Source organism: Trifolium pratense, linkage group LG2 (assembly GCF_020283565.1).
Source record: "Trifolium pratense cultivar HEN17-A07 linkage group LG2, ARS_RC_1.1, whole genome shotgun sequence".
NCBI classification, from domain to species: Eukaryota; Viridiplantae; Streptophyta; class Magnoliopsida; order Fabales; family Fabaceae; genus Trifolium; species Trifolium pratense.
In genome coordinates this window covers 12,402,586-12,460,563 of record NC_060060.1, presented here as the reverse complement: position 1 = coordinate 12,460,563, position 57,978 = coordinate 12,402,586, and the positions used below count along the sequence as shown (strand labels likewise).

The following is a 57,978-nucleotide window of genomic DNA, read 5'->3' as shown; positions in this document are numbered from 1 at the left end:
CCCGATTTTTCTCCAAAGTGTAAGTCAATTCATTCATATTAGTAAGCTCCCCTTAAAGTAATGACTATGATGACACTAGTGGGTAAAGGTAGGAAAATGTTAGATCGGCCCACAAAAATCTATAGTCTAATATATTCAGTCTCAAGTCAGGTTAGTCTATTTAATTAAAAAAAAATAAAAAAAATCAGGCCACATGCCATTAGACATACTAGGCCGGCATACTTAAGTAAACATGAATAATATTTTTATTATTATTATTATTATTATTATTATTATTATTATTATTTTATACTAAATTTTATATTTTGAATTAAATTATAAATCTATTAATTTTTTCAGTGATTTATGAAATATTATGTAACATTAACATGCTAACGGACAATATTAGACTTTTAAAAAGTTACACACATGCCCATAAAATATGTCTATGACTTTTAAAAATTTAAAAATAAATTATTTTTTTAAATTAACTTGTAAAATAAGTTTTTTTTTGTTATATGTAGTTTATAAAATAAATTTGCTATAAAAAATAGTTTAAAATTTTCTTATGAACTTTTTAAAAAATTTATAAACTATTTTTTTTAAAACAATAATTATTAAACCTTTTATTTAAAAAAATAATAGATTTATTTAAAACAAGTATTTTTATTTTATAACTGTTTTCAAATTTTAAAACATATTTTAAAGTTTAAAAACATTTTATTTATTTTAAAAATATATATTTTTTCATTTTAAAATGCCACATAACCAATTTTTGTCAAGAAAGTCGGTGTGGACTAGCAAATGCATAAGAGAGCAAATTTGAAGGGGCAAAATCGAACAATTGAAACTTGAAGTACTAAAATCAAATAATTGTGAAATTTAGATGTTAAAATTGCACAATTTAAAGTTGGGGATCAAAATCACACAATTATAAAACTGAGGGATTAAAATTGTATTTAAACCTCTGATAAAAAAAAAATTGTATTTAAACCTATAAAATTATTAGTGAGTCTCATTAAGTAAGGTTTTTTAAGTTCTAAATTGGAGAAATTGAATATTTATTAAGTACAATTATTTAAAAAAAATTATAAATATTCTGTCAAAAAAAATTATAAATAAATAATATGCACACATAAAATTCACTTTTAAGTACCCAAAATTTACAATTATGCATTGTAGATGCTCATGCTCTCACCTCTCCTCCATAAGAACCAATTATTTTTTCCTCTCCTATGGGGTAAGCACCCATTTAAGATGGTCTAACAACATTATTTAGTGTTTACTGGAAATAGAATAGTATGATTTAAATACCGTGAATACCCCTCTGATCATGATGAAACAGATACAAGCTGTTTGGATTTTGGACAATGGACATGGCATGCCTTAGAAGCAAAGTGAGTAAAAGCGATTCTAGGCAATGACACCAGATCAGCTTTTGTCTCTCAGTAACCAAACTGACATTATTCCCCAACCACACCCCTTCCTAATTTATTCTTTAGTTTTTAACCGCTGTAAATTACTAGTAAATGTTCATTGCTTTCACAATGAATTACTATTATATATCGACAACTAAGTTATATATAATTTCGAACAAACGATCCTTACTATTTGCATTTTTCGAGACAAAGCTCTTGAAATTTTCAGTTGTTGATAGGGTAATTTATCAATTCTTGGAGTCATGTAATGTTAATGACTCTTGACGGTATGAACAAGATCAGATTCGATGATGGTACACTCACTATGATGAAGTCTCCATAAAGATCGGAAGATTCCTTATTTTTTAGAAAGAGTATTGTCAACAATCATTAGAATTTATCATAATATTAAGCATTGTTCTATAGTAGACCACTTGTTACAGTGGTCCATTGTAACATTCATTTAACAAGGAATTGGTTTGGAGATTGTTAACAATATGAATTCACATGAGAAGAAGAGAAACAACAAAAGTATGCTACAATTACGATAGGATGCAAGTATTGAATAAACAATATTAATCCCTAGTTAAACATGTTTGGATCTAATCTTAAAAATTAGCTCAAAGGATAAGGGTGTCCAATGACATTTATCAATCCAATAGTCAAAAACTTAAACAATGTGAGACCCTAATATAAATTTAATAATCTCCTTCACACTTAACATGAGTCTCAGGTGTTGTGAATCTAAGAAGAAGATTCAAGAATAGATTATTTGAACATGATTGAATTCGATTTTCCAAGACTTAATGTCCTAGAAACACAAATCAAGAACCAAGAAAAACATTGAAAACTCCTATTAAAGTGGATATTAGACAAGAAAGATGAATAACAAGATGAATGAATGTCACTTTCATGATGAAAATAAAATCAAATGGTCCGAGTAATCGCCATAAGAGATTTGGAAACTCACTTGGTAAGATTCACAATGGTTCGACCAAAAATCCTTGGAAGGAATTCTTTGCGTCACGCACAAGTATGAAACTTGTGAGGGTTAATACATCTTTTGACCCCTATAAAATTAAGCGATTCGATTTTAGTCCCTATTAAAAAGTTTAAATATTATCCCTATCATCTTAGATTCTTCACTTTAGGTTTCTTATTTAGCCTACGTCAGCACAATCAGTCTACGTGATAAGCTAGTTACAATAGTGCACAAAATCTTATTTATATAATTATATGTGTGTAAGCTAAATGCTAAACACACCTCCTATATTACTAAACAAACTGATATTCCCAAATTATACAATGGGCTTTTAAAAATAACCAAATTGACCCATTAACCAAAAGATATAAAAGGTGAGTTTCAACAATGTTATTACACTTTTATTAGGTCTCCTAATTCGATTTGGATCCTCAGCTGCAGATTTCTCTGCAGCTATGTCTGCTACATCATTGCTGACTGTTTGATTAATCCAACAGTTCTGATAGAAGATGCAAATAAATGTTCCCCTATTTCAAATAAATGTTCCCCTGTTTCTCCATGTTTCAGTCACAATTACACATGAGATACGATCTTGAGGGCTTGTCGGTGGTAAAGAGAAAGGACGAGGTTTCACTGACAACCACCCGGTGGCCAACGTACAAACGTCGCCATAGTCGTGTAGTGGGAAGACTGACTGGGAGGTGTTGCCAAGAGGCCGATTCAAGGAGGAGAAGCATCTTTGCAGTGCTGGCAAAGTGGCCTTCTTTCATCAGTAATTCAAAGTGGCCCATTCAACACATGATTATAAATTGAATTACCGATGGGATGACCTCGCAACTCCATTGTATTGTAGTTGCGATGTCTTTTGATTTTTAATTTGTTTCTAATTCTTCCATTTATCTTCAAAGATTTTGAATTTGATTGTGTTGTTTGGGAATATGCCAAATTAGATCTCGTTAAGCAATCGTTTGTCCTTGATGAGGAAAAATTGGCCTCAGTTTGTTAATTATAAATTTATAATATTAACTATTGAGATTATTTAATTTTAAAGTTGATTTTGTTCTTGAGGAAGTTGCGTTGACAATTGACGAAGTTGTTTAGGATCTAATGACTTCTGATTCTAATAAAAAGTCTTTGAGACAAGAACTAAGAAGAAAATATATTTCCAAACATGATTGAAATAAAAAGATTATTTTATCTGCAACTCTGCAAGTTAAGATGAAAAAGTAGCATTCGGTGAAGAGAACAGAAATAAAGTTATACAGTGAATGGAGAAACAGGGGAACATTTATTTGTATCTTCTATCAGAACTGTTGGATTAATCCAACAACGAGCAATGATGCAGCAGACATAGCTGCAGAGAAATCTGCAGCTGAGGATCCAAATCGCTCCTAATTAGGAATAAGTTTTTTCTATATTACCCCTTGAAGAATTGAGATTGACTTATCCAACGATCAATAAAAATTAGCCACATAAGCAAATTTATAAACGGATTAAAAATTAGTTTGTGGATATGTACCACTTGCAAATTTACTTATGTGACTAATTCTTATTAATTGTAAGATAAATTAATCACAATTTTTCAAGTGTAGTCTATGTCTCGCCTTAGGAATAAGCAACGTTCGAAATAAATTGTCTTCATTGGGCACTCCAACAAATTTCAAACCCAACAAAGTACTATCAATTAACCTTCTATTCTCTATTTGGCATCTCTTAGCGATATTTCTAGTAATCACATCCCCTTGTTGTCCTTGAGTTTCTTAGAGAACCTCATCACAAGTCCAATTCCCCGCAACTCCAAAGTAATTTTGACATTCATCGTCATGTTTAGCGTGGATCTTAGGTCCAATTTTCACATTACAATTTTTAAGCGGCTCTTATATCACATTAAATGAAAATAAATTTCATCTTAAAAGCTAACTCAAATTATAAGGATAATCAAACAAATTTACACACTTAATTTAGTCCAAGAATATAGCTAAGCAATGTGTGACTTCAATACAACTTTCGATATCATCATCGCATAAGTCTTGGGTCTAATTTTCACGACTCCAATACAACGTCAATAGAAACGGAGGTATTGAAATTATATTAGAGTCTCATGTTATAAAAGGTAGCTAAATATTGTCTAACTTTTAGAAGTGAGATCTAATCCCATCTAACAATTCTTTCAACCATAAGTTCAAAACTGCTCATTCATCGGCATATCATATTCCCTGATCATCCAGTAATTTCTAATTAACATGATTCATCTATATTCATGCCTTAACTACTATTAACATACAAGGAGCTAGCAATTGCTACTTCTGTTTGTTTATGCTTTCTCAATTAATAATATCCAATATATGTTCATTTCATATACTAGCTTAGCCACATATCAAATTAAATATGACTAGATCATAAAGATAGATTGATAGTTATATTTATGGATTATGGTGGTTCTCAATCCTTTTACACTATCTTTCAATGTGGAATCTCAACACTATTAGCCAGTCATGATTAATATTGAAAAAAGTTAAAATCACTCATCCAAATAAGTAATTAACTAAGAGTAGGTTTCAATTTCAATAGTGGAATGTGGCTCCTTTAACATATATAGTATAAGTGTGCATCCAATTGTGCACAACTAGTGTAGTATATATGATATCAATATATGGTTGGTCCCCACCATGCGGCTTTTAGAGACTAGCTAGTTGGCTTTAGTTAATTTCCTTTGTTTTGGATATTTAACAGAAAAACGTAGGATAAGGTTGAGTGCAATAAGGGATTTTTGACTGCACCGCGGGCACATCGGAGCCGTTCAATAACAGATCGGACGGTCATATTTAAAACTCAATTTTATATTTAAAAACTAATTAATATCTGAATTTAAAATATTAACCGTCTGATCAAAATCGGACAGTTTTTATGTACTGACTGCGTGCATTTTGACTGCAGTGAATCTGTTTCCGAAAAACATAGCACTCGTACTTACAATTATATATAACATTATACTTCTGCAGTGAACCTTATCTTCTGGCTGTATAATGTATTTGATCTTTATTATAAATCAGATAAATCAATTATTTAATAAATTAAAAAAAGAATTTTTATTTTTAATTGTGATTATAGGGAGTATACATCATGCATATATGTGTATATCTGAAAGAAGATAAGGTATAGAGCAAGCAAATGGTCCTTACATATATACTCATGTTGAGGAGTCGGAGGAAGTTCCGAAGAAACATATAGTCAAATGACTTGAGACTGTAAGAGAGAGATACCACATCTCAACTCAAAATTTTAAGATATTAGATTAATAGATCAGCTCTCTTATAAATTTAACATTCTCCTCATTCATATTCAATATGGAACTTAATCCCTTACGCGGAAAATAGAAGCAAGCAAAACAAATTAAATTGGTCCAAAAACGTTGGTGTGGTGTTTGTATGTGTGTAACACGCACTCATAAACCAATTTCAAAGTGCTGGCCACCTAACCTTATCTCTACTGTGACATTTCTAGCTAGCTTTTATGTCTATTTCTAGTTTTTACCAAAACCTCATTAAAATTTTCTGAAAGATCTTTGAAAAGCAGCTTATATGATCAATATTTACAGAGAGTTATGAGTTTGTGTAGTCACTGCAATTGGCGCTTGAATGATAATACTATAATGCACTCCTATGCTTTATGTGATATTGAATGAACTCTGCAAATATTTTCTTACTTGCTTGTGCAGTTTGAGTTTCATGTAAACTAATTCTAATCCAAATCCTAAGCAAGACTAAAATTATTAGTGGCTGTGGTCCAAATAGTATACTGATATTTATGTGCACAAGTGTAACAAAGCTATTGGTTATAAAATGTAAAAAATCAAACATTTTGCACCAGCCGGGAATCGAACCCGGGTCTGTACCGTGGCAGGGTACTATTCTACCACTAGACCACTGGTGCTGTTGTATTCAAAAATCAGTTACGAACAAATTCACTTAAACATAAACGTTTAGGTGACTTACATAAACGTTTTTAGGTGACTTACATAAACGTTTTTGTAACATGTGTATAGTTAATAATGTAAAACATATAATATTTTTATTTAATTGACTTCAAAATTATATTTATAATATTTTATTTTTAATTTAGTTGTATATATGCTAATAAGAAAATTAGTAACAAGTTTCACCTTTGAGAAATTGAAGTTGTAAGAACTAATATATATTAAAAAGACAAAATTTCTCTATTTGCCTTATCTTCATTTCAAGTAATAATTTTGTATTTTTACATATTTGGATATAAATTTCAAGCTTTAAATTTATCTATGTTGCCTAGGTATGGTACCAGTATCCGGTACGAGTACGATATTTTTAGAAAATTTAAGGTACGAGTATGTTAATATAAAATATTAGAAAATTTATTTTTACGCGAATTATTATCATCATGCTTTGAAGATTTAATTTTTTTTGGTCTATCGTCTCAACTATTTTCATAAAAAATGAGAGATAATTAAAATATAATAAAAAATTATAATATTTTAAGATATTTTTCAATAGCCAATATGTTTTGTCTGTATTCATCATCATACATCACCCAAATAAAAATGAGTACGGAATCGGTGCGTACCATACGAGTACCATGGAGTATCCGGTACTGATATGTAACGGTACAAGTACTTCACAATTTTAGGAGTACTCATGCTACATAGAAATTTATGATTTTATTTTTTTGTGTGCTCTCAATCGTAGATATATGTTATGTCATAAAAAAGTATCATATATTTGAAGTTCGAAAATCCATATACAAACATGAATGAACGACAATAAAATGATAAAAACAACAAGAAAAAAAAAATAAAACATCAAATTGTTACTTAAAATTAAATTAGGGACTATAAGCATAATTTTTCCTATTAAAAAACAAAGGAGTTATATTGACAATCAAGTTCTTAAAACACGAGAGAAATCCAAATCTAAATATATTAATAGAGATGACAATATTGCTTATTAAAAAAAAAAAACACACACGGAGATGACAATATTGATTATTGGTCATGAGTCATGACTCACAAGCTTACAAGGATGCCCCATTCAAGGGTGGCTTTGATAACTTTGATTGGTCCAAATCTAAATTTATATTTTTCTGGGATCATTTCTCTCCGACCCCCGCATTTCTTTTCTACCTCCTGAATTTCCGTTTTTGTCCTTGGAGGTACTGCGGTTTATACGAACCAAATTTTTTTGTCATGCTAAAAAAATTCGGTTAATATAAACCGAAATATTGTGTTCCAAATTTTTTTCCAGATTTCCTGCATAAATTCTGCATGAGACCCTCAACTTCCACAATTTATTTGAAATACTAAACGATGTCTGATTTGAGTAAATGACCACTCGTTAGAAAGCTTAGGGTGTCAAGAATACAAATATAATTTTTGTTTTGAGGGTTAACTATCCAATTGGTTCAGTTTGACCAAATAATGGGTACTGGTACAGAAACAGAACATAAACTTTTCTCAAACTTGTTGGTAAATTTTTCTTATACTATACTTAATGAAATTTAACAATTCCGGTGTCAATCCTGTAGTTAATTTTGTCTTCTTTACACTAGATTAAAAATCAGTAGCATATGACTTATGTAACACCCTTTAATTTTCCCTTAATTTTATTTGCGAAGAATTCAATTTAGTTTATTTCATTAAAGGTGTCACACCTACTTTTGAATCGAATACTTAATTAAATAAGGATTAAGCAGCAGAAATAAAATTAAAACCAATAAACATAAGTTCTAAAATTTGAAGTAAAAAATTATTGAGAGCAATAGAATCATTCCAAAAACCAATTGACACTGTTCAAGTCATTTTGAAGAAATACTAATTGAATATATACGTGAATCCCCCAAGACATCCTATCAGAGCGACTCAATTACTGAAACAGCAAGGGACAAGCTCCCCGAACTCGGCAACTATGACTCATCGCCTACCTGAAAATCTACGGTTGCACACCGTAGGGCCAAGCCAGAAAAAGGAAGCAACAAGGGGTCAATAATACAATCACAAAGAATATCACAAACGAGCACAATTATTAAAATAAAACAATAAGTCAGCAATATCAACATCCATTCCAATTTTTCATCATGTAGGATCAACACCAATTACAATTTCCAGTTTTATATCATGGAGGATCACCACAAATTTCCAGTTTTATATCATGGAGGATCACCACAAATTTCCAGTTTTATATCATAGAGGATCACCACAAATTCCAGTTTTACATCATGGAGGATCACCACCAATAGTTCGGCAACGTCAATTGCAACGATACAAATTCAACAAAAATAGAGACATCATGATTTCAACATCAGTACGTCAACATGGTTTAACATCATTAACAACAGCTACAGCCCACATCATAAGTCAACGGCTTAAAATCATCGGTTTAACTAATAACTATTATTTATAGAATTTCAACGGTTTAACCCTCTCCCACTACTGTCAAAATTAATTAGAGTGATTTATTAACTCTACTGGGTAGCGACTGACCTATACTCGAAACAGCCTGACACGAAACCTAATGAATTTAAATTTATCACCGAATTTGCTAGGAAAATTATGCTGAGTTAATAAAAGAAGGGTTACGCAATTATTAAATTTTTGAAAAACCAGACCTAAACAAACCCCCGGAAGTTATTTATTAATCTCTGGAAAGCAAGGAAAAGGTTTAATTGTCGATCTCGATACAAAATCAGGAACATTGTACTTTTCCTTAAGTTAACAAACTTGCTGTAAAAATCCTGTGATAGAGCAGTTAGGTTCACAGAGCTACTGAGACATGTAGGTAAGTGCTAAAATTATGAAATTCGACATACATAAACTACTATGCGTGTGTTTGGTTCTGCGGCGGAGAGAATTGATTTTGGCAGAATTGATTCTGTAAAATTGATTCTGGCCAAAATTGATTTTAAGCCGAAGTGGTTTATGTTTGGATATATTCATGAAAAAGTGAGTTGAACAAAAAATTTGAGTGTAAAAATCAATTCTAGAATCAGAAGCTACGATTTCTAGCTTCAGGTAGAATCAATTCTGGAGGCAGAATCAATTCTACTTTTGAGAAACCAATCAAGTCAGAATCAATTCTACACGTTCAGAATCAATTCTGAATGCTCCAGAATTGAAACCAAATATACACTATATGTCCTCTTTCAAACGCAACTGGCCCCACTCGAAAAGGAGTTCCCTAGCTTAAGATATCAATTTTCGAAGCTGACTGACTCATAGGAGATTATAAAACAGAACTGTCATTTTCATAGTATCACAAAACCATGCACAAGTTATATTAAGCCCCCAAACCTTCCAGTAATATACTACTACTTCTTAGCTTTCAGACCCAATTGGGTTCACTCAAAAATATGTTTCCTAACTCAAGTTATACCCAATTTAATCCAACTACATCATAATCTCCTTATGCGGAAAATTACCCTAACTTCTCTCTTTCTTTCATAATATTGTATATCACACGAATTCAATCAACATAGCAGAGCACAAGAATTCACACTTTAACAAAGTATGAACAACAACAACAACAACAACACGTGTGAAGAAAAGGAAGAAACAATCAACCCATACTATAAAAAATTTAGAAACTTAGATGAAAGATTAAACCCCTTACTTGGAATAGCAATTAATCTTTGGTTGTGAGTTTTGTTTTCCTCTTCTTTCTCTTCTCCCTCTCGTGCGTCAATCTCTCTTTCTCCCTTGCTCCTCTATTCTGTTTTTCTCTTCTCTTTTTTTTATAAAAAAAAGTGGATAGATTTCAACTTTGTTTCTAACTTAGTCTAGTGGTTTCCTCCACGAGAAGGAAAAATTCTGCTTTTAACTATTCATGGGTTTTCTTTCTACTAGGCCCAATTTCATTATTTCTACTATTCTTTCTTACTCACACCCCCTCTCCACCTATTATATAATTTCTACAACCCCGTCTACTCTTTCTTCACTTTTATTTTCAACTTATCATTTTACTCATTTATTCATCAATTATTTAATTACTCATCACACACATTTAAATAATTAACAATAATCAACACAACAACTCCTACGAAAATTATTAATTAATTCTAAATTCGGGGCGTTACAACTTATATTCAGAGATCTATGCTAAATTTACCACAGGTATCTTTACAACATTTTGCAGAAACTTTTCTCAAACTTGTAAGTAGATCTTCTCATACTATACTTAATGAAATTTAACAATTCCGGTGTCAATCTTGTAGTAAGTTGTCTTCTTTACACTAAATTAAATATCATTAGCATACGACTTATATTCAGAGAGATATGTTAAATTTATCACAGATATCTCTACAACATTTTGCAGAAACGTTTCTCAAACTTGTAGGTAGATTTTCTCATACTATACTTAATGAAATTTAACAATTCCGATGTCAATCCTGTAGTAAAGTTTGTCGTCTTTATACTAGATTAAAAATCATTAGCATACGACTTATATTCAGAGAGATAAGCTAAATTTACCACAGGTATCTCTACAAACATTTTGCAGAAACTTTTCTCAAACTTGTAGGTAGATTTTCTCATACTATACTTAATGAAATTTAACAATTCCGATGTCAATCTTGTAGTAAATGTTGTCTTCTTTACACTAGATTAAAAATCATTAGCATACAACTTATATTCAGAAAGATATGCTAAATTTACCACGGGTAGCTCTACACGAATTTTCACATAAATGTTTCTTCTTTTTGGGGGGTAAATTTTTTTTCACATAAATTTCGGTTTAAAAATTCCATGTTTAAAAATTTCGGTTCGTAGAAACCGAAATAAGTTGGCCAAATTTTTTTAAACCGCAAGGGGCATAATGAAATTTTTGGGGTATAAAAGAAAGGTGAGGGTCGGGAGAGAAATGATATTTTTATGGATTAAAATTACCCAACTCGCTTAATCAATCTATGTGTCACAAAAAAAAAAAAAAACTTCTTTGTTTTTGTTGAAAATAAACCTGTTAATTAAAGACACGAGTTGGGGACAATTTCTCATTCCACCCACTTACTTACTCACCCACCTCCTGTTTTCCCATTTTTGCCCTTGGTCAAAAAATTCGGAACGCGTTTTCCAAATTTTTTTAGTTCAAATTTGGAAAAAATGCGGAAAACACATTCCGAAGTTGTTTTTAAAGGCAAAAAAAATTCGGAAAACGCGTTCCGAATTTTTTGACCAAGGGCAAAAATGGAAAAACAGGGGGTGGGTGAGAAAGTGAGTAGGTGGGATGAGAAATTTTCCGAGTTGGGTATCACGTCTAGTCCTAGTGGATTGAATGACAAGTCTAAGGCCCATAACTTTTATTTCTCTCATCAATGCACACCACTGTACTGTATTTGTTTTTTTCTCTCGGGTACACTCGTCATCAATGTGAAATATACTACACGTTTATCAATCGTTAGTTGATCCAGTAATGATTGACGCTGAACTTAATAGGAAGGATTACGATTCGATCCTGAGGGGATTGAAACCACTTGTTTTTTTCTCTTAGGTACACTCGGCATCAATGTGAAATCTACTACATCAACATCTTTCTCCTGGAGCATTTAGTCCGTGGATATGATATAAAAACTCTTTCATCCAAATAAAAAAAAATCACCTCTTTTTATTTCTCACCTTGTTCCGGTATGGGATATGAAGTTGAAACTCCTTATTGGTTGAATCGTTTTAATAAGTAAGTGCTCTAATAATGACTGTACATAAAAATACTTTGCTGTCAAAGTAAAGTAGAACTTTGAGTGAAAGAGTTGAAGTGATTATACCTAATAGTTGGCCCCCTTTTTTGGTAGTTTTGAGTTTAAGAAAGACTCATTGTTATTGATGGGAATGATGAAATCCAATAAGTCACCAATCCTATGATATGATGAAATTGTTGCGAGCTCTTGTTTATGAAGAGTGGTGACTCATTTTGATCGCTTACAAATTTTTAAAAAAACAATTTTGTTTCTAACAAAAATAAACCTCAAATTAGTTTCTAACATTTTTATATTAAAAACAAATTAGTCATCGATTTATTATAACAGAGGATAAATTTGTCCCCAATATAAAAATAATAGGGACTAATTTAAGGGATTGAATTGTCCTATTAAAAATTTGTGAAGAGTGAAGACGAATATTGTAACATCCCAACTTTAATTAATAGTAGAATATTAATTAGAGATAAATATTAGAGACTAATTGGAATAAGTGAGTAGAAATTATCACACAAATAGAACACCATGATTTGTGGTCTACATGTTATTAAACAAATGCTAAGAAAGAATCAAAGCGGGACCCACACTTTGATTATGAACCACATGACCAAAGCCATATCTCTTCAATTTCATTTTTCATTTGCTGAACTGAAAGAGCACTCAGGAAACAAAGACTCCCTCACCCTCTCTCACGCCTCCCACCCTCATCTCTACCTTTCCATTTATTCAACAATCAAACATGGAAGATTCTTGCATGCAATCCACTCATTAGTTTCTTGGGTCAATTAGAGCAAGGAACAAAGTATTGATTAAAACCTCAAAGATTCGGAGGTTTGAGTAAAAGGGGTCAAATTGGAAGTTGAGAACTTAGTGGCAAAAATAAGAAGTTCATGGAGATAGAGAAGTTGGGGAAAAGCTTGAAGCTTGGAGTTTCAACACTTAATTCATGATTCTACGGCCGCTGGAAGTGGAGGATGGCAGCAAAAGCTGCATTTTGCTTACTGCAACAGCTCACCTAGCGAGCAGGAAGGTCTCTCAATGACCGTAGCAGGGCAACAGTTCTTCTGCATCTTTGTCAAACCATTCTTGAATATTGGTAAGAAAACTTAGAGCTCTTTTCCTTTCATTCAGATTTCAGAATCAGCATATTCTTCGATGTTAGAAAATGTCATTAATTCCATTCTTGGTATTTACATGTGGTTTTTGTGGTGAATGAGGCTTGGTTAAATAATTGGAGCTGAGCATGGAATTAAAAGTGGAATTCAGAACCATTATAAAGGAAAATAGAATTTATTAAGAAGCATTGGATGCTTGAATGATGACTGAGGATGTACGAATCAGTAAGGACAATTGTTGAAACAAGGAAACAAAGAAGACTGGAAATATTTATGGAAATTCGTATGCTGGATGTACCCTCACTAAAATGGTCGTACTTCTCTCTGTGTTAGTCCAAATTTAACCATTCTTGATGTTCTGGATAGCTAACGTAATCCCGGTCGTTTAGGTACCAGCCTAGTGAGATGTAATGGAGAAATGAGGTCTCGACGAATCTTTAAAGTGAAAGGTCCAACACAGAATTTATGCAGAAAGTGTTTGGGATTGGGCTGCACTCAAACGGTAAATTATTTCTCTCTGTAACTCCGTTTGGATTTATTCTGATTGCTATGGAAAGCTGACTCAAATACGGTCGTTATGGTCCCGGTTTCATAATTTATGGACCAGAATTGTGGCCAGTAGGTATTTTTGAAGTTGGAACTCTGATGCTGGTATTATGCAGAAAAATCTGCACACAAGTTTGGAGTAGTTTCGTTGCAAATTCTGCTTTTCGACGAGTTTCGGAAATGTCGGTGGTATGGTTCAAGCGTCGATTTCAGGTGGGTTCCCTTAGAAGCTCAACCTTTATGATTAGTTAGTATCTTAGTTGCCCAAAATATATGCATGACAATATTAGTTTAGAAAGAAAGTTAAGTTACTTCCCGTAAATTATGATTTGCATGATAACATTAGGATTTAGGGTGAATTAGTGTATGAGAGGAGCTTAATCCCAAAGTTCTTCTCCATTTTAATTATTTAATCCATTATGGTGTGCATAGCTATTAGAAAGAGGGATTGTAGGCGAATTTATGCATAGTTTACACAAAACAGAATGCTGAATTGGTATCCTCTCTAAGTGAGAATAGCAGATCAGCATCCTGCAGAATCTTTTAAAATGCATATGCTTTCACTCTTTTTAGATCCCTGGCTCTTTTAGATATTTTATGTGGATACTATAAGTACATTAAATAATTAGAATGTTAATTACACGTTAGGTACATGATAATCAGGACAAGTTAGTATTAACCCGGGAGGGAATTCATGGGCAGGATAACAATCAGGATTATTAAGTTAAGTTTAAGAAAGTCAATCAATTATGGTGGTTACTTATGTACCACGTTATGGGATTCGTTAGAATCCAATCATGTTATGATTGTGAGCTTCAGCCGTGTCGATGTACATTATTATCGCAGACGGACATGTCAGGCCTCTGAGACCGGCTCACCTCAGAGTGTCTTTGTTATGAATAAAACGAACAAGATATATAATTTGTGTTACACCTTTATGTATTATGTTATGAAATTATGTTATGTAAATCATGTTTAGAGATTGACTATCAGGATCAGAGAACTATTAGTTCGTCAGTTGCCCCGGTGTAGACACCAATAGTAATTGGGTAGTAGGAATCCACTGAGACGAAGTGACTGTCTCATTCCCCACTTATTTGATTTCAGATAAACAGGTTGATCAAGATATCATGTTCTACAAGCATGGAGTTCAGATACTTGGATTATGCTAGTTGAGCTGACGTCATGTTATCTTATATTTGTATAAGATTTAGTTTCTTTATGTTTTCAGTTGTTAGCTCAATTTAGTATTAATCTCTTGGATTTTGTAATCCTATTTATGTATTCGGACAATATGTAATGAAAATTTAATGTTTCCCGATTCAGTTATGTACACTCTTATCGATATTCTAGATAAATTGACATGGGGTGTTATAATTGGTATCAGAGCAGGTCGATTCACTATCGGACCTTGCCGCGGATCATTAAAATTCAATCCATAGTAGTACGGACCCTTTGGAGTCTGGACTGTTTACGCTGAAATCATCGCGTGTTGAGCCTGATCAACTCAATATCGTGTATGGTAGGCAGGGTATTACGGTTGAGAACCGAAGTGGACCAAGGAGGTCAAGTAGTAAGAAAGAAGTAGAAGCGCATACTCAGATGAAAGTATTAACGGAGACCGTTAGAAGTGGATATCGGAACTGCAGCAGTCGACGCCACAAGAATAAGTTGAGTAACGCCAACAAGTGGCGCACAAAATTGAGAATAGTACGTGGCGTAATACCAGTAGTAATAGGCATATCAAGACATGCACGAACCGAACGCACTCAACTGACGGTATCGGGTTTAAAGATATGGAGAATTCTGGGATTGGAAACCTGGTATCAAAGTAAGTTTTGACCGGAGTGGAACCAAGACCGAGTATTGAAGTACAAAATATTGGAAAATTGTTGTAAGTCTGATGGGCGCATAAATACATATGATGGAATTATAAGAACATTACATGCCCCAATAAGATAAGTTCAGCCTTTCAGTTCGTAACTAGTATCCTAGTCAGACCCGTATCAGCCAAGTTTTGTTTGAGTAATGACTGAAATTAATTCTAATACTATCAGTTACCTAAGCTGGCATATTAAGTGTCATTATCATTGATTCAAGAACAAGTAATGCAGTTTTGTACTAGCATCAAGAAGTCGCCGAACAATTTTTCGTATTCAAACCTCTCAACTAATAACCCAACATACTCGGTTAAACCTTTTGTGAGAAATTATCAGCTGAGTCATAATGAGAATCAAGTCTGTTCCAGTTCCAGAGATTAGTCAGTTAAGAGAAATCATGAAGTATGAACGTACTGCAATAGAATTATGATCTTCAGTTAGCTACCCTTTCACCTGAACTTTAATTCAGCTAAATTTATCGAACTGATGCGATGCATGATACATAAGCAATAAACCTTATTAAGTTATGAACATTAAGTTTCCCGAGCCTATCTAATCATGATAAGAGAGAGATAAATTATTTTGGTGTTTGGAACCTATCATTTACATTTAGTACAATAATTCAATTAATTTGCGAACCTTTCTAATTCCTTAATATCAGTGAATTGGATTCACGGATAGAGTGTTATCATTATGTAAATCTGACGAAATGTCTTAAGCTTTCCAGCTTTGTTGTTAGTAATCAGTTCGGATTCAGGTAAGTTTTTTTAAGTAATAGAGTAATTGGCGGGAGCAATAAGGGAAGTAAATACTAGAGAGGACTGAATGTAGCTGAGGTCGGTGAAGTGATAAGAAGTGAAGTGTTGCAGACATGTTAGATGGCGGTAAAGTATTATGTATATGATGGTGTGCCTAACGTCACTAAGCGATGCAAGTGCTACTTGTGATGTCTACGGTACGAGAAGTATTAATAGAAGAAATAACATCGGATAAGATGAGATGATGTGAAACAGTGTCTGAGAAGTTACAACTAAGAATGTAATGATGTGTATAGAGAATGACAGTAAGTAGTCGAATCAGAGTGCGCAGCCGGGAAGTGGTTGAGAATGTAGTCGGCAGATTGACTTGTAGGTCAACAACTCTTTGAGAGAGGAAATCCCTATTCGAAGGAATTGAAAGTGGGGAACCGTAAAATGATTAAAGATCGTATAACGAGTAAATTACGCAAATATTCATGTTTGGACCTGAGATTGTTAGTATAAAATACCCTTGAGAGCAAAGATTGTGAAGGTAAAACGGTTCACTTGGGAAGTTTGACGCGGTGAACTAGTTAGATTAAGTATGCTTCGGCATTGAATTGAAAAGTGCAAAAGAAGGAAAGTTACGCTGTGAGCGTTAAAGTTGAGGAAAAGTAACAGAGGGAGCTAATATAAGATGAGTGTGTACCTAAAAGTTGCATTATGGGCTAAGATTATGAGTTCAACGTCATGGAATAAATGAGTAGAATTTCCGAAAGTATCATAAGTGAACGCCAACGCAGTGAAGAATGACGATTACTAACCTTGAACGATAAATTATGATCAATTAAGAAACGAAATCCAGAATCTGGAAATGGATTATAGGCAATGTACTTGGTGATGAATGAAGAAGTTTTTGAATTTCGCGGACGAAATTCTTTTAAGGGGGATAGATTGTAACATCCCAACTTTAATTAATAGTAGAATATTAATTAGAGATAAATATTAGAGACTAATTGGAATAAGTGAGTAGAAATTATCACACAAATAGAACACCATGATTTGTGGTCTACATGTTATTAAACAAATGCTAAGAAAGAATCAAAGCGGGACCCACACTTTGATTATGAACCACATGACCAAAGCCATATCTCTTCAATTTCATTTTTCATTTGCTGAACTGAAAGAGCACTCAGGAAACAAAGACTCCCTCACCCTCTCTCACGCCTCCCACCCTCATCTCTACCTTTCCATTTATTCAACAATCAAACATGGAAGATTCTTGCATGCAATCCACTCATTAGTTTCTTGGGTCAATTAGAGCAAGGAACAAAGTATTGATTAAAACCTCAAAGATTCGGAGGTTTGAGTAAAAGGGGTCAAATTGGAAGTTGAGAACTTAGTGGCAAAAATAAGAAGTTCATGGAGATAGAGAAGTTGGGGAAAAGCTTGAAGCTTGGAGTTTCAACACTTAATTCATGATTCTACGGCCGCTGGAAGTGGAGGATGGCAGCAAAAGCTGCATTTTGCTTACTGCAACAGCTCACCTAGCGAGCAGGAAGGTCTCTCAATGACCGTAGCAGGGCAACAGTTCTTCTGCATCTTTGTCAAACCATTCTTGAATATTGGTAAGAAAACTTAGAGCTCTTTTCCTTTCATTCAGATTTCAGAATCAGCATATTCTTCGATGTTAGAAAATGTCATTAATTCCATTCTTGGTATTTACATGTGGTTTTTGTGGTGAATGAGGCTTGGTTAAATAATTGGAGCTGAGCATGGAATTAAAAGTGGAATTCAGAACCATTATAAAGGAAAATAGAATTTATTAAGAAGCATTGGATGCTTGAATGATGACTGAGGATGTACGAATCAGTAAGGACAATTGTTGAAACAAGGAAACAAAGAAGACTGGAAATATTTATGGAAATTCGTATGCTGGATGTACCCTCACTAAAATGGTCGTACTTCTCTCTGTGTTAGTCCAAATTTAACCATTCTTGATGTTCTGGATAGCTAACGTAATCCCGGTCGTTTAGGTACCAGCCTAGTGAGATGTAATGGAGAAATGAGGTCTCGACGAATCTTTAAAGTGAAAGGTCCAACACAGAATTTATGCAGAAAGTGTTTGGGATTGGGCTGCACTCAAACGGTAAATTATTTCTCTCTGTAACTCCGTTTGGATTTATTCTGATTGCTATGGAAAGCTGACTCAAATACGGTCGTTATGGTCCCGGTTTCATAATTTATGGACCAGAATTGTGGCCAGTAGGTATTTTTGAAGTTGGAACTCTGATGCTGGTATTATGCAGAAAAATCTGCACACAAGTTTGGAGTAGTTTCGTTGCAAATTCTGCTTTTCGACGAGTTTCGGAAATGTCGGTGGTATGGTTCAAGCGTCGATTTCAGGTGGGTTCCCTTAGAAGCTCAACCTTTATGATTAGTTAGTATCTTAGTTGCCCAAAATATATGCATGACAATATTAGTTTAGAAAGAAAGTTAAGTTACTTCCCGTAAATTATGATTTGCATGATAACATTAGGATTTAGGGTGAATTAGTGTATGAGAGGAGCTTAATCCCAAAGTTCTTCTCCATTTTAATTATTTAATCCATTATGGTGTGCATAGCTATTAGAAAGAGGGATTGTAGGCGAATTTATGCATAGTTTACACAAAACAGAATGCTGAATTGGTATCCTCTCTAAGTGAGAATAGCAGATCAGCATCCTGCAGAATCTTTTAAAATGCATATGCTTTCACTCTTTTTAGATCCCTGGCTCTTTTAGATATTTTATGTGGATACTATAAGTACATTAAATAATTAGAATGTTAATTACACGTTAGGTACATGATAATCAGGACAAGTTAGTATTAACCCGGGAGGGAATTCATGGGCAGGATAACAATCAGGATTATTAAGTTAAGTTTAAGAAAGTCAATCAATTATGGTGGTTACTTATGTACCACGTTATGGGATTCGTTAGAATCCAATCATGTTATGATTGTGAGCTTCAGCCGTGTCGATGTACATTATTATCGCAGACGGACATGTCAGGCCTCTGAGACCGGCTCACCTCAGAGTGTCTTTGTTATGAATAAAACGAACAAGATATATAATTTGTGTTACACCTTTATGTATTATGTTATGAAATTATGTTATGTAAATCATGTTTAGAGATTGACTATCAGGATCAGAGAACTATTAGTTCGTCAGTTGCCCCGGTGTAGACACCAATAGTAATTGGGTAGTAGGAATCCACTGAGACGAAGTGACTGTCTCATTCCCCACTTATTTGATTTCAGATAAACAGGTTGATCAAGATATCATGTTCTACAAGCATGGAGTTCAGATACTTGGATTATGCTAGTTGAGCTGACGTCATGTTATCTTATATTTGTATAAGATTTAGTTTCTTTATGTTTTCAGTTGTTAGCTCAATTTAGTATTAATCTCTTGGATTTTGTAATCCTATTTATGTATTCGGACAATATGTAATGAAAATTTAATGTTTCCCGATTCAGTTATGTACACTCTTATCGATATTCTAGATAAATTGACATGGGGTGTTATAAATATTCACTCGCTTATGAAATAATATTGAATTATTGAAACTCCTCGTATAGTTGGTTGATTAGAAATACTTTAAAATAATTAGATGATATATTATGTGAATGTGAGTAAACTGAGTAACCAAATGTGTATGATCATATAAATATTTTTCTTCTATTAATTCCCAACAACTCCTGTGTGTAAATGGATCTATACTATTGCGCGATCTTTGGAAGAGATTTACTTAAGGCTTAATTAGTAAAATGGTCCCTTAAAGACATTTTTGATTTCACATTGGTCCCTTAAAGAAAAAAAGGTCTGAATAGGTCCCTTAAAGAAAAAAGGTCCGAATAGGTCCCTAAAGACATATTCGTTAATCAGTTTGGTCCTATTTAGACATTTTTTTAGGGACCAAATTGATTAACGGAGATGTCTTTAAGGAACCTATTCGGACTTTTTTTTCTTTAAGGGACCTATTCGGACATTTTTTTTCTTTAAGGGACCAATCTGAAACCAAAAATATCTTTAAGGGATCATTTTACTAATTAAACCTTTATTTAACTAACTTATTTGAAATACCTTGAATTTGTAACTATATTTTCTTCTAATAATCTAAAGAAAAATGTTAACTAGTGTTTTTAGACGTGTTGGACATAAATTTGGTATTTATCAATTAAATATAATTGGTGGGTCCAACATTTATTTTGAAGGTTATATTGTCAAAACAAAACTTTCAAATATTGTGTCGAGGTGAGACTACATCGAAACACAAGAGCGCTTCGAGGGCGTCGAAAGGCGCACGTTGGGTTTGGCTTTGCCAGGAATCTGTCGAGAGAATGAAATAAAATCGAAAAGGTTAGTTGGGCCAAGCCCAAAGGAGCAACAACGACCCAATAAGCATTGGCGCGCATTGAAGGAGTGAAAGTTGAAAGTGGAGAACGTGGGCCAACGTGGCAGATCGAAGAGCGTCTAGATGATCAAGAAGCAGTTACCACTTCGTTGTAGTATTTATAGCAGTTTTTCATTCAGAACAAAGGTCACAAAATTTTATACAAACACTCTCTCTAAAATTCTAAGTACTCAGCGATCGAACGAAAAGAATTCAGAGGAGAAATGTATGTTTTGTGAACCATCTTTATTTGTAATTGCTTTTCATTCAATGCAATTTACTTTCCAGCAATTTTCTTTAGTTTAATTCGAATACTTGCTTGAGAAACTGCTACTTCGAGGCGATTCGAACTAGTTTTCTCTTGTATTAATTGAAAACGTTTCAATCTCTAAGTGTTTGTTTCCTTGTTAAAACGAACATTCAAACATTTCTCTTAAATAAATAAAACACAAAATTGTCCTGAGATTTACTAGTTGGTCTCGCGAGTTTAAATACTTAAACTAGCGGTTGTTTACCAAATTTCCACGTAAACAAATTGGCACGCCCAGTGGGACTGGTTTTGTGTTTATTTAAACTATTTCTATGTTGTGGAATGAGAAACTTGTTACTTGCATATAACTGATGATAAGTTAGGTTATGGTTAAAACTACTCAAAGATCTAACTCTAATAAAAATCAAAATTCCAGTGCGATGAGTAGCGAAGCAAGTTCGAGTGGTGGAGTCGATCCACCTCCACAGAGTTTGGATACATCTGGGTTGATAAATGTTCCAATATTCTCCAGCCCAGCCATCTCGAATGTGCATGATGTTATTCCAACTTTGCCAATACCAACTATGGCAATTTCGTCCGTGACTGCTGGTCCTGGACGTTCGAAACCACCATCAGGTCATAATTTTATGTATGGCCTCCCCCTACACTTGGCTTAGGGATGCCAGTTTTCGAATCTGATAGGTACACTTCATCAAGGGTGACTCCCACACCCTTGACGACTGCGTCTGTGTTGTCTTTGAGACAACAAATGGATGAGAGCAATCATGAAATGGTTAAACACTTAACACAACAAATTGGTACTGTGTTCAATCCATTAATTCAGAATACCAACGAAAGTTATCAAATGTTGGCATTTCAAATGAGTCGAATTGCTGATTTTTTTGGTACTCCCCCACCACCTCCTAGAGTAAATCCTGTTACTCCACAAGTGATACTACCTGCAATGTCTTTGACTCCAGTACAGCAAAGGCCAACTTATGTGGCCAGTGAAACAGAAATCATGACAAAGATCAAGGCAGAAATTGAAAGGTTGCTCAAGTGCAAGTTCATTCGAACAACCAGGTATGTAGAATGGTTAGCTAATATTGTCCCTGTCATTAAGAAAAATGGGTCACTTAGGGTTTGTATAGACTTTAGGGATTTGAATAATGCTACACCAAAAGATGAATATTCCATGCCTGTAGCCGAAATGTTAGTTGACTCAGCAGCAGGACATGAGTATTTAAGTATGTTAGATGGCTATTCAGGTTATAATCAAATTTTTATTGATGAGGACGATGTGCCAAAAACCGCATTTCGTTGCCCTGGTGCTTTAGGCTCCTATGAGTGGGTAGTGATGCCTTTTGGTTTGAAAAATGCTGGAGCAACATACCAAAGAGCCATGAACTTGATTTTTCATGATTTTATTGAAATATTTAAGCAAGTTTATATTGATGACATTGTTGTGAAATCCTCTTCACAGGATGAACACATTGAGCATCTTAGAAAATCATTCGAAAGAATGAGAAAATGTGGATTAAAAATGAATCCACTGAAATGTGCTTTTTGTGTACATGCAGGAGATTTCCTTGGCTTCGTTGTGCATAAAAAGGGCATAGAAATTAACCAAAACAAGACAAAGGCTATCATGGAGACAAAACCTCCAGGAACGAAGAAACAGCTTCAATCCTTGCTAGGAAAGATCAATTTCTTGAGAAGGTTTATATCAAACCTAAGTGGCAAAGCTCAACCTTTTTCTCCACTGCTGAGGCTCAAGAAAGGCGATGTGTTTGAATGGGGAACGGAACAACAAAAGGCATTTGATGATATTAAGGCATATTTGTCGAAGCCTCCAACTTTAATGCCTCCTATTCGAAACAAAGCAATGAAGTTGTATGTCGCAGCATCAGATTCGACTATTGGAAGCATGCTCGCGCAAGAGGATGAAAATGGCGTAGAAACACTACAACAAAAAAGGGCCTTTAATAGCGCTTATTTTGGCTTTTAATAGCGCTTTAAAACGCTATCACTGATACCGCTATTATAGGTACGGGTGCCTATAATAGCATTTTAAAACGCTATCAAATATTAACCTTTAATAGCGGTTTTTGAAAAAAGCGCTTTCATATGTAAACTTGCGCGACCTACAAGGACTATGGAAACAGGTTTCTATAGCGCTTTATTCTGAAAACGCTATTATAAGTTAGTTATTTAATAGCGCCCGCGTGTAAAGCGCTATTATAATCCTTCAAGCAAACAACTTATAATAGCGGTCGTGCTCAAAAGCGCTATTATAAGTCTTTTTCAACAAAAAAAAAAATAATAATCCCTTTTTTGTCCATATCGTTTTAAATTATGCTATATTTTTTTCTTTCTAAACAGAGAGAGCTCAAAGGCATATTTTTCATAATTATGCTATACTTGGATAAGGTAAAAAAAACTAAACAAATTTTATTAATCATAAAATAAATCAACACATAAGAAATAAGTTATGTGCACTACAATATAACCAAGTATATGCAATTCTACATAATGAATGAAGTCCCCTAAAATGTCTACACATGAGTGCAACTTGGACCATTTCTTCCCATTTAACTAAGTCGCTCTCCCATTAGATCTTTATCTACTATTTGATTTAATCTTCTCTCTAGGTGTAGAGCATCTTAACCTGAAAGTTATTCAATTCACAGTATTCAATTCAAGTGTTAAATTATTTTTAATACCAGCGAAGTACTCAAGTGAAAGAGAGAAAGAGATACCTGCTGGCTGCAATTTGATTCTTGACTCCCTAAGGGTTACAATTGAAGAAAAATCATTGGCTCATTATTATCTGCCAAAGCTCAAAATGTAAAACAATGTTAACATACCTCTAAGAAATTGTCATTGAACTACCCATAAAGAATTACATCAAATGTCATTTGACATTCACCACATCAAGATAATTCTTTGAAAGCTATAAGACAAGCTTGTAACTCTTTTCAATAACATCTAATTTGAAAACTATCATGAGTACCTATTTATGTGCAAACACAAGTATTTATTAACAGCTTGATTAATTTGTATGTTGCCATGTACTGCTCTAGATATAATCCAAGGGACCTGCAATTTTAGGAACATGTTTTTCATAGCAGCTATATAGAGAAATAATAGAAGGTATATTGATAATCAAAATCAAATGAAAGAAAAATAAGGGAGTGCATCAAACTAACTATATGCATAAATAGTTCTACAGGAAAATCCAAACAATTAGCTTATACTCAACCAAACCCAAGACGATGTTGCATACCATGTCTCAATGGTCGAAGCTAACGATCAAACAAATTTTCTCTCTTTTTGATTTTTTTCCCCAATTTTCAATAATCCAAAATTTTGAAACTAGCATGCTTTGTCCCTTTCCAATTGAGTAACTATAGCACAACTATACTAAAATAGATGTTTCACAAGGTCAGATACTACATCATTAATAAAATAAGACCAAAAATAAAAGTTTAAATATTGCATGAAGCAATCAAAACAATCATTTTCAACAATCACAATTTTATTCTACCATCCTCACCTTCTCCAGCTTTAGTAACTCCAAGTGTAATGGATAATCCGACATACATTCAATTATAGAATTATTAATTTCCACAATGACAACTTTTGGGTTGTCGTATATATTTCCAATTTTAACATGCTACATAACAAAGTCTATTCCTCAATCTAACATGGCATACATTACTAACTTAAATAAATAGAATTATTAATTTAAATAAATTGAACACCACTAGCCAAATAGCAAACAGATAGTAGTAGAAGAGAGACTACCTACTCTGTCAAACAGAAGCTCAAAACAAGCTTTGCGATGACCAATGAGCATAGCAACCGTACCAAAATTTAGAACCGAAGCACCCTGCTCCTTCCTTGCAGACACAGATCAAAGATACGAATGCTACTAGAAATAAACCAAAATAAAGGCAAATAAGTAGCAAAAACTAATAACAACTGTATAACTGACCTTAGCTAAGTATCCACAGAAGTCATTAGGGTGAGTAGATATGAGTTGATCATAAACACCTAAAAACATAGCTAACAGCCAAAGGCATCATGCTGGATGACTTGTTCTTCGATTGCAATTTATGAATCAATTTCTTCCCAATTTTCCAAATCGATCTCTTTTCTATCAAATTTAAGGGCTATGGCCTATGACTGACTTGTTTACATGCACGTTCAGACTACAAGACAACCAAAATGTTAAGAGTTAAAACATATCAATAGGAGAGAGTTCATACAAAGGTTGTCATTTCATAATAATCATGTCCATAACACTGATCATAGCAACAAAGTCAGATATCATATCAAACTAATGGCAACAAATTAACATCAGTGACACCAAATACTATGATATTAGTAATTATACACTCTTTAACCTACATGTTATACATTTAAGTTAACGCCTTACTACATAATGGACATGATACATATATCATCATTACCATTTAATCTTTTCAATCTACTAAGGTTGAAAAAATCATAGCTGAATAGCCAACACCAAAAAACAGTTTTGTCTTCTAACTTAAATTAATTTTGAACTTATAAATATTAAATAAGTCCTAACAAACAAAAACCCTAAGCTAACAGACAAAAACATTTTGAACAACACCCAAAACAACTTTGTCTTCTAACTTAAATCAATTTTGTAAATTAACTTTTCTCAACCATTCCTAAGCCTACCTTCATGACGGAGGTTTGAGTTGTGATGAGCACCGTCAATGAACGAGCTGTGATAAGGGCGACCGAACGAGTTGTGATGAGCAAGGCAAGGAACGAGCTCGAGTACCACTTCAGACGGTTAAATTGTTGGGTTCTGGGTTCACAATATGGTGGAGAAAACAGGATTTATGGGTTAGGGTTCACAGTGATTTATGGGTTCTTGGATATTAGGGTTCGTAACGATGTGAGAAGGAAACTGATCGCAGAAAATCAATCGGAGGAGAGGAACGATTTATGGAAAACGATTGTTCTGAGTTGAATTTCTCTGGGAAACGGTTGCACTGAGTTCGATTGCTTTGAGTTTGATGGGAGAAGAGGAACAATTTCGTTTCTAGGGTTGTTTGATTTGCTGGGAATCGATTGGGTTTGAAGAAATTATTGCGAGATTGGGTTTGAAGAAACTATGAATTCAGAATGTTTGCATCGTGGGTTCAATACTTCAATGTTTAATTTCTTAGTTTTTATTTTGTTTTTTTGATAACTTCTGTTTCTATTTTTAATTTTTTTTTATTAAAAAATAAAAATAAAAGGTTCAAGGGGTCAAGGGTTCGATACTCACCCACCATCCTTTTTAATTAATTTCAAGCGCGCGTTTTATGCTTTAATAGCGTGTTTTAAAAAAGCGCTGTCATAATGCTTTGTGTGTTAGGCTTTAATAGCGGTTTTTTACAAAACGTTATTATAGTGTTCGCTAATTGAAGGTTTTAATAGCGTGTTTCATAAAACCGCTATTATAAATGCTACAGTTTAAGTTTTTATAGCGTTTTTTAAACGAGCGCTATTAAAAGGGCGCTATTAAAACTCATTTTTGTAGTAGTGAAAAAGCTATTTATTATCTCAGTAGAATCTTAAATGATGCTGAAACTAGATATAGTTCAATTGAAAAACTTTGTCTATGTTTGTATTTCTCTTGTACCAAACTTAAGCAATATATCAAGCCAGTTCATGTTTATGTTTACTCTCGTTTTGATATCATTAAGCATATGTTGTTAAAACCAATCTTGCATAGTCGAATTGGGAAGTGGGCTTTAGCTTTAACTGAATATTCATTGACTTATCAGCCTCTGAGGGCTGTAAAAGGCCAAATAGTGGCTGACTTCCTTGCTGATCATTCAGTGGTTGAAGTTCCGATAGCATATGTGGAATCTGAGCCTTGGGTGTTATACTTTGATGGCTCGAAGCACAAACATGGTACAGGAATTGGAATCTTAATCATTTCTCCCTTAAAGATTCCAACAAAGTTTAAGTACAAGATTAGTGGAACGTGCTCCAATAATGAAGCCGAGTACGAGGCTTTAATTGCAGGCCTAAAGATTCTTTTAAACTTGGGGGCAAAACATGTTAAAATCAGGGGAGACTCGGAGTTAGTAATAAAGCAATTGGCAAAGGAATACAAATGTATTCAAGAACATTTGATGAAATACTTTGTTATTGCCTTTTCGTTACTAAAACGGTTCGATTCATGTGATATTCAACAGGTGCCTCGGATCGAGAACCAAGAAGCAAATGATTTAGCCCAAATTGCTTCTGGCTATAAGGTAACAGGAGAAAAATTAGATGAGTTAGTTGAAATTAAAGAAAAACTAATCTCATGTGAAGTAATATCCCATCAGCTGGGGGCAAGCGAACAAAGTGTCGAAATGGAGTCAGAAATGGCAGATGCACACTTTGATGAAGTGATGACCGAAATCTTCGTAATTGACAATTTGGATGACAGTGATTGGAGGCAACCCATTGTTAAATACATAGAAAATCCAACAGGTATAGCCGATAGAAAGGTTAAGTATAGAGCCTTGAGTTACACAATCATGGGAAATGAATTATTTAAGAAAACACCTGAGGGAGTTTTATTAAAGTGCCTCAATGAAAATGAGGCGTACGTAGCAATTTCGAATGCCCATAGTAGGGCCTGTGGCGCCCATCAAGCAGGCCACAAAATGAAATGGCTTCTGTTTCGACAAGGATTATATTGGCCTTCCATGCTTAAGGATTGCATAGAATATGCGAAAGGGTGTCAAGAGTGTCAAAAACATGCAGGGATACAACATGTCCCAGCCAGCGAGTTGCACTCGATTGTCAAACCTTGGCCTTTTAGAGGCTGGGCTTTAGATTTAATTGGTGAGATTAGGCCTGCGTCATCAAAGAACCAACGTTATATATTAGTTGGGATTGATTATTTTACCAAATGGATAGAGGCTGTTGCCCTAACAAATGTGGATCAGGAAACGGGGATCAATTTTATCCAAAACCATATTATTTATAGGTTTGGGCTTCCTGAGACGATCACTACAGACCAAGGAACAGTGTTTGTTGGTCGAAAGATGCAAGATTTTGCTGAACAATCAGGCTTTAAACTAATAACTTCGACGCCTTGTTACGCTCAAGCAAATGGCCAGGTTGAAGCAGCCAGCAAGGTCATAATTGGTTTGATTAAAAAACACATTGCTCAAAAGCCAAAGAACTGGCATAAGACCTTGGACCAAGTCCTATGGGCATGCAGGAATTCTCCTAAGGAATCAACAGGTTCGACGCCCTTTCGACTAACGTATGGTCATGATGCTGTGTTACCTGTTGAGATAATGATGCAGTCAATTCGAGTGCAAAGGCAATTGGAACTACCTCCTGACCATTATTGGAATTTAATGCTAGACGAATTAATAGATGTGGATGAGGAGAGGTTACAGGCGTTGGATGCTTTGACTCGACAAAAGGAAAGAATTGCTAAAGCATATAATAAAAGGGTTAAATCCAAACTCTTCAACTTAGGAGATTTGGTCTGGAAAGTTATCCTTCCCATGGACAGGAGAGATCGAGTCTTTGGAAAATGGTCACCCAATTGGGAAGGGCCATTTAAGATTTCCCAAGTATTATCAAATGGGGCTTACGAGATTGAAGAGTTAACTCCTGAGAAACGTTCAGTCAACATGAATGGCAAGTATTTAAAGAAATACAAGCCAATGTTGCAAGAAATATGCATAAAAAGTGAATAACGCAAGAATAAAAAAAAAAGAATTGCGAAATGGTAAAAGAGAATGCCAAAAAAGGATAAACTTTTATTCATAAAAAATCAACATTACAACCAACCATTCAAGAATATTCAAGAAAGTACAAGAACTGGTTGAATGTTGAAGGGTAACCACTTAGGGTTTACCCTGAGCTTGAGCTCCTTCATCCTTTGAATCAGAATTGGAGAGTTCTGAAATCTGAGAGTCTTCGTCCTCAGAAGAAGGAGTCGGAGTTCCTGGGTACTCTTCGTCAGGCTCTAGGGTGCTGAGGAACTCAAGGTAATCTTCATCTTCATCATCCGAACTGGAGCTTGAAGAGTCAGAAGAGAGAATCCAGCTATTTATAGAGGCGTGTGATTTGAAGAGTAAAATAATCCAAAAAGGGAAAATAACAAATTCTTCAACTTCCTATGTTGACAAGTGTCCAAATCCCTTGACAAGTGGGAAAGAAACAATTTTTGGAGCCAATCCAAAGTTTTGAATGTCAGCCTAAACGATAGGAGAGATAAATGAAAAGAAAGATATCCATTAACACTTTCAAAAATGCCACTTCCTCTTTTGATAGACACAGTCAAAAATGGCATTTTTGGGGGGCAATTTGTTGGACATAAATTTGGTATTTATCAATTAAATATAATTGGTGGGTCCAACATTTATTTTGAAGGTTATATTGTCAAAACAAAACTTTCAAATATTGTGTCGAGGTGAGACTACATCGAAACACAAGAGCTCTTCGAGGGCGTCGAAAGGCGCACGTTGGGTTTGGCTTTGCCAGGAATCTGTCGAGAGAATGAAATAAAATTGAAAAGGTTAGTTGGGCCAAGCCCAAAGGAGCAACAACGGCCCAATAAGCATTGGCGCGCATTGAAGGAGTGAAAGTTGAAAGTGGAGAACGTGGGCCAACGTGGCAGATCGAAGAGCGTCCAGATGATCAAGAAGCAGTTACCACTTCGTTGTAGTATTTATAGCAGTTTTTCATTCAGAACAAAGGTCACAAAATTTTATACAAACACTCTCTCTAAAATTCTAAGTACTCAGCGATCGAACGAAAGGAATTCAGAGGAGAAATGTATGTTTTGTGAACCATCTTTATTTGTAATTGCTTTTCATTCAATGCAATTTACTTTCCAGCAATTTTCTTTAGTTTAATTCGAATACTTGCTTGAGAAACTGCTACTTCGAGGCGATTCGAACTAGTTTTCTCTTGTATTAATTGAAAACGTTTCAATCTCTAAGTGTTTGTTTCCTTGTTAAAACGAACATTCAAACATTTCTCTTAAATAAATAAAACACAAAATTGTCCTAAGATTTACTAGTTGGTCTCGCGAGTTTAAATACTTAAACTAGCGGTTGTTTACCAAATTTCCACGTAAACAAGACGCTAATTAAGAAATTAAATGTGATAAAATGATCTTAGAACTTGTGTAACTGACCTTTTAAAAATATAAAAAACACTATTTTTAATAAAATATTACTTATTTTGACATTCTTAATTAGTGTTTCGGAAGTGCCGATTAACACTTAGTTAACATGATGTTAATATAAAAACCCTAAGATGTTTGGGCTGAGAGCCCAACCAAATTGAGAGGAAAAATGGCTTCTCTTATTTTTCATGCCAAATAGGAGAAATGGCATGCAAAATGCATTACTAGATCAAATTATTAGAGTGTGTTTGGATGGAGGAATTTTTGGAGGTAAAATAATATTTTGAGGGAATTCAAATGATTTGAGGTGAATTTCATTGTTTGGATGAAAATTTGAAGAATTTTTAATATGATGGAAATTTATGAAGTATTTTGTTCAAGTTAAATTTAGAGAATTTCAAAATGACACCTAAAATCAAAGAATTTGAAATTCCTTCTTCTCTATAAACTTTTAAAAATTACTAATTGATCGTAAAACCTAACATCAGCCGAAAAACCTAAAATTGACGATAAATGCTAAATCGGGCGAAATTCCAAAAAATCGGCAGAAAAAACCTAAAATCGGCCAAAAGCCCAAAAATCAACTATAAACCCTAAAATCAGCCGAAAACCCAAAAAATCGGCAGAAAAACCTAAAATCGGCCAAAATTCCAAAAATCGACTATAAACCCTAAAATCGGCTAAAAACCCAAAAAATCGAACGAAAAACCAAAAATCGACCGTAAACCTAATATCGGCCAAAATCCAAAAAATCGACTATAAACCCTAAAATCGGCCGGCAACCCGAAAAATTGGCAAAAAAAACCTAAAATCGGCCAAAATTCCAAAAATCTACTATAAACCCTAAAATCGTCTGAAAACCAAAAAAATCGGCCGAAAAACCAAAAATCAACCGAAAACCCAAAAAATCGGCCGAAAAACTAAAATCGACCAAAATCTAAAAAATTGACTATAAACCCTAAAATCGGCCGGCAACCCGAACAATCGGTAGAAAAACCTAAAATCGGCCAAAATTCCAAAAATCGACTATAAACCCTAAAATCGGCCGAAAACCCAAAAAATCGGCCGAAAAACCAAAAATCGACCGAAAATCCAAAATCGGCCAACATCCAAAAAATCGGCCGAAGAATCTAAAATCGTCCCTAAATCCAAAAAACTCGGCCGAAAACCTAAAATCGACCCAAAATCCTGAAATTGGCTATAAACCCCCAAAATCGGCCGAAAAACCTAAAACTGTAGGGTTTCCTTTCATCAACGTCCTCTTACGCACTCACTCCATTTTCTCCTCTCTTTTCACCATCAACATTGTGTCAAATCGTAACACTACTGTCCTGTTTCATTGTTTATTGTGCGTTTATACTCTAATCTGTTCATAATCGTTTATACTCTAATCTGTTCATAATCAGTTTTCCTTTTCAGAATAACTTTGATTGAATTTGATAATCATCTAGTTTTAGCTTTCCATTTGCATTGCTTTCATAATTGTATTCTCAGGTAAAACTATTGTACTGATTCTTTGTTTATTGTGCGTTTATACTCTAATTTGTTCATAATCACTTTTCCTTTTCAGAATAACTTTGATCAAGCTTGATAATCATCTAGTCTTAACTTTCCTTTTGCATTGCTTCATAATCGTATTCTCAGGTAAAATTATTATCATGTTTCTTTGTTTATTGTGCGTTTATACTCTAATCTGTTCATAATCACTTTTCCTTTTCAGAATAACTTTGATTAAGCTTGATAATCATCTAGTATTAGCTTTCCATTTGCATTGCTTTCATAATCGTATTCTCAGGTAAAACTATTGTCCTGATTCTTTGTTTATTGTGCGTTTATACTCTAATTTGTTCATAATCACTTTTCCTTTTCAGAATAACTTTGATCGAGCTTGATAATCATCTAGTCTTAACTTTCCTTTTGCATTGCTTCATAATCGTATTCTCAGGTAAAATTATTGTCCTGTTTCTTTGTTTATTGTGCGTTTATACTCTAATTTTGTTCATAATCACTTTTCCTTTTCAGAATAACTTTGATCGAACTTGATAATCATCTAGTCTTAACTTTCCTTTTGCATTGCTTCATAATCGTATTCTCAGGTAAAAGTACTGTCCTGTTTCTTTGTTTATTGTGCGTTTATACTCTAATTTGTTCATAATCACTTTTACTTTTCAGAATAACTTTGATCGAGCTTGATAGTCATCTAGTTTTAAGTTTCCATTTGCATTGCTTTCATATTCGTATTCTCAGGTAAGTAAAACTATTGTCTTGTTTCATTGTTTATTGTGCGTTTATACTCTAATATGTTCATAATCACTTTTCCTTTCCAGAATAACTTTGATCGAGCTTGATAATTATCTAGTTTTAACTTTCCTTTTACATTGCTTTCATAATCGTATTCTCAGGTAAAACTATTGTCCTGTTTCTTTGTTTATTGTGCATTTATACTCTAATCTGTTCATAATCAGTTTTCCTTTTTAGAATAACTTTGATTGAGCTTGATAATAATCTAGTTTTAACTTTCCTTTTGCATTGCTTCATAGTCGTATTATCAGGGTAAACTACTATCCTGTTTCTTTGTTTATTGTGCGTTTATACTCTAATCTGTTCATAATCAGTTTTCCTTTGTAGGATAACTTTGATTGAGCTTGATAATAATCTAGTTTTAACTTTCCTTTTGCATTGGTTCATAGTCGTATTCTCAAGGTAAAACTATTGTCCTGTTTCTTTGTTTATTGTGCGTTTATACTCTAATTAGTTCATAATCAGTTTTTCTTCATTTTGCTAGCTTGTTTGCGGTTAAATTGTCTAAAAGGAAAGTTAACTTTGATTGTTTGCAATTAGATAATCCTCTTGCATTGCTTCTTTTTAACATATGAAGCTAGAAAATTTCATCAAAAATCTCAAAAATCGTGTATGTTTTACCTTATAATTTGTACATTATATCAAAGAAATTAAGTCCATTAAAGAATATAATCAATTTTTGTTGTTGTCTTCAAAGTGTTTCTGCTAAGAGCGAGTGAATGTACCTTTACCTTGTTACTTTTGCTTTTTACCAAAAATAAATTGAGTGACGAATTTTTGAATTGGGTGCACTTTTTCTGCTTCAAAATGTTTCTGGTGCTGAGATATATTGTACATTTGTGAATGGTTTTTCTTTCTTATTCAAATGGTCAAAAAACGACTCGTTGTTGGCCTTTCTTACAAAAATGTAGATGAGAAGCTTGCGAGGACCATTCGGGCTACTATTCGGTCTTCAAAAGACTTCAAAGATTTTCTTATCAATGACTTTCAATTTTCTCCTGATGAAATCGTGTATATGTCGGATGAATTAGATGAGAATTGTCCAAAGGATAGAGACATATTAAGGAAGCTATCTTTCATGGTAAGAATGGGAAAACCCGGCGATGTTTTGGTTTTTTATTTCTGTGGCCACGAGTGCCGAATTCCAGCAAGAACGACGAAGAACAATTCTTCATTTATCGAGTATCTCGCAACTGGACCGACGAGTGATGGGGAGTTAACTATGATACAAGGTAATTACTTTATTATGTTGAAGTTGTTGTTAGTTATTTTTGTTGTCGTATTTAATGTTGTGTTTTTGAATTCATTTGTTGCTGTATTATAATACATTTGTATATTTATATTTGCAGATCATGATTTCCGAGAGATCGTAGAAACTGTGCTAGAGAAATGTTTTGAGGTAAAATAATGTTTTGAGGGAATGCAAATAATTTGAGGTGAATTCCATTGTTTGGATGATACTTTGAAGAATTTTCAAAATGATGGAAATTTATGAAGTATTTTGTTCAAGTTAAATTTAGAGAATTTCAAAATGACACATAAAACCAAAGAATTTGAAATTTCTTCTTCTCTATAAACTTTTAAAAATTACTGTACTAATTGATGGAAAAACTTAAAATTAGCCGAAAAACCTAAAATCGACGATAAACGCTAAATCATCGGAAAATCCAAAAAATCGGCAGAGAAAACCTAAAATCGGCTGAAAACCCAAAAAATCGGTAGAAAAACCTAAAACAGGCCAAAATTCCAAAAATCGACTATAAACCCTAAAATCAGTCGAAAAACCAAAAATCTACCTAAAACGAAAAAATCGGCCGAAAAAGCAAAAATCGACTGAAAACCCAAATAATCGGGCGAAAACCTAAAATTGACCAAAATCCCAAAAATCGACTATAAAACCGTAAAATCGGCTGAAAACCCAAAAAATCGGCCGAAAAACCTAAAATCGACCGAAAACCCAAAAAATCGGCCAAAAAACAAAAAAAATATGCTGAAAAACCCAAAATCGACCCTAAAGCCAAAAAACTCAGCCAAAAACCTAAAATCGGCCAAAATCCCAAAAAACAAATATAAACCCAAAAAATTGGCCAAAATCGCAAAATTTGACTTTAAACGCTAAATCGGCCAAAAAAACCTAAAATCGACCGAAAAATTTAAAATCGTCCAAAAACCCTAAAATCGGCTGATTTATGGTTTTTGACCGATTTTAGATTTTTGCGCCGATTTTTTCGGTTTTTCGGCCGATTTAATGGTTGATAGTCGATTTTAGATTTTTTTGGCCGATTTTAGGTTTTTCGGTCGATTTTTTCAGTTTTTCGGCTAATTTTTTGGGTTTAGGGTCGATTTTATTATAGTAAATAAAATTAAATGAAGGAAATTCAATTACATTATCCAAACAAAGAATTTTACAATTGATGAAATTTTAACACTTTATCCAAACATTAAAATTTGAAAATCGAGAGAATTCAATTAAATCAATTGAATTGCTTAATATTTAAAATCCCTTGAATTTCTAGAATCCCTCGTTTAAAAACACTCTTAGTAATTTGTATCTTCATTCATTTAATTTTTGTGTCCAAATTTGTCTGACAGTAAACGGACCTATTTTGTCATGATCATTATAACGGGCAAACTTCACTGACAATGAGGGTCCCAGACATGAGTTTCCCCATCCCATTCTCACATGCTTATCACTGATCCTGTTAACTCACAATTACGTCACCAAAAAAAGGACACAAAATCTAGCACCTCATCCTCGGATTTAGATTGCATCCGCTCAAAACTCAGACAGAATGCAGAACACAGTTCAATTTTTTTAAAAATTAATAATAATAATAATAATAAAAAATTAATAAAAAGAAAAAGTTTACACTAAAACAAACATGTTCGGTCTTAATCAAACAATCATAGATACTCTTCTCCTCGATCAAATAATAATCATAATCTTCATTGCATATTATTAAGTCATTAAAAGGGGCAGTAAGGGTTATCATTCACATTAGGTTCAAGAATAACTCTATAAGTAAGTTGTACACTACATTCTTATCCATAAACCTTATTAGGTCATCACGAGGGGACAGCCGGGAGATCATCCACATTGGGTTCAAGAACAACTCTACAAGTGAGTTGAACACCACACTCTTACCCAAAACCTTAAGTTGTTAGATTTATGGGTCATCTCACCTATAAAATGTTCAACCTCCACTTTTCTAATATGAGATTTAACCACTCACACTTGTCACACAACACATAAACTCAACCAAATTCCAAACCTACCTTGCGTTAATTTCATGCAATCACACGCAATCAAGTAGTCAGGAGATTGCCTTCGATAATTCTAGTTTACTAGTATTTGTTTTTTTAAAATGCTAACACATGCCTTTAGTGCCCAAAAATTATATAAACAATTTCTTAAAAGTACAAAAATTGCTCTTTTAATGCAAATTTCTATTTTTAAATTCATTCACATGTGCCCTAAGTTAGGGAAACATTTTTTTAATCAAAATATAATTATATATCCCTTTCATTCTCCATAACCACATTAATTAATCAACACATTCCAAACTACTACAAATGAAAAACAATAATCATATCAGGTCCTATATATAAAGAACACATCCTATATATAAAGAACACATCGAGAAAAATACACATGTTAAGGATGTTTATTTTTTATTAAAAATTCTAAAATGTTATGTGTTATTCCAAAACTAACCTTGAAAATATGTTTGTGTAATTAATGCATAACATTGAAATAAGTTACATTTTATACGATTTAATAAGGGTATACAAGAAATTATCTATTTAGTAAAAAATAAATTTAAAAATTGTTTCTTATAAAGATGACCAATTTTTTTTCTTCAAAGTGTTATTTATATATAGGACCAGAAGGAGTACTTGATTGGCAAAAACAACATAGAAAAAATGTACTCGAGAATGTACATGTATGAAATTAACAAAATAATACTAATTGATTAGCACAAACAACATAGTAGAAATCAAACCAAAATGTACATGTATGAAATTAATTAAAAACCACCATCATAATTGTTAGATATTGTAGAAAACTAAACTCCTACAATATCTAACAATAATGTACATCACCATCATAATCTAAGGAATAATTACATTACTACATTCATCAGAAGATTTCTGTGTTCCACCTTGACAAAAAAAGAAAACATGAGGACACCTAAACAAACAATTATCAACTAAACTAACATTAGCAGAATCTTGTTTAAGAACAAGCAAAGGACGAGGTATTCCACCAATCAAATAATTTCCCCCCAATAAAAGTCTCCCAAATGGAGCAATACCAGTTTCTGGAAAAACTGTTTTTAATGCAAACTGAACCGGTATTAAACCAGTGAACCGGTTATTCTCCAAAGATAAAGAAGATAACTTTGGTAAAAAAGCTAAAAAAGATGGTAAAAAACCTTGAAGCTGATTATTGCTTATATCAACTGCTATAAGCTCGTTTTGAAGTGACTCTGTTCCAAATGAAGGAGCTTCAATGGATGAAAACTCGTTGAATGAAAGTGTTAGTTGTTGTAACGATGGAAGCTGAAAGAATATAGAAGGAACATTGCCATTGATTTTGTTTGAACTGAAATCAATAACTTGTAAATAATTCAAATTCTTGAAGCTTTCAGAGCTTAAACCGGTTAATTTATTGTTCCTCATTGAAATCTGAACTAAAGAAACCGGTAATGTCACCGTAAATTCAAATGGGTCACCGGAGAATTCATTGTTACTGAGATCTATGTAGTAGAGATTTTGCAGAGAACCCAAATCGGGAAATTTTCCGGTGAGGTTGTTTTCTTGAAGTTCGAGTTTTGTTAAGCTTTTAAGATTGTTGAAAGTTGAAGGAATCGTTCCTTGAAGATTGTTGTTATCGAGATAAAGTTCTTGAAGATTTGAAAGTGAAGATCCAATGGAAGATGGTATTTCTCCGGTGAACGAGTTAGATGATAGACTGAGTCGACTCAGGCGAGTTAAGTATGAAAGAGAATCGGGAATTGAACCGGTGAAGTAGTTGTTTGAAAGTTCGAGAATTTCGAGGTAAGGAAGATTGAGGGAAGTGAGTGAACCGGTGTAACCAGCTTGATCGAGAGTGAGTTCGGTGACTCGACTGAGTTTTGAAACGGTGATGTCACATCTGAATCCGCAGGTAAATTTGTCGCTAAAGAGATTTTCACATGGGTCGAAGGTGAAGTTCCATGTGTTCACGCATGAACCTGGTTTCACTGAATCAGGGTTTATGTTTTGTTTGAATTGTTTTAGAGCTTTTATGTCTTCCCAATGGGTTTTTGATTCTGAAAATTTTAGTAGTGTTGTTGATGAAACTATGATGAGTGAAAATAGAAGAAAATTTAGAGATTTCATTTTGTGATTTTAAGATTTAGAGAGAAAATGTGTTTGAAATAGGAGTTATAAGGGACCCTTATTAAGGGTAGGGAGAGTGAATCTGGACCGTTGAATGTGGAATGAGAGATGAAAAGTGAATTTATGAAATGTTTTGTTTCTTTTCCACTCAAAAGGAGTTAGGAGTCAGAGATTTTTTTATGAGTGGGTTCACGGGTGAATGTGAATGAAATGATGAAACTTTACTATATGAAATTAAGATTTATTTTTTGAGATAGAAGAAAGGGATAATGATAACCTTTCTTTGATGTGTTGGGGATCCTATGGGAGTATTGGTTTAAGGACACATTTGAGTATTTATAAATTGAGGTGTGTCTTATGTAATACTCCCTCCTTCCCATATTATAAGAAAAAAAAAAATCATTTTTTCATGTCTCAAATTATAAGCAAAAAAAACTAACTTTTATAATTTTCAAGATAAACTTTTAATTAATTTACTCTTTCTCTTCTTTTCCCCATAATCAATAACCAATAAAAACTGTTTTTACATCTTTCCATGAAACTTATTTCAACAAACACACAAAAAGTCAACCTTAAAATTATCATATTTTACTTTTCTTAATAAGTGTGAAAATATTTTTTTTGCCTATATTATGGGACGGAGTATTACGTGTTGATTGAATGAGATGAATAATTAATGGGTTAAATTTTTTGTTTTTAGTATATAGCTGTATTTTTTGCTTTTAAATATTATTTGGTGGCTTTGTAAAAATAAAAAATTAGATTGTTTGGTGGCCAACGGCTATGTAAGCTTCTTATCCAACATTCTTATATTTCCTTTGAGAATAACATTTTTAAATAAGTTCAATAAGATTTTTATAATAACATTATCACGATATAAATTAATTTTATGCCGATAATTAATAGGAATAATCCAATTCTTTATGTCATATAAAAAAAATTGAGTTTAGTGAAGTATGCACCACACCCATCTTCAATTTTTCTCTAACAACCATTGCATGTTCATCGTTTTCTCTCTTGCCTCACACAAGAACACAACCACCACCACCACCATACTCATCTTCAATTTTTTCTTGCCCTCTAGTTTCCATAGGAAAGAGGTCTCGGTAATCAAGAGTTTAGCCACAAGGTTAAGAAAATTTAACCAAGAATTGTTCCCACATGAAACAAACTCTCAAGTTCTCCCAAACAATCTGTCAATGGGAGAACTCATTAACCACTTGAACCTAATTTCTCGATTTCATTCTTTACCTTGTCAATCATCTTGATTTTTGGTGTCTCCCTTCTTCATCTTGTTTAAGAAATGTGACTTTAATTATCACATTAATTACAGTTAACATGAGGATTAGGCATTTATTCAATTGACATGAGGTTTAATTCAAGCCTTATTTGAGATATGGAAAAAGACTTGGATAAAAACTAGTAGAATATTATTTTTAGTACAAACAATTATGCAATGTTTAAAGCCGCTAGATTTGGTCTAGTCGTGAGGGATTTGGATAGTACGCTATAGATCCTGGGTTCGATCTCCAGCTCACAAACATTTTAATCAAAATCAATTTTATAAAATCAATTTATTTAACATTATTTCAAAAGTCAGTCGCTAGGTAGAAGAAATTATGTAAGGTTGGTGGAGATTAAGGATCAAATGCCAGACAATATTGTGGCATCTTATGCGATGACAGTGGTTGCAAAGTGTAGTTTTGGCAACGGGTCCCAAAGTTAAGTTATTTATGTTCATCAAACATTTGTTTGATCCAAATATTAAAAAAAAAGACATTTTTTATAATTATCATATTATAGTTACAAAATTTTATGACTCAACATATTTTAATAAAATTTTATAATCTAAAATTCTCAAATAAGGCTCGTTAGAATTTAAGCACATGAATATAGTTAAACCCAAAAGACTAGTTTAATAGCTGAGAGAACCTCATGGCTTAAATACCACATCAAACACTTTGATATACTCGATTTGAGACTCTTAACAGTGCCACGCCCTTTAAGAGTCAACGTTCACGACGGCTTTCACTCTATCGGCACTGACCCGATGATAGCCCTTTCCTTTTCGGTGGCTTCACTCACCTATCAGTATTCGGTGGAACGCCTTAATCCAGCCTATAGGTAGCCCTTTGCGTGATCCAACTCTCAATAAAAACATCAATTGTTAGGATTTAAACACATGAGAAGAACTAACCCAAAATACTAGTCTAATTGGTGGGACAGTCTCATGACTTAAATACCACATCAATCACTTTGATATACTTGATGTGGAACTCCTAAAAGGTCTCAAAATATTTTTGGTATATATATTTGTTTTCTTAGCCGGTACTCCAAATTTACATATTTAGAATCTTAGTTTCTATTATGGCTAACTAACTTCAGAAATTAGTGAACCTTTTCAAAACAAATAAAACTTCAAATTTTGGTAAAGTCATGCATGGGGTCAGCCTATCTCTTACGCAAATAATTTTCTATTGGTGCTTCCAACCAACTTACCCTACGGATATTTTATTGCTATGAAAAACTCTATGGGTGGTGAACTATGAATATTTAGGCAAGTCACTGCATCGTCAGCTGAATGATTGCTAATTTGCTGGATAAAACAACGATTACTTCCTCTAACCTTAATTACAAAAGTTCTTGAATATAAATACAATTTTCAAATTTGATTTTTCTGATTACAAAAATAGAAAATCCAAGTTCAATGCATCAATACACATAAGAGTTGGTGATACAAAGTCTCCACCATTATTTACCGGCGGTTAAACTCTGTTGAACAATTTATGGAACTCACGAGGTGGATTCTCTCCTCGGCAGTTATATATTGAATCTTTGATCATTTAATTAGAAGATGTAAATCTTCTAATACTCGAATCAATCAATTATCGATTGAGTCATCAATTGACAACTTTCACATTAAATTATTGTTATAACTTTTAAAGCCCATTAAATATTTGCAGAAACAAGGCCAAGCCTACAAATAGTGTCGATCTCTGTTGGGCCAGGTCGATACTTAATCAACATTTTTTATAGAAGCCAATCCATGTTATTAGCTCTATTTGTTTTATTGGTGTTAATCCTTTAGTTTTTTAGTGAAAATGGATCAAGATAATTTAGAGTTCGATCATGAGGTACCAAGAATTAAATTTGAATCCTCTCGAACAATTCATTTTAGGAGGAACTCATTAACCACTAAAATTCATTGTCTTCGTTAACTCTATTTTTTTAGGAGGAGCTCATTAAACTCGGAGCAAATACTAATTGTCAAACAGAACTCTTAACTTTTTTTATCCAGTACTTTCCTATTTTCAGTTTTACTCATAATATGTACAACAGACTCTAGAAGAATCTCTTTAATTTTAGTTAGAAAATTAGTGGTCTCACAGCATGACGTACACATTATTTTCACTAAGATAAGAAAAGTATTGAATTTCTTATTTATTGGTTCATCATCCCACTGGGAGTGGGACAACATATGCACTCAATTCTTGTCCTTGATGCTAAACTTTGTCTTGAGCATGAGCATTTCGTGTCAGAACTTGCCTAGCTACGAGAAAATATCTTGTATGAATTTCGTATATCTATTTTTTCATTCATATATCTATCTCTGGTTCAGTAGTGATTGATGCTGAACTTGATAGTAAGAATCACGATTTGATCTCCCATAATTACAATCAAGAGGGAGAAAAAAAAAAGTAAAAACAATGGAGAACTCGAAACAAACTCTACTATGTAGTGCAATAAGAACCATATAACTAATAAAACCAACAACAACTAGATCCGCTCTTCTCCACCCTACAAATCACTATCGGCCCATGGATAGAACATATTCCACCTCCTACTCATAATAAGTATACATGAATGACAAGAGGTCTTACTAAGAAACCACTTTCACAAAAAGAATTCAATCATGTTCGCCGATTCTTCAACAATCACTATCTTACTAGAGAAAATAGATTGATTACGGAACTTGCAAATGAACATACAACTAAATGTCAAACAAAAGCCCAATATAGCCTAACCCTAACCCCAACCCCAACCCGAGATCCCAAAATACAAAAAAAAAAAAAAAAAAAACAAACACAAAATACGGAGGCATCACCTATATAGAATAACTGTCAAGAAAAGACAATGACCTTAGTTTTAACATTCGAGATTACAAAAGGGTAAAAAAAAAGTCGGCTAGTGTTCCAATAATATTTCAATGACATAACATAATAAATGTTACAAGTAAATATATATATATATATATATATATATATATATATATATATATATATATATATATATATATATATATATATATATATAGTAAAACTCAATTAATAGACATAACATTGTACTTCACAAACAAATTGTGAACATTGACTCACCAAACAACACATACACCCTTCACAACCTACATGTTGCCTCATGTAACTGAAGTGTGTGGCCCTTTAGGTTTTGCTCCAACCTACACCCTTCAGAAGTGATGGACTAGTAACTGACAAACCTAAAGGGCCCAATAACACACTTAGAACATTATAAGTCATATAAATGAATCTAAACATTTGCTCCAAGCTTAAAACTACTTAGAACACAGTTGAGAAACCAATCAGTCATATAAATGAATCCAAACATTATAAGTTATGGAAGCAAATATATAACATACTCGCCAAACAAACAATATAAACTTATAGATAAAACACAGTCATTCTGTTTTTCTGACCACACTTCTGTCAAATTAAACACAATAAGCTAGCTTGCTAACTTATCTACCTAGATGGATAGTTTGAAACAAACATAATTAAGATTTAATGTAATAAACATTACAGACTAATTAAAGCATAAATAAACATAACAACTGCTAGCTAGCTAGCTGATTAATTAATTTACAACTCTAATTCAAGAAAATTCAACATGACATTGCTTCCATCAATTCAACTACTCAACCAAGGCGCAGATCGTCGTTCTTGAAACCTTCTCCTCCATGATGATGAGGAAGATTCATCTGAGAATGGTGCTGACAGAATGAATACAGTGTGGAAGCACCATTAGCCAGTGCAACAGCTGATTCCTCGTCTCCTTCGTCGTGGAAAAGAAATTGTGGATGGATCACACACTTTTCCTTCTTATTCGGTATTCCATTCACAAAAGTGAAACAAAAAACATTTACAATCTGAACAAAAATGTAACTTTTCTATCTTTATAATATGACATTAACATTAAGAGAAAAGGTTCTTACAAGTTCAAGAAGGAGATTTCCATTCATTTGCTCCAAGCTTCTAACCTGCATATTATTATTCCCATAAAGTTTGGTTCATCAAATAGACACGACCGAGCAACGAAAAAAATTGATCATAGATTGGAGAAGCAAAATTGATGAAATATTGCTGACCTTTTTCCTACAGGTATCAGTCCTAGTTTTGATCACATGGAACTGTGAAACAAAATGCAAGAAAAACACAGCATATCAGCTTAAAAAGACTTAGAAGCAATAATTGAATTTATAACTGTAACAACTTAAATTGGTATCAAATTTTGTCTCTGAGAGTTACAAATCACACGATCAAAGTGATGAAGATTCATTCATGGACAAAACTCCTTACGTTAAGTTTCATATTGATTGATAAAAGTTGGTAAATGAGTACATGAGATGCTCTATATATGTATAAAGATCTCGAAAATCGACAAACAAACTACTACCTACTAACAAACTCTAACTAACATTTCTAACTCAATTTGATATTAGAATTTAAGGTGGTCCATATTAGAACTTTCCTTTATAATACTAACTAAAGTGTTAGAAATCAATTTCATTTGTTTTTCAAGTTTAGTTGTGGATTTAATTTTTTTAGTAGCATATAAAAGAGATTATGCAGCTAGCCAAATCAGCTAGTTACTTGAAGATTTACTACAATAAAAGGAGATCATGTAGCTAATTAACTTGAAGTTTAAGATTAGCTTATGGTAACTGTTGAAAGTGTGTGAAAAAAGGGGAAATATATAACTTAACAAAATTGGTAGCATCAAATAATTTGAAGATCCATAAGATTATAAGTATTATTTTACCTTCCTCTCACGAATTTTTGCAATGGAAGAATTCATATCTTCTTCAAGACTGCGAAGTTGCTGGAAGCTCAGATCATCCAATTCCATACCACCTTCACCTATTCTATGCCTTAATTTCAATTCATCATCGTACAACTCCACCGATCAGCGAGGTTTCATAAATCATTTCACGAAATATAAGAAAAAGTTGAATCAACAAAAGCTAATGTATCTGGTTGAACCAAACCGTTCAACCTAGTTCAACCGGATACATCAACTTTTGTTGCATTATAAATTAATTACCTGATTTGTCTTCTAAGTTTATGGTTAATATCTTTCAGTTTCTTCAGGTTTTCAAGCATTTTCTGTAACCATAATTTCACATCCATCCATATTAATTAAAAAAACTCAACAAAAATAAAATAAAATACAAAATAAATAACAAACCTAAAATCAAATCTATACCTCATAGTGTGAACGCCATAGATCAATATCCCCCAAAGTCTTCTGATACTGATCAATAATCTTCTTTGTACTGCCTCAAAAGTAACATACGAAAAAATTCATATAAATAATAAAAAAAGATATTTAGATAAAAGAGTATATATAACTCCTCGGATCTCATATATAAACAAAAAATAATTTTTGTAGGTTTATTGAATAACTGATGTATCTGGTCGATAATATGAATCAGATACATCGGTTATTCAATAAACCTAGGAGACTAGAGGGTGTAAGAAATGCAATGATGCTTACGAAAGGCCGGGGGTGATGTATTCATGCATCTTGTTGTTTTTAGAGAACATGATGAGTGAAACCTTAGCATCACAAAGAACACTAAGTTCATGAGCTTTCTTGAATATACCATTTCTTCTCTTTGAGTATGTAACTTGCCTGTTTGTTGGATTCTCAATCAACTTTATCTCAATCTTCCCACGACCCATTTTCAATCTACTTCTTCTCCTCTTGCCCTTTTACAATACTAATATAGATGAGATGGGAAAGAAAGTAAAAAAGAAAGAGAGAGTAACTAGCTAAGATTGATTGCAATGAAACTAAACTAAAGACTAAAGAGTGTTATTATTATTATCTGAGTCTATAGTTATCAGTAGTACTATACTGATGATAATTACTGAGTGGTGAGTCATAAAGTGAAGAGAGTTTCCTAAAATGGAAATGTGTTGTATGCTATGAAAGGAAAAAGTAGGATTGGAATGTAACTGAAAATAGATTCTAAATTGGTGTGAGAAAGTGAAAGTAATGTGTGATCAGAAGCAAACTACAATGCTTTGTATTATTGTTATATTGGATGGATGGACAGTTGGCACAATCTAATTAATTCCCAGCTACCTCTTCTTACTTCTATTTATTATTATTAGGAATATGCTAAGGACATTATGTACAATAGCCTTCATCATATATATGATCATTTTGTTTACATGTTAACTAAATTTTGTTTTAATGAGTTTTTCTTCATATTGGTTAGGTTGCACCCTTAGAGGACACACTGTGTAGCCTAAATTAAAGTTGAGATAGTGCTTACTTAGATGCATTAATTAATTAGCAAATCGTCTATCAATCGTTAGTTGGTCCAGTGGTGATTGACGCTGGATTTGATATGGAAGATCACAATTCAAACCCCCTCAATTGCGATCGGGAGGACTGAAATCACTTGATGTCAGAACTGACCCCCCGAATCAGATTAGGCGGTCCTGTGAGTAAGTGGTCAGAAGTTCGATCGTCAGTTTTCAGGTATAGAAAAAATCCAGTTAAGAGAAGAGAACTCCATATATTCCACAAGTTCTCCGACAAAGAATAGTCATTATTAAACGACGGTGAAAACTTCATAGGCCTTTATTTCATCTTATGAGGACTCTTGACAATTTGTCTTGTTTGTTTGTCGTTACTCATTTACTCGAAGAAACCAACTATATGGGTTGGGTTGCTTGCTTGCATTATTTCAGTCATTTTTTTTTTTGGTTAATGCATTATTTCAGTCATGATGGATGGTGAATATGGTGATGACATGAGTCCCCAGTACTGAATTTTTTTATTTATTACTGCAAACATGGTAGCACAAATTAACCATCAACTCTGTGTTTATTCACTCGATATAGAAAATAGAAATCATGGAAAATGTTATACCAAAAGAAAAGACTAAGAAATAATGGAAAATGAATTCATTTATTGTAATGTATATGGATTGGTTCCCTTAGTGGCTAGAAATTTTCAAGTGGATGATCGGAGTTCGAATCCCGACTCTTTGCATATATAATGCAATGTCTCAGCCAATTGAGCTAAACTCACGGGACATAACTTAACTATATGTTAATTCATGAAATCTATACGAGAGAACCGTAAACATTGCTCAATGTTGTTCACAAATGACGTAATTTTATTTCTTTGGCATTATTTGTTTGGATGTTATTAGGATTTTTGTTTTGGTAAACATGAGATTCAAATCTTTTGCAGTTAAATTTTATAACATATTTAAATAACTATTGATTTCAGATCAAACGACTGAGATTACATATTTATTAAATTATTATCAATTGATCTCGACCATTAACTTATATTGTTAGGTTGTGGAGTTGGGTCTTGGTGGTTTTGGGTTGCTGGAGGCCCTTGTCGTGTATGCCTTGCCTTAGTGCTTGATCTTTTTTCCTCTTTGAGGGGAAGTCGAGTGTCGAGTCCACTTGCAGTTATATAAACGAATTAGAATAGTGTGAAGACCTCGAGATTCTTTGACAAAGTTTTATAACCAATTGATATAGGGACTTAGGCTATGTTTAATAAGGCCATATTTTACTCCGTTTATAGCTTATAAGTTTATATGACCAATGCAGGTTATAAAACGCAAAGCAAATGTCTGTTCTTTGTCTCTCTAACTATATACATAATCTCAAATCTCCTTAAACAACCTAGATTAGAGACCTGAATTATGAACAAGAGTTGGGCTCAACATATGGTAATTAGCCCAATTGGGGTTAAACACATGATTAAGTGACCTAATATCCGCATTCATGAGCAAAGTGTTGACAGATATATGTATATATGTATGTACTAGTGTACTAAGCAGTGTACTCTATTTGATCGTATCAACATGTCATGTCATTATAGATACAAAACTAGCTTGTGGCTGTGGTACTTCTTACGGAATCATCAATATCGAGTCACGGCAATGTGATTGAGAGACTTCGAAGATATTAACGTTGTTTGCTAGTACTAGTATAGGACGAGTCAAATCTTTTTTTGTCTTATATTTCTGCCTAACTGCGGCTTTTCACTTTTCTCACATGCTTCTCATCATTTCATTATAACTTAAGTTCTCAACTTACTTTGCTCAATGCTGCTTCTTACACAAAAATCTCCTAAACTAATCAATCAATCCCGTCATCTCAATTCATATGTAAGCAAATACACTAAACATGTTACCATTTCAACTCAATCGTTTGTTTGTAACCACTAAGTTTTGAATTTAGATCCATGATACTCTTTATATGATTTTGTCTAACATGCACAAGTTTCTTATGTTGTGCATGTGTTTACACTGATTTTTGGTAAACAACCGCTAGTTTAAATTAATTACTTGAGAGATCAACTAGTAAATCTCGGGACAATTGTTCATGCATTTCGTTAAAGGAAGTTTGGAAGTTTATCTTTAAAGACATCCTTACTTTATAAAAGAACAATATGTTTAATTTCTGAAACATATGTTAAATATATTTAAAGCAAGTTCACTCGAACGAGGGAACTAATGAAAAGCAGAATTTATAAATGCTTTAGAAAGTAAAGACTTATGAAAAGTAAATTTGCATTTAGAATGTAAAAGTTACAAAGAAAATGTAAAGGTTCACCGATTCATACATCTTTCTCGAATAACTCGTTTCTCGCCTTAACATGGATACTTTGAGTGTTTGAGATTTTGTGTAAATGAATTGTGACCACTATTTCGACTATACATACTTCTATTTATAGAAAACTAAGTAACGTCTACCCTAACGTTAAACTCCTAAACTTCAGCCACGCGTCCTTTTGCATTTGAAATGAACCAAGGCCTTTAAACCGTTGTAACCGTCGAAGTCGAATCACACTTGAATGATGAAAAATACTCTAAGTCCATAATCCCTGACTACTTCGATTCATTGGCTTCCATCGAAACATTCTCTAGTCTCGAGCTATGAAGTTTCTCATTAGAATCTTCTTGTTCTTAAAGACATTACCCTTAACCTTCATTTGAACGATAAGAGAGAGAATCTCTCTTGTTTTTGAAGACATTAAAGACTAAGACTACTTAAAGCCATTTTAACAGGTTTTTATAGCCATAAATGTCTTTGGAACTGAAGATTATAACATATTTTATCTTGAGCTAAAATATGGGATAACAAATTGCCCCCAAAAATGCCTATTTCGATTTGAATGATTCGAATGAAATAAGGGATTGGCATTTTTCAAAGTGCCTCAATTTCCAAACGCCATCCCTTTTATTTCGATTCGATGATGTCATGGCATTTAAAAAGATAACCGTTCCTCTTCTTACAAAACTGTCACGTTCTGCGCCATTTCTGAGTAGTGGGACACGCGTCAGTCTGAGAAGTTGAATCGGAATAGACAAAAAGCACTTTTTCAGCATTTATTCCTTTTTTAATTAAATTTTGTCTTAATCCAAGAATGGCTATAAATATAGCTCTGCCACTTCAGTTGAAACTTTTCCAACTTCTTCCATAGCTTCTCACGCTCCAGAAACTTCCCAAAATCTTTCTCCCAATCTTGAAACAACAAAGATTCAAAACAAATCTGAACTCACAAGATCTTCGATTACCTTCTTCAATTCGTACCTTTTCAAGATCTCAGATCTATACTTTTCAACTTCTTTTTCAAGAGCTTCCATGGCGTCTTCATCCAACAAGATTCAAGTCCCTTTTGCTGGAAAATGGAACGATTTCTCCATTGCTGATGATGGAACAAAGTACGTTCCAGAACCCAAAGGTAGCAAAGAACATCGAGAAATCTGGGAAAGTCAGGTAATGATACCCTTTGCTATTAATAAAAATGTTTATGCTTTTGGTGGTCCGATTCCAGATGATATGAACTTGACTAGGGAAGTAGATGAGATATTTCCATGTCTCGAAACTTGCGAACCCAGAATCTTTGACAGCAAACCCTATAATTTTGAATATATGCTGACAAATTATAAACCCTTTCGATCCCATCCTTATTACGGAAATAGCCTTTACCTTACTTGGCTTGATCGAATAGAACAATCCTTTGGTAAATTCTGGAAAGATTACGGAATCTTCGAGTTAATACAGTTTTCTAGGATAGGGCCCAAATACCAACCTGAAATGCTCATTGCTGCGATGCATTTCTTTGAAAAATCTACCAACACCTTTCACTTCAAAAGTGGTATGATGACACCCACCCTATTCGATGTGTCAGCTATCACGGGATTAAGACCTACCGGCAAAACTTACAGCCCCAATGATGTTAGTGATAACATCACTTTGAACTACAAAGAAAACGCCTTTTCTGCCTATATCCTTAAACATTCAGGACCTGAGAATGAAGAAGTCTCAGATGAAGAACATGTGGCCTTTCTCACTTTATGGCTATCCCATTATGTATTTTGCTCTCGATCTCTCCAAATTGCTAGGAAATTTATACCCATGGCTGTGCAAATACATGAAGGATGCCATTTTGCCTTAGGACGCCTTCTGCTGGCAACCCTGTATGAGTCGATTGGGGAAGTTTGTGATAACCTGAAAGGTTTAGTTCCTGCCAAGTCGAAATCGAAGAAAGCCGCCACAGATGGATGTTTTCAAGCTGCTGGGCCAATGTGGCTATTACAATTGTGGTTAAATGCCACCTTTGAAAAGGAACTTGGTTTGTTCATTCCCACTGAACATCATGCTTCGATAGCTAAAAGGAGAATCGAAGGCACCCGCTTGATAAGGCTTCAACCTAATCCCCTCGAACAAAACTCTCAACAGCTTTTCATGAAGTACATGAAAATTTTCTTAGCCATCGACCAATTCAAGCCTGAACACGCTCCATTTGTGAAGAGAACTATTGGTCCCTCCTGGTTCGTCAAAGAGATACCAGTGTTGAATCCCAATGCTGAAGAGGAAATAAATGAAACCTGGACAGCATATTTAGATCCTACCATCCTGTCTATTCGAATTGGTACTTTATCTTCTGAGTATGCATTAATTGGGTATCAACCGAATTTGGTCTCTAGACAGTTTGGTTTCTCACAGCTTCGACCAAAGAGCATGTATATAAGAAAGAAGAACATCGTGCTTGGGACTACTGTGACTTCCACCTTGTATGAAAGGTATATGAAGATTAGTCGCGAGAATGTTTATGGCTTCGAGCCATTTGACTTCAACCTTTCCTACTACTGTACACAAGAGTTTGCCAACTGGTGGAGGCGATATTTCGACAGCAAACACCTAGGAGATGCAGTGCTTATCTCGAGGTTGGAGAGTGGGTTTACTCGACCTCAGATAAAGAGAATCGAACAGCAAGTCAAGACTACAGGTAACTTGTCTTTATATATGCACTTTCTTTTGCCAAATATTCTCATATTGTTTCGATTTAACCTTTTGCTTATGTTTCCTAGTTACCAAGAAACAAGCTGCAGAAACTGTTAAGGCAGTTAAAGAAAAACCAACACCAAAGGCAGTTGAGTCTGCAGAGCCTTCTAAGGTACATACTGAATCGAAACTTGGTTTTCCTTTTTTAACAACTTAGGTTTTCATTCTTTCCAACCTACTTCTTCCAGGCACGTAAAAGATCAACCAACACTACTCCTACTGAGACTGGCCCATCGAAGAAGCCAAAACCTAGCACAATAATCGTCAGTGACGAAGAAGAGGTATAAGTTTTTCTAATTTATTTTCAAAGTTCTTCCCAACTCAAATCCATTAATTCAAATGTTTCTTGTCTCGACTTCTATTCGCAGGAAGAAGAAGAAGAAGAACAAAGTTTCCAGAGAAAGAGGAGCCAGCCTCCTGTGATTATTGAAACAAATATTCCAGAAACTACTTCTGATGATCTTTCTACTGAAGAGAAGGAAAAGAAGATGAAAGAAAAGAAAGAGAAGAAGGAAAGGAAAGAAAAGAGGAAAGAGGAAAAGAAGAAAGAAGGAAAGAAAAGTTCAGAGGATCGAACCCGGGATAAAAAGAATAAAAAGTCCAAGTCCTCAAGTGATCCCTCTGCAACCAACCTTAAAACTCCTTCGATCTCGAGTGAACAACAAGAGCCTACCCCTGAAGCTGAAGTTCAAGAAGATGTTGCTATGCCTGATGCTACACTCAATGAATCGGATAACATGCCCCAGCAAGACATCAATCCAGAGGTACTTGTACTACTTGCATTTTCTCATTTATAATAAGTAAAGTTACATTCCCTCATATTCGATTCTGTTTTTTAGGACATCATATCGAACAAGTCTAGTGGTGATACTCTTAAAGATAGTGAGACCACTATTTCTGAAAAGATCATACCAGAGCCTAGTCAAGATCAACCAGAGCATCCTAAATCTGCAGAAACTGATAACAAGACCTCCCCTTTCAAAGAATGGAACGAAAATGCAACAGTCGAGGTCGATGCTAATGAGACTTCCTCAGAGGAAGAAGATTTTGATTCTGAAGCCATGAAGGAAGCAGAAGCTGGTGGATCAGAATTGCTGCCTGAAACCTCGACATCGAAACTGTCGGCCAGCCTAGGGCTTGCTGAAGAAGAATTCATTTCCTTGCAAATTCATGATCCTGAGGCTGCTCTAAAACTTCTGATTTCTAAAACGACTACTGATCCTGTGAGTTCGAGTGGACCCAGCAATTCGACTGCTTCAGATTCAGAAATCAATTCTTCGGTTCGACAAGACTCTCTGATTTCGAAGCTATATACTGACTTCATCAATGGAGACATCTTGGCATCAGTTGAGGAGCACCCTGCTAATGCTTTCAAGCATAAATCTTTTTTGAACAAGTTGCATAATCCTCAAACTGATCTCGAAACCTTGGGGAAAGTCATCCAACTCGAATCTATCTTGGACCAGTTTGCTACCACAGTGCAAAGCTTGAAACGCAATTCTCAAAAACTTGTTGGTCAGCAAGCTGCTTATGATGCGTTATTCGAGAAGGCCATGGCTGCTCAATCGAAAGTTGACCAAATGAAGGCACAAGTTCAGCAACCAGGCCTTGGGATTCAAGAATGTACCAACAATATTTCCAAGTGGGAGGCAGAAATAGATTCTCTTCGAGCTGAGATTGCTGATCGAGAGAAAAAGATTCTCGAAGAGAAAGCAAAGCGTACAAAGATTGAAGAAGCTGTTGCTGCTACCACTCAAGAATCTATCCGCGAAGCTGCAAAGGAAGGTATTTCTCACTTCAGTGCTGCCACTGTGATCAAAGAAGAAATCAAATCTCTCGAAGATGCAATCAAGATCCAGACTGTCGAAGTTGGCCTTATTAAGGACCATTATGCTCATTTCAAATCCAAGTGTTTGTCTTAGATTTTCTTTTGATGTTTTTAAATTCTCGAACAATTATCTGGTTTTATTTCTATTTGGTTTGTAACCTTGACAATTGCCTTTCATGGCACTTTTACTTTGTTTATGCCATTTCAATTTCGTTTCGAATATTTACTCTGTGCTAACATTAACTTCTAAAAGCGTTGGTTTATATTTTTTCAAATACTTACCATTTATATTCAATGTTCGCTTTTCTGAAGTCAATTCTTCTATTTCATATGCACCATTCGAAAATACTTGTATTATTTTAAAAGGTCCTTCCCAATTTGGAGACCATTTGCCTAAAACTCTATCTTTTTTGTCCATAGGCAAAATAACTTTCCAAACTAAATTCCCCACTTCAAAGGTTTTTGATTTAACCTTCTTATTATAGGCCTTTGCTACTCTTTCTTTTTGTCTACTTAAAGTATCAAGTGCTCTTAGCCTTTCTTCGTCTAAATCGACCAATTCATCAAACATCATACTCCAATAGTGATCAGTTGGTATCTCCATTTGCCTTTGAATTCTGATAGATTGCAAATAAATTTCTACTGGTAACACGGCATCATGACCATATGTTAATCGAAATGGAGTAGAGTTTGTTGATTCTTTAGGGGAATTTCTACATGCCCATAAGACTTGATTTAAAGTCTTGTTCCAATTTCTTGGCTTTTGAGCAATATGTTTTCTGATCAATCCAATAATAATTTTATTGGCAGCTTCTACTTGACCATTTGCTTGTGCGTAATAAGGTGTCGAAGTCAAAAGTTTAAACCCTGTTTGCCTGGCGAATTCTTGCATCTTTCGACCAGTAAACACTGAACCTTGATCAGTTGTGATGGTTTCAGGAATTCCAAACCTATAAATAATGTGGTTTTGGATAAAACTTATAACTTCTTCTTGATCAACATTGGGCAGGGGTATAGCTTCGATCCATTTGGTAAAATAATCAACACCAACTATTATGTATTTTTGATTTTTTGATGATGCTGGCTTTATTTCACCAATTAAATCCAATGCCCAACCTCTAAAAGGCCAAGGTTTTATTATCGAATGTAATTCACTTGCAGGTACATGTTGGATTCCTGCATGTTTTTGACATTCTTGACAACCTTTAGCAAAATCTATGCAATCTTTTAACATAGATGGCCAGTACATGCCTTGTCGAACTAAAAGCCATTTCATCTTATGACCTGATTGGTGAGAACCGCAAGCCCCACTATGAACATCAGATATTGCTATGTAGGCCTCATTCTCACTAAGGCATTTCAACAGTACTCCTTCGAGGGTCTTTTTAAACAATTCATTACCAATGATCACATAATTTGATGCCCTATATTTGATCTTTCGAGGAGCACTCCCGATTGGATTTTCCAAATATTCTACAATTGGTTTTCTCCAATCACCATCTATTAAATTGTCAATGACCAAAATTTGGAATTCATCATAATTCATTTCTTTATCAGAATTATTTATGTCATTTGGTGACATTTCTGCCCCCTCAAGTTTTGGCATTGACAATTCCAATTGCATTGGCTCCTTAGAAATCGATTTTTCTTTGATTTCTATTAATTGTTCTAGCTTTTCTTTGGACACTTTGTATCCTGAAGCAATCTGGGCTAAGTCATTTGCTTCCTGATTTTCTATTCGAGGAACATGTTCTATGTCAATCGAATCGAAACGTTTTATTAACGCATTTGCTATGACAAAATAACGAATCAAATGCTCTTTGATACACTTGTACTCTTTTGTCAATTGTTTCAAAACTAATTCTGAATCACCTTTTATTTTAATGTCTTTTGCCCCCAGGCTTAGTAATATTTCTAATCCCGCTATCAAAGCCTCATATTCAGCTTCATTGTTCGAACAAATACCATTAATCCTGTATTTGAACTTAGTAGGAATTTTTTGTGGGGAAATTATCAACATACCTATTCCAGTACCATGTTGATGTCTAGACCCATCAAAATACAAAGTCCATGGTTCTAGAGCAATGTAATTTTGAGGTGATTCGATTGCTGAATGATCAACAATAAAGTCAGCCACTATTTGGCCTTTAATTGCTTTCAAAGGCTTGTATGAAAGTGAATATTCAGAAAGGGCTAAGGCCCATCTTCCAATTCGACTATGTAAAATTGGTTTTAGTAACATATGTTTAATAACATCATAATGAGAATAAACATAAACATCAATAGGCTTTATATAATGCTTCAATTTCATACAAGAAAAGTACAAACAAAGACACAGCTTTTCAATACTACTATATCTAGTTTCAACATCATTAAGGACTCTACTTAGATAATAAATGGCCTTTTCGTTGCCATTTTCGTCCTCTTGGGCTAACATACTACCTAATGTGGTATTAGATGCTGAAATATACAACTTCATAAACTTATTTCTGATTGGTGGCATCAAAGTTGGAGGATTAGACAAGTATCTTTTGATTGCATCGAATGCTTCTTGCTGATCCTGCCCCCAAGTAAAAACATCCTCTTTCTTGAGTCGAAGCAATGGTGAAAAAGCTTGAGCTTTACCACTTAGATTCGAAATGAATCTTCTCAGAAAGTTGATCTTTCCCAACAAGGATTGAAGTTGCTTCTTGTTTGTCGGAGGGTTAGTCTCCAAAATAGCTTTTGTCTTGTTTTGGTTTATCTCAATGCCCTTTTTGTGCACCACAAACCCAAGGAAATCCCCTGCATGTACACAAAAAGCACATTTCAATGGATTCATTTTCAATCCATATTTCCTCATTCTTTCAAATGACTTTTTTAAACAGACCAAATGATCATTCTGTGATGATGATTTAACAATAATATCATCAATATATACTTGCATAAAAGTATCTATAAAATCATGGAAAATTGAGTTCATTGCTCTTTGGTATGTGGCTCCAGCATTTTTCAATCCAAACGGCATTACGACCCATTCATAGGTACCCAAAGCCCCTGGGCATCGAAAAGCTGTTTTTGCCACATCTTCCTCAGCGATAAAAATTTGGTTATATCCAGAATACCCATCTAACATGCTAAGATATTCGAAACCTGCTGCTGAATCTATTAACATTTCTGCTACGGGCATCGAATATTCATCTTTAGGGGTAGCATTATTTAAGTCCCTAAAATCTATACATATTCTAAGAGAACCATTTTTCTTAATGACAGGAGCTATATTTGCTAACCATTCGACATACCTGGCAGTCCGGATGAACTTGCTTCTCAGCAGCCTTTCAATTTCCTCCTTGATCTTAGATAGGATTTCTGGTGCAAATCTTCTTGGTGATTGTTTAACTGGTTTCTTGTCTGGTCGAATGGGTAATCTATGTTCGACCAAATTTCTGTCTAAACCTGGCATTTCATTGTAATCCCAAGCAAAACAATCTTTGAACTCTTTAAGGAGTTCGACCAGTTTATCACGCAAGTCCTTTGGGATATTGGCACTTATGTACGTCGGCCTTTTGATAGAGCCATTTCCAATATCTATTTCCTCCAAAGGGTCTTGGGCCTGCATCTTTTGATTGGAACTGGAAGGATCTTTTTCAAATCCTAATGGTTCTTCATCATAGATGCAGTCCAATTTTTGAATTATTGGCAATAATTTGCCATTTTCACAGTTGTTAGCTTCGACAGCCATATTTTCTTGCAGCATTGTGGCTTCTAAAGCCATCTTTATCTTGTTTTCGGCCATATAAGCCGAAATCTTGGCCCAAGCATTGGGCTTAGTCATCATAGTATTCTTCAAGGTCCCACCCAGTTGGGCGGACTTTGTCTTCATCCACATGTGGACCATCATCTATCTCCTCTCTCTCCCAAATGAATCCATGAGTTGGATCCAATTTGACAGAATGGTAGACATTATCAGCAGGGGCATAGGCATATCCCTGTTCAGTGCATGGCGATATGTTCGCCAATTTCTTATCAAATGAATGCTTGGTTATGTGGTGTGTTTCAGCCCTAAAATAACTTTGATCGGCTTCGATATTCTCTACCACACCATCATCTCTCCAAATACTCACTCTCTGATGGAGAGTCGAAGGCACTGCTCCAACACCATGTATCCACTCCCTTCCTAGAAGCAGATTATAATTGGCCTTCGATGCTACAACCAAAAACAAAGTTGGCCTAACAGTGCTGCCAACTGCCACATCGACTTGAATTGCCCCCAGCGAGAAACCAGTCTCACCTTCGTAATTCGAAAGAACGATGTTGTGAGGGTGCAAGTCAGTAGAAAATTTACCAATCTTGGTAATCATAAATTCTGGCATTAGGTTTACTGCTGCTCCTCCATCAATCAACACTTTGTTGACCCCCACATTATTTACTTTGGCCTGAATAAAAAGGGGTTTCAAATGATTCTTCATTCCCTCAGTTGGCCTCTCAAAATTTGCCATCTGTTCCTCTAAGCAACCATTATTCATTACATAATAACACATTGGCTTGTGCAAAGCCAATTCAGACTCATCGAACTCATCCTCCCCTTCAGTCACTTCTGACCACACGTCATATTCAGCAGGGAGGATCGAAACTACGTTCACCAGCACGTCAAACTCGGGATCTGAATCGAGGAGATCCTCATCTTCCATGTTCTCTCCTTCAAACTCATTCTCAGCCTTTTGATCATCCTCTGGTTGAGTCAATCTTTCTTTCAGAGGCCTTCTAGTCACTTCGACAACCTGTTTTCCTTTGTTGTCTTCAGTCTTTTGAGCCTCTTGAAGGGAGAGCCTTTGTTGGCACTGATGCCTACGCCATTGTGTGCGGGTCATGGGATTCTTTCCCTTGTAATTGTTTCTGTAAGCATACTTCTTCGAATCAACAGAATGACTCGAACTTCCCTTGTCAACAGAATTTCTGACAAAGTTTGATGCATGACCATGAACCCATTTGTTCATTGGTGAGTTGTTGGATGGCACAAAAGTATTCGGGTTGCCCAACCTTTGATGTATTGGTTTAGCATGCGCCATGTTCTGTCTTTTCATTGGCCTTGACTTTGGCCAATTCTCTTTGTTTCTTCTGAATGGTATAAACTTGTTGAGGCCCTCAGTAGCCTTCTTGTCGAATACAGCACTGCACCTTGGGCAAAGCATAACCTCAGACTTGTTAAGCTTACACCTTTGTAGAAAATCAATCAGTTCCTCTTCAGCCCCAGGATATACTACTTTCATTTTCTCATAGTACTCATTCTCTGGAATAGAAACTAATTGAGCGCCTCCTGATAAGTCCATGGCATCGATCATCAAGCATTCGACCGGTTCCACATAAGAGGCATCCGATATTTGTAGTGGATCTTCGTCAATTTTCATCTGTTGTCTGGGTTTCTCTCCAAACTTCAGCCTTCCATCTTTCAAAGCCTTTTGAACCAGATCCCTGAAAAGAACACATTGTGAGGTTTTATGACCCAAAAAATTATGAAATTTGCAAAAACCTCTTTTCTTTTGTTGTTCAAGGGGAGGCACTTTCAATCCCTTTGGAACAACAATTTGGCCATCAGTAACCAACAAATCAAATATTTCATC

The 57,978-nt window shown here is 34.2% G+C and overlaps 4 protein-coding genes, 3 long non-coding RNA genes and 1 other non-coding gene across 14 annotated transcripts in view; 2 read left to right on the top strand and 6 right to left on the bottom strand.

Annotated features, from left to right (window-relative positions):
• Positions 1-6,241: 6,241 nt before the first annotated feature.
• TRNAG-GCC lies at positions 6,242-6,312 on the bottom strand. The gene has a single exon. It is a non-coding gene; the product is annotated as a tRNA-Gly (tRNA).
• Positions 6,313-8,114: 1,802 nt separating this feature from the next.
• LOC123910400 lies at positions 8,115-10,477 on the bottom strand. The gene is made up of 2 exons (XR_006810212.1): positions 10,017-10,477; positions 8,115-8,339 (listed from the first exon to the last, which is right to left on the bottom strand). It is a non-coding gene; the product is annotated as an uncharacterized LOC123910400 (long non-coding RNA).
• A 2,061-nt stretch (positions 10,478-12,538) lies between these two features.
• LOC123910399 lies at positions 12,539-19,890 on the top strand. Of its 5 annotated transcripts, none has more exons than XR_006810208.1 (8): positions 12,541-13,516; positions 13,595-13,707; positions 13,813-13,964; positions 14,859-17,996; positions 18,118-18,326; positions 18,405-18,517; positions 18,623-18,774; positions 19,669-19,890. It is a non-coding gene; the product is annotated as an uncharacterized LOC123910399 (long non-coding RNA). The 5 variants fall into 5 exon arrangements; XR_006810209.1 differs by having other exon boundaries at positions 12,542-13,186; positions 13,308-13,516; positions 14,859-18,326; XR_006810210.1 differs by having other exon boundaries at positions 12,539-13,516; positions 13,602-13,707; positions 14,859-18,326.
• A 3,668-nt stretch (positions 19,891-23,558) lies between these two features.
• LOC123910398 lies at positions 23,559-25,869 on the bottom strand. Of its 2 annotated transcripts, none has more exons than XR_006810205.1 (5): positions 25,768-25,869; positions 24,862-25,268; positions 24,068-24,153; positions 23,814-23,884; positions 23,559-23,722 (listed from the first exon to the last, which is right to left on the bottom strand). It is a non-coding gene; the product is annotated as an uncharacterized LOC123910398 (long non-coding RNA). The 2 variants fall into 2 exon arrangements; XR_006810206.1 differs by having other exon boundaries at positions 24,866-25,268.
• Positions 25,870-33,401: 7,532 nt separating this feature from the next.
• LOC123904201 (metacaspase-7-like) lies at positions 33,402-33,944 on the top strand. Its single transcript, XM_045953891.1, has 2 exons — positions 33,402-33,768; positions 33,886-33,944. The coding sequence occupies exons 1-2, from the start codon at positions 33,402-33,404 to the stop codon at positions 33,942-33,944; spliced, it is 426 nt and encodes a 141-aa protein (XP_045809847.1).
• Positions 33,945-36,488: 2,544 nt separating this feature from the next.
• LOC123910397 (LRR receptor-like serine/threonine-protein kinase FLS2) lies at positions 36,489-38,253 on the bottom strand. Its single transcript, XM_045961496.1, has one exon. The coding sequence runs from the start codon at positions 37,919-37,921 to the stop codon at positions 36,650-36,652; it is 1,272 nt and encodes a 423-aa protein (XP_045817452.1). The 5' UTR covers positions 37,922-38,253; the 3' UTR covers positions 36,489-36,649.
• A 4,314-nt stretch (positions 38,254-42,567) lies between these two features.
• Positions 42,568-45,226, bottom strand: LOC123910396 (agamous-like MADS-box protein TM6). 2 transcript variants are annotated; one of them, XM_045961494.1, is made up of 7 exons: positions 44,711-45,226; positions 44,420-44,489; positions 44,258-44,319; positions 43,976-44,084; positions 43,302-43,343; positions 43,149-43,193; positions 42,568-43,031 (listed from the first exon to the last, which is right to left on the bottom strand). In XM_045961494.1, exons 1-7 carry the CDS (start codon positions 44,896-44,898, stop codon positions 42,852-42,854), a joined length of 696 nt encoding a protein of 231 aa, XP_045817450.1. In that variant the 5' UTR covers positions 44,899-45,226; the 3' UTR covers positions 42,568-42,851. The 2 variants fall into 2 exon arrangements, with proteins under 2 accessions (XP_045817450.1, XP_045817449.1); XM_045961493.1 differs by having other exon boundaries at positions 42,568-43,034; positions 44,711-45,200.
• Positions 45,227-56,184: 10,958 nt separating this feature from the next.
• The window catches only part of LOC123904200, a 3,024-nt gene continuing 1,230 nt past the window's right edge, over positions 56,185-57,978 (bottom strand). The window contains exon 2 of the mRNA XM_045953889.1: positions 56,185-57,978. This exon is cut by the window's right edge and continues 317 nt beyond it. Within this exon, the coding sequence (XP_045809845.1) occupies positions 56,185-57,978 (1,794 nt within the window).

Bases quoted from the DNA above. Each gene is read 5' to 3' on its own strand.
- LOC123910397 (XM_045961496.1), bottom strand. From the start codon at position 37,921: ATGAAATCTCTAAATTTTCTTCTATTTTCACTCATCATAGTTTCATCA.
- LOC123904201 (XM_045953891.1), top strand. From the start codon at position 33,402: ATGGTCAAAAAACGACTCGTTGTTGGCCTTTCTTACAAAAATGTAGAT. The intron at 33,769-33,885 runs GTAATTACTTTA...TTATATTTGCAG, and splicing joins GGAGTTAACTATGATACAAG to ATCATGATTTCCGAGAGATC.
- LOC123910396 (XM_045961493.1), bottom strand. From the start codon at position 44,898: ATGGGTCGTGGGAAGATTGAGATAAAGTTGATTGAGAATCCAACAAAC. The intron at 44,320-44,419 runs GTATAGATTTGA...TTATGGTTACAG, and splicing joins TATGGCGTTCACACTATGAG to AAAATGCTTGAAAACCTGAA. The intron at 43,344-43,975 runs GTAAAATAATAC...TTTGTTTCACAG, and splicing joins CAAAAATTCGTGAGAGGAAG to TTCCATGTGATCAAAACTAG.